The 71,779-nt window shown below is 49.5% G+C and overlaps 2 protein-coding genes across 3 annotated transcripts in view; one reads left to right on the forward strand and one right to left on the reverse strand.

The window, feature by feature from the left end:
* The first annotated feature begins 40,061 nt into the window (after positions 1–40,061).
* On the forward strand, positions 40,062–43,789 carry FEM1A (fem-1 homolog A). Its single transcript, XM_082836019.1, has one exon. It carries the CDS (start codon positions 40,166–40,168, stop codon positions 42,158–42,160), a length of 1,995 nt encoding a protein of 664 aa, XP_082692145.1. The 5' UTR covers positions 40,062–40,165; the 3' UTR covers positions 42,161–43,789.
* A 17,275-nt stretch (positions 43,790–61,064) lies between these two features.
* The window catches only part of TICAM1 (TIR domain containing adaptor molecule 1), an 18,451-nt gene continuing 7,736 nt past the window's right edge, over positions 61,065–71,779 (reverse strand). Inside the window, exons 2-3 of one of the 2 annotated variants that reach the window (XM_082834854.1) lie at positions 63,113–65,382; positions 61,065–61,137 (exon numbers count right to left, since the gene is read on the reverse strand). In XM_082834854.1, the coding sequence (XP_082690980.1) occupies positions 63,117–65,240 (2,124 nt within the window). In that variant the 5' untranslated portion in view covers positions 65,241–65,382 and the 3' untranslated portion in view covers positions 61,065–61,137; positions 63,113–63,116. Of the gene's footprint in view, positions 61,138–61,754; positions 65,383–71,779 lie in introns of those variants that run through there. The other variant, XM_082834853.1, reaches the window with a different exon arrangement.

Here is a 71,779-nt window from a genome sequence, read left to right on the forward strand (position 1 = left end):
CTCTGCCTGGCCTCTGTCTCTCTCCCTCTCTTCCTCATTCTCCCTTCACATCTCCATGTCTCTGCTTCCCTCCCTCCCCCCACACCCATTCAACCTGGGACCCTGGGGTCTCAGGAGGCACTCCACAGCAGCAGGTGGTCAGACAACCTGAAACCCAGGGATTAGTTGCTCTGCCCCTCCCTCCCCTGCCAACCCAAGAGATTTGATATCACTGACTTGTCCTCTCCACCTTGATTAAATTTCCTCCTCTTCACCTGTGAAGTCCCCTGCGTTAGCTGATGCGGCCGATCCTGCCCTTCACTCTGCAGGTTCCCAGTCCCCTCCCAGGTCCTCCCAGGTCACCAGACAGCCACATGCATACTAACACCAACTGCACCTGCCTGGGTCCAGCCTGAGCCTCCCCACCTCCCCCTCCCCAGCCCCCAGCACACATGCCTGGATCGTCATCTCCCACCCAGGAGACTTGGGGACATCGACCATGTTCTCAGATAAAAAGCTCACTTAAAAGAAATCATTGGTCGGCTGCTTAGATTGTCTTTCCATTTTTCTCTTCCTTGTTTTGAGGAGACACGAAAATGTATGATATTCGTGTTTCTCATCCTCAGATTTTTAAAAACTTTTTATTTTTTAAATAATTATAGGCTCTACAGGAAGTTGCAAAAATAGCACAGACGGTCTCTTGTACCCTCCTGCCAGCTTCCTCCCCAGTACTATCATCTTACATAACTCTAGTACATTCTCAAAATCAGGAAATTGACATCGGCACCAACTGCTAGGTAGACTGTGAGTCTTCATTTTTCCGATTTTCACTTTAAGCTCCCCTCGGGTGCACACAGCTAAGCGTGTGCAGACGCACTTCTAGAGTTGCACACACATGACATACACATGCACATGGAGACACACCTGCATCCATGGGCATGAGTCGCTCGCACAGCGTTGCATGCACACATATGTGCAAGCCAGTTCAGATGCCTTCACAGATGCACACATACACACAGCTGATCAATCACACAAGTGCTTGGAAGGGGACACTTGAACACACATGGGACTCTGCACACCTACGTAAAAGTGCACCTCACACAGTCACACCCATGTGCAACACATGCACAGCCACACATCTGCAAGTCACTCACACACACACATTCAGGCACCTATGCAAAAGTGCACACACACAGCCACACCCATGCATGCATACGCACACACACATACACACACACACGTATGCACACAGAGGCAAACACACTGCCTTGCCTACACAATAACCCATGCTGGAAAAATCCACACAGCAAATTATTATTAATATCCTCAGCAGCCCCCCCTCCTAAGTCATTCTAGTCACCATGGTTTCAGGAGGACATTGTCTGCATTCGCCAGTTTCCCTCCCTCTCTCTCTCTCTCTCTCTCTCTTCCTCCCCACCCCTATTTAAAGAAAACATTTGCTACCTCGGTATAAGTTTTACTGGCTTTGGATTTAACAGACATAGACATATATTCAAAGTTCTAGAAGGGGAGAAAGGAGGCTGTACCGAGACCTGCAATTTTAACCTTCACAGACCCCACCCCGTAATCTGTCCCCTACAGACCTGGTCCTCATCAAGACTCACCACCATCCACCCTGCCAGGGTCTTGGGAGTCCCCTCGACACTTCCTGTGCTCCCTACCCAATTCCCACCTCCCCACACCCAGCTTAGTCTCAGCCATATTCAAAAGCAGGACCCTTCCAGCGACATCCCGAACGAGGATCCCCCTCACTCACTCTGCTCCACACCGACCTGGTTGCAGTGCCTAGAACGGGTCATGTTCCCTCACACCTCAGGGCCTTTGCACATGCTGTGCTCACCTCCAGTAACATTCCTTCCTCTCCGGGTCTCTTAGTTGTGCCAATGCACCTTTCTGTCTCAGCCCACGCAACCCCTCCATCGAGAAGCCTGCCCTGGTCACCCCACACCCCTCTGTGCTTTTCTCCAATGCCCTGTGTTGGAATGCTTCCTCGTTTACCGTCTGTCTCCCTTTCTGGGTTATAAACTCTGTGAGGGCACGGATATCTGCCTGTCTTGTTCATTGCTCATCTAGAACAATGTCGGGCACATGGCGGATGCTCAATAAACACGTGGTGAATAAACAAATGAGTGAGGAAATTTCCAACCCCCGGGCCACACCACCTGAGAAAAATGAGAATCAGATGGGTCTATGTGATTTTGAACTGATTAGGACAGGAGAAGCCGGGGGGATGGAGATGGTCTGACTCATTTTAAAAGGAATTTTACATTTAGGAACAGAGCAGCTCGCATTTTGTAGAAGTGCAATTCATGAACATAGGTTTGTGTCCACATAGAAAAAGCTCTGGCAGGGTGTGCTCCAAACTGCCAAGAGAGATGGTACTGAGTGGTGGGGCTAACTGAGAAGTGTACTTTCCCTCTTCACATCCTTCTTCAACCTTTTTTACAGACTGCATTTTCAAATTGCACTGTAGTGAATAATGCAGTTATCAACTGCCTTGTAGTTGTAGGTAATAGATAAGTTGTCATTTAAAAAATACTTTAGGGCTTCCCTGGTGGCGCAGTGGTTGAGAGTCCGCCTGCGAATGCAGGGGACACGGGTTCGTGCCCCGGTCTGGGAGGATCCCACATGCCGCGGAGCGGCTGGGCCCGTGAGCCATGGCCGCTGAACCTGCGCGTCTGGAGCCTGTGCTCCGCAACGGGAGAGGCCACAACAGTGAGAGGCCCGCGTACCGCAAAAAAAAAAAAAAACTTTAAAATGAGCGTGTTTGCTAATATGGCAGTTCTGCTTCCAACCACTTATCTTGAGGAAATAAATGTGAACCTGCACAAAGAATGAGTCCCGAAGAGCTCTGTCACAAACATGCTTTGGCCCTAAACTGTGAGCAACCAGTAAGTATGTCCAATGATGAGGCTCTTACTTAAACGGTGGGGCAGCTGTATCAGAAAATATAACGGAGGAATTTCAAGATACAAAACGATTTTCCTATCTGTTATGTGAAATACTGTGCTGAGTTATTCCATTTTTGGAAATGTAGAAATGAGAACACAGATATATCAGGGGGGAGGATATTAAAAACTGCTAGCAGCAATTCCCTCTGCATGGGGTAGCCGTGGGTGACTTTTATTTGCTTTTTTGTTTTTCTCTAACCTTTATCGGCAGGTAATATGCACTCACATAGTAAGAAAAAGACAACAAGTAAGACAATTTCTGAAAAGATGAAATGAACCCCTTTCCATCGACACAGATCTGGGCTCCTCCCCCTCAGCACTAATGACATTTGAGGCCAGATCAGTCTTGCTTTCGGGGGTGGTCCTGCACATTGCAGGATGTTCGGCAGCATCCCTGGCCTCTACCCATTATATGCCAGCAGCACCTCCATCTAAAGATGTCTCCAGACATTGCCAAATGTCCCCTGGGGGAGCAAACGTCCCAACCCAGATGACTGCCACCGACTGACTGTATGCTCGCCCACCCACACACTCTCCCTGTTTCGTGGGCCCCTGAGCTGGCTCTCACAGGTGAGCTGGGACACTGCAAGGGACAAGAGTGACACAGGGATTATTGGGCTCCGTCCTCATCTGCGAGGCCTTGCTCCCAAGTCCCTCACCTGACCGGGGCCTCCCAGCAGCTGCCCTGAGCTGAAACCTGAGCCCCTCTTCTCACGGCTGAGGCTGGCGAGGCTGGCGACAGAGGCTGGGTAGGCAGGCACGCCCCGGACCCATGGAGACACAGCTGATGAGCCGGGGGTGGAGCTCCGGGGGCCCAGCGGGCTGAGCAGCAAGCAGTGTCTCACCACACCTCGGGAAACCTTACCCTTGTGAAACCAGAGACCCTTAGATTCTTAGGATGTGACTTTATATTCCTCGGCGTCGCTCAACCCTTGGCTGAGTAGATGTGGAGGGCTTGGTCGCTCAATCATGGATTGCTTCAATCATCATCATTCTTCAGAATCACTTATCACAGATCAGTGGTCCTCCCTCCAGAGGGGCAGCGGGGTCCTTCCTTCCCAGAGGACACTGGGCAATGTCTGGAGACATCTGTGGTTGTCATGACGGGAGGGGCTCCTGGCATCAAATGGGTGGGAGCCAGGGATGCTGCTCAGCACCCTACAGTGCACTGGATGGACCCACCACAGAGAATGATCCGGCCCCAAGTACGGAGGTTGGGAGACCCTGACCTAGATTCACACAGTAATGAAAATCACAAGTTAACTTTGTTTATCATGCATTCGGTATCTACCAGTCTCGCCATGGGAAGTCCCACTGAATTCTCCGAACCCCCATCAGTGGTAAAGACTAACATTGGCCACGTTTTCCACGTGAGGAAAGTGAAGCCCAGAGAGGGAAAGTGTCCAGTGCAAGGGCACACAGCGAGTGAACGGCAGAGCCGGATGTTTGGCCGGGAAGGGCTGGAAATCTCAAAGCAACGCTACAGCCCATCTACTTGATGGTTTCACTACACAACTAGGAAGTCCCACTTGCTGTATGATGCCAGCACCTGGCATGCAGTAGACACTCAATAAATGCTTGTTGGATGAATGAAATGAATTAGAGAGACCATCAGACAAATTCAAAGCAAAACCACCTACAGAACAACTTTTCTGCTCTCTTCAAATGTCATGGAAGGCAACGACAGCTTGTTGAGACAGGAACACCAAATGCAACGTGTGATTCTGACTACATCCCAGATCGGAAAAGAAAAGAGCTCTAATGAACACAATGCTGACTGTTGGAGAAATCTGAATGTGGATTACATATTGGATAATAACATTGACTCAATATTAAATTTCATGAATTCATTGTATGATTATGTAAGAGGACAGCCTTTTTCTTAGAGGTGCCAAACCCCTTAACGGGCTCGGTGACAATGACAGGATATATATATATTAAAACGTGAATAACAAAATGTGAAGTGAAGTGATGGGTACCCAAGAGGTCATGGTACTAGTCTTGTAAACTTTTTTTTTTTTGGCTGCGTTGGGTCTTCTCTGCTGTGCGGGGGCTTTTCTCTGGTTGCGTCAAGCAGGGGCTACTCTTCATTGCTGTGCATGGGCTTCTCATTGCAGTGGCTTCTCTTGTTGCGGAGCACGGGCTCTAGGCGTGCGGGCTTCAGTAGTTGTGGCTCACGGGCTCTAGAGCGCAGGCTCAGTAGTTGTGGCGCACGGGTTTAGTTGCTCCGCAGCATGTGGGATCTTCCCAGACCAGGGCTCGAACCGTGTCCCCTGCATTGGCAGGTGGATTCTTAACCACTGCGCCACCAGCGAAGTCCCTAGTCTTGTAAACTTTGATATTCATTTCAAAATAAAAAGTGAAAAACCAATATATGGAACTACTCAGCAGTTAAAAGAAACAAATTACTGATAACACCAACAACTTGAATGAATCTTCAGAGTATTATGTTGAATGAAAAAAAGCCATTCCCCAAAGCTTACATGTTGGATGCATCCCTTTCTGGACCTTCTTGACATGACAAAACTGGAGAAATGGAGGATGGACTAGTGGTTGCCCGGGGTTAACAGGGTGGAGTAGGAGGACAGCGGGTGTGGCTTTAAAAGGTGAACAGGAGGGACCCCCGCAGTGACAGAAATGTTCAGTGCCAATATTCCGGACGTGCATCAATAGTTTTGCAAGATGTCATCATTGGGTAGAGGATACACTGGATCCTCCCGTGTTCTTAGAAATGCATATGAATCTACAATTATCTCAAAACTTTCGTAAAAGATATATAATATTGTCTAAACTTTTCTGGGCACTTATCATGCCCCCAGCACTGGTTAAGCATGTGACATGTGGGTTTAAAGAAAGATACTCACCACAACCTGTCAGGGGGATCCTGTCACTGCCTCCATTTTACATAAGCAGAAACCATTTCTGAGGCATAATGAGAGTTTTTTGAGCAGAAGGAAAGCATATCAGAATCTCTGGGGGCATGCGAGGAGAGAGGCGAAGGCTTACAAAAGGTAATTATCATCATGGTCACTGTCATTTCTTGAGTGGTAACTATATGCCTGACACCGTTCACGTGCCCTCCCTGTTGTTAACTCTTTTATTCTCACTACATCCTAAGGGGGTTGATGCTATTAGCAGCTCTGTTTTGCAGATGAGCAAACTGAGGCATGGAATTTATCTTGAGGGAAATAGGGAGCCACGGAAGAGGTTAGAGCAGGGGAAGTACATGGTCAAACTTGCTGCCAGGCTGCATGCGTTGGGTGACTCTTACCACAGAGACTTTTCTCCTGCACCTGAGGGTCAGCTCATTCTTCTTTGTCCCAATGCCTGGGTTCCTGAGGCACTGTTTATAGTGAACTGGTGAGGTTTGAGGGTTGGTAGCACCCCGATTTACTGCCGGGGAACACCTCCTTCCCTAGGTCTTGGGTCTTGGATGGGCTGTCAATTCACACATCCCACTCAGTCAGGGGACAGTTTCATGACTTTGAGACAATTGGTGGAACTTTCTCAGAATGTTCCACCTGAGTGGGAGGAGGTCAAGATGAATAATGCCTTTGCTACAGGCTCAACCGTGGTAACTGAAGCTCCCTCAAGGGGATATCCACTGGGTCTTGCTCTCCAGATCCCCAGAACTGCCCCGGGTCCTATATTCAGCTAATCCTGTGAACAACCCAATTCTTCTGTAAGGCTCATTGGTATGGCTTCTGTTGCTGGCAACCAGAGTTCCTCCATTGAAACTCCAACTGGAGGAAAAAAACACTCCTGTGTTTCCTCTCTATGACTGCTCTTAATACTTCAATTCTGACACCAAAAGGTGTAGGCTATTCCCACACACAAAACAGTTCTCAGACACCAGCTGGGTACCCTGAATTCAACTCAATTCTGACACTACAAACCCTGAGATAGCATCAGATCCCACAGGTTAAGGACCCAGTCCCACAAGACTGCTCCCACTTCAGATGCCAATCACAAGCCCAGGCCATCACCTGTGCCTCTGACTGACCAGCTGTAAATGGGAGGCTCCCTTGATACCTTCCTCGGGTTGGAAAATTTGCTGGAATGGCTCACAGAACTCAAGAAAACCGTTTACTAGATTACACATTTATTATAGAAGAATACAACTCAGGTCTTCCCTGGTGGCGCAGTGGTTGAGAGTCCGCCTGCCGACGCAGGGGACGCGGGTTCGTGCCCCGGTCCGGGAAGATCCCACATGCCACGGAGCGGCTGGGCCCGTGAGCCATGGCCGCTGAGCCTGTGCGTCCGGAGCCTGTGCTCCGCAACGGGAGAGGCCACAACAGTGAGAGGCCCGCGTACAGCAAAAAAAAAAAAAAGGCAAGGTATGGGGAAAGGGACGGAGATTCTATGCCCCCTCTGAGTGCGCCACCCTGCCAGCACCTCCATGTGGTCATCAACCTGGAAGTTCTCCAAACCCATACTTTAAGGGATTTTTATGGAGGTTTCATTATGTAGGCAAAACTGATTAAATCATTGGCTATTGGATAACAAACAACACCCATTTCATCTTTATTGCTCTTATCACTTAGGAAATTCCAAGGGTTTTAGGAGCTCTGTGCCAGGAACAGAGAAAAAGTCCAAATATATCTATATCTGTATCTATATCTATCCTATTATAAATCACAATATCACACCACTCCAAGCTCTTCCAACCACTTTCCTCTCTGCTTTTCACTCCTATAATCCTCTTGCTATCCTGCCCCATGACCCCAAAGCTTTGGGGTAAGCCTGTAACTCTCATTTCATAACCAACACATTGATTGATTGAGTCCCTCAGTCCTTAATCGCTCTTTGTCCTTCAAGCCTCTCAAACTCACCTGGCAAGACCTTGTTACAAAATGCACCCAACTGTCACACCCTGTTAGAATTTAGAAAAAAGAAAATAGCAAGTGATGTTGAGGATGTGGAGAAGTTGGACCCCTTGCAAACTCTTGGTGGGAATATAAAATGGTACAGCCACTGTGGAAAACTGTATGAACAGTATGTAGGTTCTCCAGAAAGCTAAACATATAATTACCATATGATTCAGCCATCCTACTTCTGGGTCTTTATCCGAAAGAATTGCAAGCGGAGTCTCAAAGAGATATTATCACACCCATGTTCATAGCAGCATTATTCACAGTAGTCAAGAGGTGACAGCAACCCAAATGTTCATTGACAGATAAACGGATAAACAAAATGTGAGCCATCCATAAAATGGAATATTATTCAGCCTTTTAAAAGGAAGGAAATTCTGACACACACTACAACGTGGATGAACCTTGAAAATATTAGCCTAGAAAATAAACCAGACACAAAAGAATATTGTAAGATTCCACTTACCTGAGGTACCTATAATAGTCAAATTCATAGAGACAAAGTAGATTAGGGGTTACCAGGGACTGAGGGGAAGGGAGAATGGGGAGCTTTTGCTTTAATGGACATGGAGTTTCTGTCTGGGGTGATGAAAAAGTTTTGGAAATAGTGGTGATGGCTGCACAGCATTTTGAACGTACTCAATGCCACTGAAATGTACACTTAAAGGGGTTAAAATGGCAGATTTTGTGTTATACATATTTTGCCACAATAAGTAAGTGCACACACACTAAGTAATGGGATGTCATCTCCATGATTAGGTTATAAAAGACTGTGACCTCCGTCTTGCTAGGAGACTGTTGTCTCCTGGGCTAATATGCTTTATTTTAAAGTTATTTTTATTATTATTATTTTGGCCACACTGTGCAGCTTGCAGGATCTTAGTTCCCTGAGCAGGGATTGAACTTTCACCCTCGGCAGTGAAAGCGTGGAGTCCTAACCATTGGACCGCCAGGGAATTCCCACCATGGGCTAATATGCTTTAATGAAGCAATCCACAATGTTGGAGAGACCCGCAAGGCAAAGAACTGACAGCCACCTCCAGCAACAGCCCTGTAGGAACTGAGTCCTACCATGAACCACATGAGGTTGGAAGTGGATCCTTCCCCAGTCAGATCTCAGATGAGACCACAGCCCTGCCCAACACCTTGAATTCAGCCAGAAAGGCTCTAAGGCAGAGCACCCAGCTAAGTCACATCCAAACTTCTGACCCACAGACACTGTGAGATGATAAATATTGTTGTTCTCAGCCACTAAGTTTTGGGGTAATTTGTTACACAGCAATAGCTAACATACTATTATCATTATTATTACTATTATTACTGGCTTATGTTTTATAAAGTGAATTAAGTATGTGGGCTTTAATAGACACACCTTTGAAGGGTGGAGTACCTTCCTCCTGGCTAGCTAGATGTCTGCCCTATTCTGAGCCTCAGTTTCTTCATATGTAAAATGGGAATAACTTAGGAGTGTAATGAGGATGAAATGCAGGTACACTGCTTAGCTGAGGCCCTCTACGTGGGAGCTGTCAGGTGCAGGGGCTCCTGTGATGAGGATGATGATTGGGGGCACAGGGACTGTCTCATCTCCGCCTTGTCTAGTGTTGCCCCATCTGAACACAGGCTCTGAGGTTGGTGGGCTTTCAGCAACTGTTTGTCAATGCTAGATCTGTGCCCCTCTGCTCTGCCTGTATACCCTGTCTGCGCATGGGGGAGTTCCTGGCAAGGGACTCTTCTGCGTGTGCCCCCGGCTCCATCTGCGACCCTGAATCTGCTGTGTCCACCTTCACAGATGACACGTCCACGGGGGACCAAGGGCGATTGGGCTGCGGGCGATGGGCTTGGGGAGAGCTGGGGGAGGGAGGCAGCTCGCCTCGCTCACCGGATCCCCCCTCCTCGCCTCCTGCGAGTCTCGAGACCCTCAGCACAGCCACTTCTCCCCGGCACTTGGCAGAGAGGACACGCGGCAGGCGTTGCCCTGGCAACGCCGGGATGCCCAGCAACAAGTCCACGGCGCGTGTCACGTGGCCGGGGCAGACCAATCCGAGCGCCCGCCCGGAAGCGGGTCAGTCTGGGCCAAAGTCCGCCTCCCTCCCTCCTCCCTCCTTCCCCCGCCGCCAGCAGCTCGGAGCTAATTACCGTAATTGCTGTGGGAGAGTTCCCGGATGCGAGGGGGCTGGGGCTGGGGGCTGGGCAGACCCCGAGGGGTTGAGCAGGGAGGGCACGGAAGCAGGACCCTCTTACTCCAGCAGCCTCGCCTTTGCTCCATAACCGCCATCAAAGCGCTCATTAAGCGCCTACTGTGTACACCTACTGTAGGGGAGGAGAGTCGGCGCGCTTGCGGCAGGGTTGGAGATACTCGTGCTTGGGTATTTCTGGGTTTGGGGGCGCGAATCAGATCAATGGGTTTGATTCCTAAGATTCGTGGTCTCAGAGGAACTGTTCAATCGCTGTTGGCTTTATTGACTCACACACACACACACCTCCCCACAACCAGCCCTCCCAGTCCGCTGAGTCTCGATTTCCGCCGGTACGAAAAATACGGAAAATACGCTCTTGAAGGGAGTGTATAAAGGCTTAGCTCTGGATACAGGGGTTCGAATCCCATTTCGGCCTTTTACCGTAGCGTGACTCTGAGTCCCTTAACTTCTCTGAGCCTCTGATTCCTCATTAGTTAAAAAACAACTCGGGAGATCCCAATATCTATTCGTGGGAGTTGTATTTATTGAGGCACATAGTAGGCGTTCAGTAAACAGAAGCTAATCATCGTCATTGTCCCAGCTCTCAGTTATGGGCTGTGAGACCTCCCAAGTGTCATTTAATGGCTCCGAACTCAGTTTCTTCCATAGATAAAATGAAGGGATTAGATAAGGGGCCTCGTGCCAAGTTGGCTGTCACTGGCGTTTGTTTCCTTGAATATTTTTTTTTTTAAAGAGCCTAAATCAGGGGCTTTCACGTGAAACTCTCCTGTGGGCATTTGAGTTTTCCATCCTTCGACTGGCTGATCTCTTAAATTCCTTCCAGTTCTTTGCTTTGTTCATACTTTCATCAACAAACATTAATTGAGCACCTACTGTGTAGTGAGCCACGCTGTGGGTCTGAATGCTCAGCCTCATAACAGAGAACATAGGCTCCAAGGACTATTATATATCATTGACCACAGGATGTGGCCCAGGATCTGAGTGGACAGGAGGGCATATCTGGCCTGCTTTCAATTTCTCCAGGGCTGGTTCCCACCTCCAGCCTCATACTTGCTGTTCCCTCTGCCTGGACAGCTCTTTCCGCTGATTGACTCTCACCTATCCTGTCCCGGTACAAACAGCCCAGCCTCAAAGAGGCCTCCCTGATACACGCACAACTTTTCTCCGCCTCAGCTACGGATGTGCTGCCCTCCACCACTGTGACTGTCAGGAATACTGTTCCTGTCCCCTCCTCTGAATTCTGTTCCTGTCCCCTTCTCTGCCACTAGGATAAGCAGTCAGAGGAAGGACAGTTGCAGGGGAGGGTTGTACCGGAAATTTTATCAATACTGTTTCTGAAGCATGTCTGAAAGCTTAGAAGGGAGAACACGGCGTTCATTCAGGGTCCTTCCAGGACTCAGGGCTGGAGAGGAAACCAGGTCTATACAGACTGGCAGCTTGGCAGCTCAAGAATCACCCTTCACAGACCGGGGGCTGGTCCCACTCAGGACACAGACACCAACCACGGAATGTGGCTACACATGGGGACTCTGGTTTCAAATGGCAGCCCTCTCCTCTTCCCTGCTCTGGTGTGATTGGGCAAGTGTCTCAACCTCTCTGTGCCTGCTTCTGTCTCTGGGAAAGGGTGCTAATAGCAGGGAGCTAGGGATGTTAATGTGAGGATATGATGAGGTAGAGAGATCCCACACCTAGTGGGTGCTCAATAAATAGAAAATTGGTTTTGAAAACAGGTAGATACTGAGAGAGGAGGCATTCAAGGGAGCGTCAGGATGGCATGGGAGGAGACATCCAGCCCCAGCCAACCACCCTCTCTGGCATAACATTAAGCTAGCAATCTGGCCTCTCTGTGCTTCCCTTTCCCCTCATCTTTCAAACAGGAACAAAACTCCAAGTTCTGCCCTTCTGGAGGGCAAGGGTGTAAGATCAGAGCAGATAACAACCTCAGAAGGGTTCTGGAAGGTTCTGGAACGCCCCAACCTGGTACCCACAGCATCACTCACAAATATCTATTGGGGCCCAACGTGTTCCAGACATTGCGTTTGGTGCTAGGACTGAAAGGAACTATGGTAGAGCCAAGGAAAAGAGCATCCAAGAGAGGGGTGGGAAAGTGGATTCTAATCTTGGCTGGGTCCCTGACATGCTGTGTGAGCTTGAGAAAGTTGCTTTCGCTCTCTGGGCCTCATCAAAAGGAGGGGGGGCAGTCTTTGTAATAGGAAGACCTCCTTTCAGACCCCTCCTCTGCTCCCTACTTGCTGCGTGTCCTTGGGGGAATCTCTCCACTTCTCTGGGCCTCAGTTTCCACATCTGAAAAATGGGATTCAGTTATTCTGCAGTGGCTGTGAGGAGTAAATGAGATCATTCATTCACTCAATGGCTATCAATTCCGAGCACTGGGAAATACAGTGGGGATTAAAATGGGCAAGATCCTTGTCATTATAGTTAATGACAGATAATTAAGCATTAGTATCATCATAATTATATTATACATAAAGTTCTCCAGTATGTACTTATTACATATAAAGTGGCAGTGTTTGGCACAAAATAGATGTTCAGGAAACACTAGGTCATATTACTGCAATAGTTCCAGGACACACACTGCAAGATGCTCCCCTCTGTCACAGGGTCTGAAGTGTTAAATTGCCTGACCTTTGGGGTGATTCTCCCTCAGGACTGAGACCTTCATTAGGGATTCCCTGGCGGCCTCAGGTGGGGAGGGCAACCTGTGTGTGGTCCTGTTTGTGCGCTCTGCCCCTTCTGGGTAAACGCCTCCATTAATCTCCCCCTGCCTGGGCTTGAGGGTCAGGTTTCAGGGCTCCAGGCAGATGTTGTCCAGAGTAGCCCTGTTTCCTTAATCCTTGGGGCTCCAGGAACTGTCCTTAAAAGAGAGAACAACAGGCCTGCTGAGGCCACCATCTGTGCATTCTCGATTTGTAAATGCTCATGAGGGTGGCAGGAAGGAGGTCTCTATAGTAACGGCTGAGGAAGGGGCTGCGTGTGTGTGCCTCTGAGTGTGTGTGTGTGTGTGTGTGTGTGTGTGTGTGTGTGTAAGGCAGGGGACAGGGAGGAAGAATCATCCCAGACCCTTAACTCTCACTCCTAAACCTTTATTTCTGCCGTGATGAGCTATTAATTAATACTCACTGCTGGCTTATTATCCCCAGAGATAATTAGCTACTATTCCTAAATGGAGTCTCCTGGGGAACATTTTCTAAAGAGATTCATTCATTTCTGCCCACCTGCACCTGCCTGAGATACAGGCAAATGTTGCAGATCCTGGGGATCCAGGGAGAGAAAAATGAACAAAGGGGACTCTCCGTGAAGCTGAGATTCCCAGCGAGATGACAAGGGCAGAGCTCGAATTAGCAAGGGCACAGTAAGTGATTTTTAAATGCCAGCTATGATGATTCTATTCTGGAAGGTGGAATGGAGCCTCCTAAGGTGCCACTGTTTGCAAGAGAAAGTCACCCCATCTGATTAAATGGACCAGTCAGACCCAAAGGCAGGCAAAAGGAGGAAAGATTCTGCAACCAGTGGTCCTGACTCCAAATGTGCCAAGTCCAGATTCTTTCCCGACCTTTGCACGTGCTGTTCCTGCTGTCAAGAACACACTTGCTGCAACTTCACCCAGCTCACTCCTCCTCAGCCTAAGGTCTCAGTTTAGACAGTGCTGCATCCTCCAGGAAGCCCTCCTTGATTTACCCCTCCTTCCTCGACCTGGATGGGGGCAGGTGACTCCCTTGGGTTCCCACAGTGCCCCAAATCTCCTCCATCACAGCTTTGTTCACTGGGAACTGTAATAGCCTGGGACTGTCTGTCTCTCTTACTATACATTTTGTCAAAGACTATGTCTTGTTCCTGGGCTTCACTGGTGGCTCAGTGGTTAAGAATCTGCCTGCCAATGCAGGAGACACAGGTTCGAGCCCTGGTCTGGGAATATCCCACATGCTGCGGAGCAACTAAGCCCGTGCGGCACAACTACTGAGCCTGTACTCTAGAGCCCACAAACCACAACTACTGAGCCTGCGTGCCACAACTACTGAGCCCACGCGCCACAACTACTGAAGCCCGTGCACCTAGAGCCCATACTCCCGCAACAAGAAGCCCCCACAATGAGAAGCCCTCGCACAGCAACGAAGAGTAGCTCCCGCTCGCCGCAACTAGCAAAAGCCCGCGTGCAGCAACGAAGACCCAACGCAGCCAAAAATAAATATATATATATATTTTTAAAGACCCAATGCAGCCCAAAATAATTAATTTTAAAAAAGACTATGTCTTGTTCTTCTACACATACTATTAAGTGAAAAAGAGCATTTTGCAAGGTATGAGTAGAATGCTTCGTTATGTATTAAAAGAAAGGAAGAGAAGACAATGCATACTTATTAGGTGGCTGAAAAAGAAACTGACAATACCAAGTGCTGACGAAGATGTGAAGCAATTGGAACTTCCATCCACTGCTCACAGAAAGGCCAAACAGTGTGGCCACTTTGGAAAAATGAATTGGCAATTTCTCTTTTTTTAAAATATTTATTTATGTGGTTGCATCGGGTCTTAGTTGTGGCATGCAGGATCTAGTTCCCTGACCAGGGATCGAACCTGGGCTCCCTGCATTGGGAGCACAGAGTCTTAGCCACTGGACCACCAGGGAAGTCCCTTGGCAATTTCTTATAAAGTCAAACTTACCAGGTCACCCAGCCATCCCACTCCTAGGTATTTACCCTACAGAAATGAAAACATACCGTCCACACAAACACCTGTACGTGAATGTTTAGAGCAGCTTTATTCATTATCTCCAAAACCTAGAGATGTCCCTGAACCCATCGCCCCTGCACTGGTGAATGGTTAAGGAAACTGTACTCCATCCACATAGTGGAATGCTAGTCAGTAATAAAAAAGGAGCTGATTCCCAACGTACACAACAACATGGATGAATCTCCGACGTATTATGCTGGTGAAAGAAACCAGTCACAGAAAGTTGCACACCATGTTATTCCTTTTTTTTTTTTTTTTTTGCAGCATCCCCCCATCCCCCTTATGTGATTCCATTTAAATGACGTTCTGGAAAAGGCAAAATTGTGGTGATGGATGTCAGTTACCAGGAATTATGGGTGGGGGAGGGGATAGACTACACACCCCCACCCCTAATTAGGGGGCAGTGGGAACTTTGGGGGATGATGGAACTGTTCTGTATCTTGATTATGGTGTTGGGTACATGACTATGTATTTGTCAAGATTTATAGAACTGGGGACTTCCCTGGTGGTCCAGTGGTTAAGACTCTGCACTCCCAATGGAGGGGGCCCGGGTTACATCCCTGCTCAGGGAACTAGATCCCACATGCCGCAACTAAGAGCCCACATGCCACAACTAAAGATCTTGCATGCTGCAACTTAAAAGATCCTGCATGTCTCAATGAAGATCTTATACGGGGCAACGAAGATCCTGTGTGCTGCAACTAAGACCCGGTACAGCCAAAAAAAAAAAAAAAAAGAAAGAAAGAAAGAAAAAGATTTATAGAACTGTACACCTAAAATTTATAGAACCATATACCTAAAAATGTGAATGTTACTGTATATAAATTATACCTTAATATGTCTGCTTTATGAATTCTTTAAAAGGTTAAAAACATAAAATATGTGTGTGTAGGATGATGTATAAATTCGAATATGCATACAGGACCTCTGGAAGGGAACAGGGAACAGAATGGACATTGACAAGAACTTAGACCTTAGAGTCAGCAGACCGGGGTCCCCATCCCAGCTCCAGCCCCCGCTCACTGCAGTCTGTGGAGAAGGGGTTTGCCTCTGCCACATCTGTAAAATGGGGCATTTCGTATCTGCTCTGCAGCTTGGAAGAATTGGCAGGAGAATCTCAAAATTCTAGGTGTGAAGACGTTCTCTGCTCTCCTGGAGGTATGAGGGGGAGCCCCAAAAGAAGGCATGTTGGGGGAAGTGGTGAGGACCGTGAACTTTGGAACCAAGAGTCAGAGCTGTGTTCAAATCCCAGCTTTGTTGCTTCTCACTTGCTTTCCGGGTGGCCTTGGGTTAGTTTCTTAGCCTCTCTGGGCCTCAGTTTCCTCATCTGTAAGTTGGGGACAACATTGGTATAGGTATCTTACGGGGCCGCCTTAGGAATACTTGGCACGTAGAGTGTTGGGCACAGAGCCCCGCACAGAGTAAAAGCTTGAGCAGGGAGAGAAAGAAAGGGGGAAAGGTTTTTCTGTGTTTGTGATCTGCTCCTGTCCTGAGTGACCAGACCCCTGGCCATCTCTCTCTGACTAAATCTATTACCACCCTTGACCATCCTCCAACACATCCATCAGGGCCGGTACCCCTGCCCCCAGGGCTTTTACACCAACTGTCCCTTCAGCCCCATATTTGTCCTTTAAATTTTCCCACAGTCATCGCCTCCCCACCTTTCAGGTCTCAGCTCAGATGGCCCCACCCCAGAGAGATCTTCCCCAACCTCCAGCCTAAAGCAATGTCCCTCTCACCAGCCAATCCCATTCTACCACAGGGGCCAGCAAACTGTGGGCCTTGGGTCAAATGAGCTGCAACTGTTTTTACAAATAAAGTTTTATTGGCACACAGTCACATTCATCCATTTATATATTCTCCAAGGTTGATTTGGAGCTACAACAGCAGAGGGGAGTAGCCACGAGAGAGACCGGCTGGCCTGCGAAGCTGAAAATATTTACTTTCTGGCCCTTCACAGAAAGTTTGCTGACTCCAGCACTATCACAATCCCCCAGTCTGTTTTTTTCATAGCCGTCATCTCTGTGTGAGGTTATCTTGTTCCTTTGTTTACTTGTTTATTATCTTCTACACTAAATGGAGGCCAAAAATCACATCAGCTTGGTTCCCTGTTGTATTTCCCAGTGCCTGGCACATAGCAGACATTCAAAAAAATTTTTTTTGTGTGGAGTAAACGAATGCATAAAGTAGGCTTGGGCGGGGGGAACAGATCTGGTCAAATCTTTCCAGAATGTTGGAGGAGGAGGGGGCTTAAGAAATCCTGTAAACAAACTCTTGTTGTAAATAAGGGGGGGTCAGACCCTGTGTACACTGCACAGCCTTGTAGAAGACAGTGACGGAGCCAGATCTCAGGGTTGAAAGGAAGAGCCTGGGGTCTGAGTCTTCTTGTTACTACAAAGCCCACCCCTCTGCAAAAGAGATGGAAAACGGGACAATGAAATGCAATGCATAATTTTGAATTGGATCCTGGCTTGGGAAGAAATACCATAAAGGACAGGACTGGGATGACTGGTGAAACTGAAATATGGACTCTGGATTAGACAGTGGTGTTGTAACAACTTTAACTTTTTGGTTGAGATCGTTGCATTAAGTTACATAGCAGACTTGATCTTGGGGAATGCGTGCTGAAGTATTTAGGATGAAGGGGCAGTTGTGTTTGCAATTTACATGATTAGAACAGAGGCAAAGATCTCTATAGAGAAAAAGACAAAGAGAAAGCAAATGTGGCCAAATGTTAACGATGGGTGGGTGAATCTAGGTAAAGATGATATGAGAGTTTATTGCCTTGTTCTTGAAACTTTCCTGTGGGTGTGAATTTCTTTTTAAAAAAATAGAAATTTTTTTTTTTTTTTAAAGAGGGAAACAAATAAATGAGGCAGCCACCCCCAGGCTGCATTCCTGTTTCTTCCTCTTCCTTTTGTAGCAGGCTCCCTGCTCCTCCTTTGGAGGTGGGAAGCCAGAACTGGCCTCCGCATGGGAGGCAGGATGGAAGAATTAAGCCAGAGTGTTTCAGACGAACTCCCACAAGTCACATAGCTGACAGTGAATTTGTTGAGTACCTACTATGTGTTAGGATTCCCTACAGCTTCTGCACGCATCATTATGGGTTTGATTGAACTTTCCCCCAGTGTGTGTGGATGGGGCTAATCTTTGGTTTGGCACTTTGCTGACAAACGCTAGGTATCTTATCTGATGCTCCTGAATCCATGGGTGATCTACAGGCAGCTCACTTGTGAGGTCAAATTCCACAAAATGAGCAGCTCCTTCATAGGACGTTCATACTAGGGACAGCACAAGCTATGACACAAATCCCTCTATTGTCACACATACTACATTTGAGCATAGTTATAACTTCATGTCTTCACCCCCCCTAAAGGCAAGATGGGTTGCTGAATTCATGTATATGTCCCTGGTGCCTAATACAATAAAAGTCTGTTGAGTAAATAAATGAGTGGAATGTCTCAGAAAATAATAAATAGCTACATTATTGGGAAACTTATCATGTTCAGATTATTTCTAGTGCCATGCCATGCTGCACTGGAGCCTGAGGCAAAAGGAAAGATTAGTAATGTCGATCCTGTCTTTACTGATAAAGTTTGGTATTTTGTTCATTGTGGATTTTTTGCAGTAATTCTGATTTCTTAAAACATTGCATTGAAATATTATTTATCTTGATTACTGAGGGGTTTTTTTGTAGCCCCTTAAATTTTGCACCTGAGGCCAGTGCCTCCCTCACCCTAGCCCCAGTCCTGATTATTTATTTCAACATGCAATCCACACCATATCATTAATTCCTCATCTCAATGCTCTGAGAAGTTACTACCATCATTGCCATTTCACAACTGAGGAAACTGAAGCACAAAGATGTTTGATTATACCCAAATACCCACAGCAAGGAGGAGAAAAATCTGAGTTTGAACCCAAGTTCGTGTGTTTTTTGGCTCAGACCCTGCTCCATAAAGCAAAACAATACACTAAGTTATGAGTTGGGTTCTGAATCAAGGAATCGAAAGATCTAGGCTAGAGTCTCACCTCGGCCCCAGCCTCCTCTAAGCCCTCCAGTCCCACAGACCTCAGTTTCCCTATCTGGAACTGGACTTAAATATTCTGCACTGTGCCGTTTTTACCCCAACACAGTTTACTAGCTTTCTCTCTCCTGATCCAGCAATTGCACAAGCTGGGGATGGGGAGAAGCAGGTACTGGCCAGCGTCCCTGAGCCAACACGGAGTTCAGAGACCTAGGAGGGGGTTGGACCCTGTGGGAAGACCCTGAGGAACACAATGAGCATTCCCTCCCCCTCCAGAAAACCCCTAACCCAGGTTTTGGGCAGATGCCAGACTTTTATTCTGAAGCTGAGGCCACAACCTATGAGGTAATCTTTGGAATTGCATTCGAGGCGGAGTTCCATTGGAAGGCTGGCGAAGCCCCTCCCTGGGTTCCCGGCGCCCCGCCTCCCCTGAAGCCCATAAAAGCGCAAGTCCCCGCCTAGGCAGCCAGTGGACACCTGCATCTGCCTGCAAGACGGGAAGCAGGTGAGGCACACAGGGGAAGGGCCGAAGCCGCGTGGGGGGAGGGGTGGTCTGAGGGATCCGGGCCCCTGTGAATGGGGCTGGTTTGCAGGTCAGCGCATGGACAGTTTCCCAGAAAGCGACAAAGACTGTGAAGTTTGACGGTCTGGAAAACGGAGACCAACCGCGCTGACTACCTGGGAGGTAAGTTCTGGAAACATGCCACTAGGTGAGGAGCAGGTACGAGTCCTAGTTATTGACCTCTCCGTCTCTCCCCCGCCTTGTGCCGGGAGGCGCACCTGGAAGAGGATCGGAGGGGAAAGAATTGTAGTGGAGGGGAGGTCCCAAGAGGGAGAAGAACAGAGGGGACTAGGGTGAGCTGGGGAAGAAAGGGAAGCAAATCAAGTTTTCTTCAGCACCGAGGTTGAGGACAGCTCTCCGACCAACAAGGAAGGAAACTGCTATTTATTTCAGCACCGAGACTCAGGACAGCGCCGCTCGGGGTCCAGGAAGGGAGCCACAATCTGCTTCAGCACCAGGGCTCCGGACAGCTCCTAGGGGGTTCCCGGAGCCGACTTCATTTCAGAACCAGGACACTGGACAGCTTCCCTGGTACCGGGAAGCCCTGTCCCCTGACGGGGGAACAGAGGGTGGTCTGAAGTGTCTGACGTTTCCGGAGACTTGACCCTCATTTAATGGATCTTTCAACGAATTGTTTTCCAGATAAGCAGGTGAGATGAAACCGCACACAGAAAAAAATCTGTAATTCCCAACAGGTGAGAAATGGCCAATCCGTAGGACAGAGTGAGGACAGGCGCCTGCCAAGATGGCATTACTGTGCTCTTTCCAGACTTCTGTGAGAAGCATTGTGCCAAGCATGTTACATACATTATATCATGCCATCTTCAGCCCCAGGACATGGGTGTTATTACACTCAGGTGACAGGTGAGGAAACTGAGACCCAGAGAGGGGCAGGGACGTAAGAAGCCCAAGGGCTCTCAGCCCAAGGGTGAAGCTGCAAGTCAACCCCACATCTGTCCAACTCCAAAATCCATGTTTCTGATATGGCTGGGTGGGAGTTGGGCCCTTGGAGATCAGACCCTGCCTCTCTCCAGGAGGACCAGCAACGGGAAACAGGGGGCAGTGGAGAACAGGTGTTATGGCTTAGCTCAGGTGAGGGGAAAGAGCTGGGTGGGGATCTCAGACGTAGGGCAGACGGTGGCGAAGACGACTGGAACGGTTGTGGTCTAGTGCTGTGTGGAAGACTAGTGATTTTGTTGTTCTGATGTACTATGACAACAAGTCACAGCTTCCTCATAGCGTGGACTCCCGTCGACCTCCGCCCAAGACGAATAAGCAAGTGTGAGGGCTGGGGGCTCAGGGAGGAATCACTTCCACCCAGGGGTTGGGCTGACTAATTCCACAGAATAAAGGCAGGGGAGGGAACAGAATAGGGGCATGCACCCCATGAATACACAGCAGTGTGTGGTGTTGGCCATGTCACTCCTATGCCCCCACGGGCCTGGAACTACAAAATATCTGACTCTGAACCCAGGACTCTTAACCATCTCACTACACTTTCCTGGAGGATCAATGAGGGCAACCTTTGAAGGCCTCCCTAGATCAGGATTCTGGGGAGACTTTTCAATAAAAGTTCTGGGGAATGATTTTTTTTCTCCCCCCACCCTACCATCAGTTCCATGGACCAATTACAGAACACGTGTAATCTTGCGTCTAGTAGGTGGGCTGTGGCATCATCGAGGCTCACCCCCAATTCTCTGTGACACCCTAATCAAGTCACAGACACGACATTCGGCTCAGCCCAGCCTACGAACAGCCTTTGCCTTTGTTGTTCCCTCAGCTTGGAATGGATGCCGCCACCCCGAGTGCCCCATGGCACATTCTGCCTCCTCATCCAAGTCTCATTTCATCAAGGGAAACTTTCTTTGTTGCCTCACCTTTCCCCACGTCAAGTCTACATTATACATTCTCATAGACCCGGGATATCTTCCACCTGGCACTTAGTCTAATTATTTTTGTGTTACTATTTACAGAACTGTCTCCCCCATGATACTGTGAGCTCCATGAGGGCAGAGACTGTGTTTGTATTTTCACTGCTGAGTCCCCGGCACCCAATCCAGGGCCTGGTACACAGCAGATGCTCAATAAATATTTGTTGACTCAATAAAGGCATAAGGGAATAAACCAATACATCAATCAATAAATGAATTGATGGTTTCGGTGCACGAAGATCCTACTTCTCCTCGGTCTCCCCCACAGAGATACCACAGGGTGATGGTTGACGCAGGTGTTTATTGGGAAGTATAATTAAATTTGTGGACACTCAAGGGCCGGCCAACCAACTAATGCCCCAGGAGACAGCCAGACTCGTTTAATTAGCAATTATGAGGCATTGATTCCTCATTAGCTCTGGCAACCCCTGTCTCCCTCCTCAGCCCCAGACAAACGAAATCTTTCTCTCTCCCGGGAGTACTGCCTCAGTGGGTCCATTAACAAGCAGAGAAGATATGATTACAAGACACCAGAGGCTCTTCATGAATGAGGAGCGGAGAGAGAGTTCAACATCTGGGTTAAGGCTAACTGTGAGAGACTTTCTGGTATATTTAGAATTGTTCTCTGGGAATGGGAGCGCTTTCAGATACGAAAAGGCACCCAGATACTGCCCTTTAGGGACACCAATGAAAGAGGAGGTTCTGCCCTGGTATTTTTTTTTTAAAATCTTATTTATTTATTTATTTTATTTTTGGCTGTGTTGGGTCTTCTTTTCTGTGCGAGGGCTTTCTCTAGTTGCGGCGAGCGGGGGCTACTCTTCATCGCGGTGCGCGGGCCTCTCACTGTCGCGGCCTCTCGTTGCGGAGCACAGGCTCCAGACGCGCAGGCTCAGTAGTTGTGGCTCACGGGCCTAGTTGCTCCGCGGCATGTGGGACCTCCCCAGACCAGGGATCGAACCCATGTCCCCTGCATTGGCAGGCACACTCTCAACCACTGCGCCACCAGGGAAGCCCCCTGGTATTGCTATGAATATCTTTCCCTAGGTGTCTCACCATCACTCCAAATTAATAATGTCAAGGTGAATGCCCAATCCACCCAACCCCCAACTTGCCCCTGCCCTCCATGCCCCCATCATGCGGCAGGCTCTCCACATTCCAGAGACACTCCCCTCCCCCTCCCCCTCCCATATTCCCCAAGGCAAGTCATTCTCATCAAATCTGTCCTCTTCTCCAGCCCCCTACCTCCATCACTGCCTGGTCGTCTCATAGTCTCTTCCCTCCTCCCCCAAAACACACACACACAGCCAATTCATTCGCCACATACAGTGAGGGGTCTTTCTAGAACACAAATCTGATCAAGTCCCACCTTTGCCTTCAACACTTCCAAGACTCCCACTGCCTGCAAGATAAAATTCAAATATCCTCACACAACTTGCATGATCTGGCCCTTCCGTGCTGAGTGTAATTGCCTATCATTTCCCCCACCAGTGACACTCAATAACTAGCTCACTCACGACCATCTCTTGCTTGAATTCTCCAATATTTAAAAAAACTTTTTGGCCACGTCACACGGCATGTGGGATCTTAGCTCCCTGACCAGGGACCGAACCCACAACCCCTGCATTGGAAGCACAGAGTCGTAACCACTGGACTGCCAGGGAAGTCCCTGAATTTTCCAATTTTATTTATTTATTTATTTAAAATTTTATTTGTTATTTTTGGTTGTGTTGGGTCTTCATTGCTGCGCGCAGTCTTTCTCTAGCTGCGGCGAGCGGGGGCTACTCTTCTACTATTCACTGCGGTGGCCAGGCTTCTCTTGTTGCAGAGCACAGGCTCTAGAGCGCGTGGGCTTCAGTAGATGCGGCGCGTGGGCTCAGTAGTTGTGGCTCGCGGGCTCTAGAGCGCAGGCTCAGTAGTTGTGGTGCACGGGCTCAGTTGCTCCGCAGCATGTGGGATCTTCCCGGACCAGGGCTTGAACCCGTGTCCCCTGCATTGGCAGGCGGATTCCTAACCACTGTGCCACCAGGAAAGCCCTCTCCAATTTTATTATGAGGATGATTCCCCTAGGAAAATCATAGAGAATGCACATTCCAGGGCCCTCTCAGTTTCAATAATCCAGAGGTGAGGCAGGCCAAGGAATCAGCATTTTGACCAGCTTCCCCACTGATTGTCATTTAGGGGAATCCTTCGTTTAAAAAAAAAAAAAACCTCCGATCTTTTATTCTCCCATAGACCACTGGGGGGCCGGGAACCTCAGTTAATCTCAGCAGTTTGATCTCTGTACCCACCCCCATGCCCAGCTCAGTGCAAGTACCTAATAAGTATTCAGCTGAGATGTAAATGCTGATGCCTGAACCCCTTCATCAGACACAGGAGCATGGAGGCCACAGGCACCTGTAAGGAAGAGCCATCACCCTCAGAGGTGCTGTGGACAACTGAACTGAAGGTACAACCCATGGAGCTATCTTATTATCTGGTCAGTGTCCAATTATCTTAACTTGGGAAATCCATGAAAGTAGAGTCTGAGACAAGTCTGGTTTATTTGGAAGGTGGTCCCAAGAAAGCAGAAGTGAAGAAACCAGAGAGTGAGGCAAAGAAGGAGGGAACATCAATATATAGGGAGATAGTGGGGTTACTCTAACAAAGTGGAAGTTTATTTTCTTCCCTTTTTTTTTTTAAGGCCAGGTAACTTTCTTTTAATTTAATTAATTAATTTATTTATTTATTAATTTATTGCGGTACGCGGGCCGCTCACTGTTGTGGCCTCTCCCGCTGCGGAGCACAGGCTCCGGACGCACAGGCTCAGCGGCCATGGCTCACCGGCCCAGCCACTCCACGGCATGTGGGATCTTCCCGGACCGGGGCACGAACCCGTGTCCCCTGCATTGGCAGGCAGACTCTCAACCACTGCGCCACCAGGGAAGCCCTTCTTTTAATTTTAAATAAATTTGGCTGCACTGGGTCTTCGTTGTTGGGTCTTCACTGCTGCACGCGGGCTTTCTCTAGTTGCAAAGAGAGGGGGCTACTCTTCGTTGCGGTGCGCGGGCTTCTCACTGCGGTGGCTTCTCTTGTTGCGGAGCAGGGGCTCTAGGTGCGCAGGCTTCAGTAGTTATGGTGCACAGGCTCAGCAGTGGTGGCTCACAGGCTCTAAAGTGCAGGCTCAGCAGCTGTGGCACATGGGCTTAGCTGCTCCGTGGCATGTGGGATCTTCCCGGACCAGGTCTCGAACCCATGTCCCCTGCACTGGCAGGTGTATTCTTAACCACTGTGCCACCAGGGAAGTCCCTATTTTCTTCCCTTTGACTCAGCAGTTCTATGCCTGGATCTACACAGAAGGGAAAAGAATATCTATTTCCACAGAGCAAATTTTACAAAAACAGTCACAACAGCTTTGTTGGGAATAGCCAAAAACTAACTGGCAAATGGATAAACAAACTGGTATATCCACACTATGGGCAAGAAAAAAAAAGAAGGGAACAAACTGATGAGACAAGCGGCAGCCTAGATGACTGAAAGTCATGCTGAACAAAAGAAGTTGGACACGAAAGGATACATACTGCATGATTCCATTTATATGGCATTTAAGAACTGGCAGGGAATTCCCTGGCGGTCCTGTGGTTAGGACTCCGTACTTCCACTGCAGGGGGGCACGGGTTGGATCCCCGGCCAGGGAACTAAGATCCCGTAAGCCATGCGGTGTGGCAAACAAACAAACAAACAAAAACTGGCAAAACTAATCTATGTTGATAGAAATCAGAATTGCCCCTGGGGGAGGGTAGGAATCAACTGGAAAGGGGTCCGTGGGAACTGTTGAGGGTTCTGAAAACATTATCCACCTTGATTAGGGTAGTGACTATATGGGTGTCTACAATTGTCAAAAATCATTGATCTGTACACTTAAGGTCTATGCATTTTACTATATGAAACATCCAACTCCTCTGTTTTTATTTTTTGATTGTGCCAGTTGTGGCTCCCAGGCTCCTTAGTTATGGCAGTTGGGCTCCTTAGTTGTGGCTTGCGGGCTGCTTAGTTGTGGCATGTGAACTCTTAGTTGCAGCATGCATGTGGGATCTAGTTCCCTAACCAGGAAACAAACCCGGGCCCCCTGCATTGGGAGTGCAGAGTCTTAACCACTGCACCACCAGGGAAGTCCCCCCAGCTCAACTTCTTTAAGTAAAAAAAAATGTAATACATTTATTTTATGTCACAAAACTGAGTGTACGCAGTTCAGGGCTGGTATGGAGCTCCATGATGGCAGGACCTGGACTCCTTCTATACTGTTGCTCTGCTATCCTTAGTGTGTCACATTCATCCCCATGGTGTGCTGCGCCATTTGTTAAAATACTGTCTATCTTTTACACCGCCAGATATGCTCAGATAAAATTTGGGGGTTCTAGTGCTGTGAGAAAGAAGGGAAGAACAGTTTTTGAGGACAGCTGGCAATCTCTGCCACAGATATCTCAAACAGTTGTAAATCCACCCAATGTTGCTCACGTTTTCCAAGCCAGTTTCCACCTGAGACCTCCTATAAGCCTGTATATCCAGGCTCATATTTCAAAATAGAGTTGTAAGCTCTTGAAGAGGGAAGGCGTACGAATGGGTAACATGGCAGAGCTAGTGGGTAGAGTTACCTAAAACACACCCATGTCCTGGCGGCTGCTTCAAGACCCTGGAGAGACAGACAAGGACAGAACAAATAAAACAGACAATCCAGCCCACAGTGGCAGCAACACAGTTCCAAAAGGTAAAAGCACTTGTGAGAAGACAGGGGATTTGAAATATGGAGTTATCCATTACAGGAATGAAATGCCTCAGAGGATCATGGGGGGCATATGAGATTGTGCCTTTGCGGCACTATCTGGGTTGAAAGTTAAAATTAGTAAACTTTGGGCTTCCCTGGTGGCGCAGTGATTAAAAATCCGCCTGCCAATGCAGGGGACGGGTTCGATCCTGGTCCGGGAAGACCCCACGTGCCGCGGAGCAACTAAGCTCGTGCGCCACAACTACTGAGCCTGCGCTCTAGAGCCCGTGAGCCACAACTACTGAGCCCACGCGCCATAACTACTAAAGCCTGCGTGCTCTAGAGCCTGCATGCCGCAACTACTGAGCCTGAGTGCTGCAACTACTGAAGCCTGTGCACCTAGAACCTGTGCTCCACAAGAGAAGCCACCGCATTGAGAAGCCCGCACGACACAACGAGGAGTAGCCCCTGCTCTTTGTAACCAGAGAGAGCCCACACGCAGCAATGAAGACCCAATGTAGCCAAAAAATAAATTAAAAATAATAATAATTAGCCAACCTTGGTGCCTGTTTCTTGGCATCATAATAAGTCTTTGTAGGATGGTGAGGGTTAGAGACCCACATGCAATGTTTTGGGCACCAGGAAGGTGGGTGCTAAAATAATTTCTATTCTGTGATGGGCAGTGGGGCAGGGAGGTGAAGGATGCTGAGCAGGGACATTGGTCAAGTGCTTCTCCTCTCTCAGCCTCAGTTTCCCTGTCTGTAAAGTGGGGTGATTATGGCCTCTCTCTTCAGGCTGTTGTAAAGATCAAGGAGATGGTGTATGTATGTGCATGGCACCACAGACAGTAAGTGCTCAGGAAATGATGATGACAAAAGTATAAAGGTGGATAAATAATGGATTGATAGATAAATGAGAAGGGAGGAAGGAAGAAAGGAAGAGAGGGAGGAAGGGAGGGAGGAAAGATGGAAGGAAAGAAGGAAGGGAGGGAGGGACCCATTTCTGAGGCCCTGGACAGAGGCTGATCAGTTCCTCTTGAGAAACTGCCTAAGTCCACACCTGGACCACTTCCCTTATCAGCTCTCATACTTAAGGGCCACCACACACCTGCTTTGATTGCCCCAGGGCCAGGAACCAGGCAACTAGGGACAGCCCCATGGTCTTGGAACCCAAGAAATTATTCAAATTAGCCAATCCCAGGAAGCCCGGGAAACCTAGCTAACCGCACTACAGTTCCAGCTTGCTGTTACCCTGTCCAGTGCAAGCCCTGTATCCTCTAGTTTGGAGCGCCAAGTAACATAAAGAGTTTTGTCTTTCTTCAATCTGAGTGTCACTGTGTGTATCACACCATCAAAAAAATCTTGAAATTTTATAAAGCAAATACGCATAACATAAAATTTGTATTTCAACCATTTTAAAGGGACAATTCAGTGGCACTTAGTACATTCACAAAGGTCCAGAAGCATCGCCACTACCTACTTCCAGAACATTCCATCACCCCAAAAGGAACCCCATTCCCATTAAGCAGTCACTCCCCATTTCCCTCTTCCCACAGCCCCCAGCAACCATCAGTCTGTTTTCTGTTTCTCTGGATTTGTCTATTCTGGAATTTTCATATAAATGGCATCGCATACCACGCATCCCATTGTGTGTGGTTTCTTTCACTGAACATAATGCTTTCAAGGTTCCTCCATGTTGTAGCCTGTCAGTGCTTTGTTCCTTTTTCATGGCTGAATAATATTCCATTGCACGAATATCCTACATTTTCTTTATCCAGACACTGTTTGGATAGCTTTAGCTACATTACCTCCTATAAGGTAGGTACCATCGTTATACCTCATTTTATAGGAGAGAAAACTGGGGTCCAGAGAGGTCAAGCAAGTTGTTCAAGGTTGCACAGCTAGTGGGTGGCAGAGTCAGGAGCTGAATTTGGGCACTCTGTGGCCAGGATGTGCATGTTGAACCGCTACCTTACACCCCTATCATAGTTTGGTACGCAGAGACAACATGGCAGTTGTGACGTGTCCCTCTGTCACTTCCACAGGGGAGGATGCTAAAGTGCTGACAGGAGCAGAGACTTATGGTCACACAGTGCATTGTCTCCAGCCAGTGCTGGAAACAGGTGGCGAGGGCAGAACTCAGATGCTTCATCATCCAGGAGCTGCTGTTCAAATGGTGGTCGCCTCCCACCAGGGAGCGTGGGGGTCTGCCAGAGACACCGTTGATTATATCCTGCACCTTAATGGGTCCTTCAAAAGAGAATGGCTTGGGTTTCCATGACAACAGGCAGGCAGCATCACAAGGAGATGGCTGAGTTTCCTCCCCCAACCCACATCTGGCTCTGGAATCTGTCCCCTTCCATCTCTGCCTTCTGGATCCCGGGAACCCAGCCGGTGCCCAGGCCCAGACCCAAGCAGACAGCCGTGTGGGTGGTCAGTGTTCACACCCCTGGGTACGCTCAGAGCTCCCTCTCTTCGGCCCAGCCCCAGCCCAGTGAGGGAGGGAGGGACAGACGGAAACAGCACACACCAGGCACACGTGCAAAGCAAAGTAGAAGGGACAGGGCACGGTGAAGAGGTGGTCCCAGGGGCCTCCACGTCACCCCAGGTTTCCCAGACATGTATCTAGCCAACCAAGGGGATGGAGAAAGCTCTGAGGTGGAAATGGTTAACAGGGCTCGAAAAGGTGAGACTTATTAACTAACAGTGACCCGACAGGTTACACAGAATATGCTCTTCAGGGCAGAGAAGGGATATTTGACAGACGTCAGAGTAAAGCTTGCCAAGACTCCAACTTATTTCTTCAAATTGTCCGGGAAACATTATATGTACATTGTATATATATATTTTTTACTTTATATGTTATATGAAGATATAATATATTTATACATTATATATTATTTTATATATTATTATGTATAATATGTATACATAACATGTAACATAGTATTTATAATACATTATTATATTTTGTCAAGTTATGTTATAAAATATTATGTATTATATAATATGAATATTATGGATATTATATTTATACACTTACAATATGTTACATGCAAAAATATATACTGTATAGACAACAGTCTATATAATTAGACTATAGAACACAATAGTGTTTATATAGGGAGAGAGAAAGAGAGAGCATGATAAAGCAAATGTGATGAAATGCAAACAGTTGAGGAATCTGAGTAAAGAATATGCAAAAATACTTCACCTCTTCTTGCAGCTTTTCTATATGTTTGAAATTATACCAAAATAAAAAGTTACAAACAAGGCGAGGTTGGCTTAACATTTGAAAAACCAATCAAAGTAGGGACTTCCCTGGGTCCAGTGGTAAAGAATCCGCCTTGCAATGCAGGGGACGCAGGTTCGAATCCCGGTCAGTGAACTATGATCCCACACGCTGCGGGGCAACTAGGCCCGCGTGCCACAACTACTGAGCTCGCGAGCCTCAACTAGAGAGCCTGCAAGCTGCAAGCTACAGAGGCCATGCGCCCTGGAGCCTGTGCGCCACAACTAGAGAAGAGCCCGCGTGCCAGAACAAAAGATCCCACATGCCTCAATGAAGATCCCACATGCCGCAACTAAGACCCGATGCAGCCATAAAGATAAATAAATAATAAATAAATCTTTTTTTCTAAAAAAGAAAACGAATCAAAGTAATTCATTATATGAACAATTAAGTGAAAAACTACATGATCATCTCAATAAGTGAAGAAAAAGCACTTGACAAAATCCAACATCTATTCTTGATTTTTTTTAAGTCTCAGGAAACTAGTAATAGAGGGGAATTTTCTCAACCTAATAAAGGATACCTATGAAAACCTAGGGTGAACACTGTTTTCTTTGGAAGGAAGAAGCAAAACTGCCTTTATTTGTGGATGACAGGATTGTGTGCTTTAAATATGTCTAGTTTCCTTTTTTTTTTTTTTTTTTTTCCGGATGCACAGGCTCAGTGGCCATGGCTCACGGGCCCAGCCGCTCCGCGGCATGTGGGATCTTCCCAGACCGGGGCACGAACCCGTGTCCCCTGCATCGGCAGGCAGACTCTCAACCACTGCGCCACCAGGGAAGCCCTATGTCTAGTTTCTTGTAAGTGAATTTTACCTTAGTAAAGCTGTTTTTAAAAAAAAAAATCACAGACACAGGAAAACAGTATGGTGATGTTTCCAAAAGTTAAACATAGAATTACTATATGAGCCCACAATTTCACTCCTACCTCTATACCCAAAGAACTGAAACCAGGGACTCAAATTCTTATACACGAATATTTATTGCAGCACTAGTCACAACAGACAAAAGGTGGAAACGACCCAAGTGTCCATCAATGGATGATTGGATAAACACAATGCGGTCCATCTATATGGCAGAACATTACTCAGCCATGAAAAGGAGAGAAGCCCTGACACTCACTACAATGTGGATGAACTTTGAAAACATGATGCTCAGTGAGAGAAGCCAGACACAGAAGGCCACATAGTGTGTGATTCCATTTACATGAAATGTCCAAAACAGGCAACTCCACAGGGACAGAGAGTGCATTCGTGGTTGTCAGGGGTTGGGGAAGGAGGGCGCGGAGTGACTGCTAATGGGGATGGGGCTGTCTTCGAGGCTGATGAAAATATTTTGAAACTAGATAAAGATGACAGCTGCAGAATATTGTGAATATACTAAATGTACGTAATACAGTTTAATATGTCAGGGGGTGGTCTTTACAGTTAAGACTTGCACAATTAAAAAAAAAAGACACTTCACCATAGACAGCTAGGAAAGTAGTGCGGATGACATCTGTTTATTACTCAGCAATGTCTTGTCTTGAGGGAAAAATTAAGAGGACTTTGTTGAAATGTCCTTTGGACAGATGTGTTTACCTCTGAATCTCTCATTCATTGTGTTAAAAAAGAACCAATTGTGTGATTAATTTGAGGGCTTTTAAGGAGAAGGGAGTGTTCCCTCATCTTTGGTGGAGAAAGTACCTGAATTGCTGTCTTGTGGATGTGGGGTGATTCAATGAGGCACTGAATGCACAGCACCTACCCTGTGGTCTTATCTTTGCTACCGTGTGTGTGTGTGTATGTGTGTGTGTGTGTGTGTGTGTGTGCGTGTGTGTGTGTGTGTGACTTTAAAACATATCAACAGGGACTTCCTTGGTGGCGCAGTTGTTAAGACTCCCCTATGCAGGGGGCCCGGGTTCAATCTCTGGTCAGGGAACTAGATCCCACATGCATGCCACAACTAAAGAGCCAGCGAGCTGCAACTAAGGAGCCCATCTGCCACAACTAAGACCCAGCACAACCAAAAAACAAAAACAAACCCACAACACATACCTACAAATTTATTGACATCCCTCCCACAACTAATTCCCTTCCGTTGAGAGGGTGGTGTCTGCTTCTCTCCCCTTAGAGTGGGCAAGACTTAGTGACTTCCGTCGAGCAAAGAGAATGGGGAGGAAGTGACACTGTGTGACTTCCAAGGCTGTATCTGCAAATATGGTCACATTGCGGGGTTAGGGCTTCAACGTAAGAATTTGGGGAGGACCCAATTCCGTCCCAGCAGTCACTAAGCTTGGGGTAGTATGTTAAGCCAAAATGGACAACTAGAGTGATCTGGAACACTGCTCCATTCAAACACTCTACCTGAAAAATTCCTGTCCATGAATGAAGCCACTCTCAACTTCCTCCTTCCCTCCCCAGCCAGGCACAATTTATGGGTCCCCTGGGCTCCCGCATCCCTGACTACACACCCTGACTTAAGTTCTCTCCCTCCACCAGATTCCTGGCTCCTGAGAACGCTGTGTTTCTTGCTCACTGCTGCATCCCAGCTGCCAGCACATGGCGCAGCATGTAGTAAGTGCTTAGAATATAAATCAGCATGGCTGAATGAATGAAATGAAGACATATACCAATACCTCAGGCTGTGCTAAACAAAATCAATCTATCTGTCCCTTCAGGGAGGGGAGACATATCCAGGCTATTTCTTAGAAACTCAACTATGGCATATTCCCCGATGAACAGGCAGTGCCCCAGAGAGGGAGCAGACAGTAAACAAACTCTCAGGGGAACTGTGTGATTTGCTCAGTAATTATACACACGCAAATTAAAGCCACAAGCTACATTTAACGCTGTTCTAGTTACTGCTGCTGCATCAATCTATTCCAAAACGTACAGGCTTAGAACAATCATTTTTGTATATCTCACGGATTTTTGTACGTCTCTGGTCAGGACTCTGGGCAGACTCAGCTTCTGTGGCCTGTGGGTAGGGTCAGGTGGATGGCTGGTCTGGAAGGTCTTAGATGGCCTCAGTCACCTAGGGGACACCGTGGAGGGGAGGGCCGGAAGGTGGAGCTCAGCTGGGACAGTGGATCAGAGGGTCTACACGTGCCTACAGCATGATGGTCTTTGGGTAGTTGACTTCTTTCATGGTGGCTGACTTCCCAGATGGGGCACCTCAAGAGAACCAGGGGGAACTGGTGACCTTTTCTGTCCTAGCCTCAGAAATCCCAGCGTCACTTCTGCCTCACCATAGAGATCGAAGCAGGCACGCACTCACCTACATTCAGGTGTAGCAGACACAGACCATGGCTCTCGATGAGAGAAGGGTCAGTGAACGTGGGGGCCATGTTTCAAAAGTGCCACAAACACCTATTAAACTAGCAAGGAAGGAGGAGGAGGAGGAACAGGAAGGAGAGAGGCCTCAGGAGAAACCAACCCCCCAACACCTTGACCTTGGACTTCCAGCCTCCGTAATGTGATACAATAAATACCTGCAGCTTAAACCACCCAGTAAGTCTTAGTCAGTTTGGGCTGCTATAACAAAATACCAGAGACCCAAGGGCTTACAAACAACAGAAATCTATTTTTCACAGTCCTGGATGCTGCAAAGTCCAAAATCAGGGTGCCGGCATGGTCCAGTGAGGGCTCCCTTCCTGGTTCATAGGCAGCCATCTTCTTGCTGTGTCCTCATTGGGCAAAGGGGCAACGGAGCTCTCTGGAGTCCCTTTATAAGAGCACTAATCCCATCAGGAAGGGCTCCACCCTCATGAACTCACCACCTCCCAGAGACCCCACCTCCTGATATCATCACCTTTGGGGGCTAGGATTTCACAAATAAATTGGGGGGGGCACAAAAATTCAGCCTGTAACACAGGCCTAGCAAATGAATACACTGATTTAATTTCTTACCAGCCTTCCCCTCCACCCCACCTTGAACCAGATTCCAGAGTTAAGGGGGTTTGCTCTATTTTTCTCCCAGTTCTACCCCAGCTCCTAAAACAGTGCCAGACACACTGGTAACCTCATGAAATATTTATGGGATGAATGAGGATGCCTACTCTTTGGCATTGCTATCTTGGGGGTCTGTCATATTATTTTCCCTATTTTCCTGAATGTTTAAAATATTTTCTCATTAAAAAGATTTTAAAGCGCCCTACGATGAAAAGCCCCCCAGCTGGGGTTGGGCACGGCCCTAGAGGTCCCCGTGGCCTCCTTGGTTCTTGGTGCGCCCGTAGCGCGCAGGTGGCTGCGCCGTGGCCCTGCATCGGCTGCCGCGTTTAGGCTGCTGCGCGGGAGGGGAAACACCGCAGCTGCTGGCGCCCCGCGATGCGCACCTGGCGGGCGGCCCGGAGATGTGCCGGCGCATGGGGGCCGGACGTTTGCAGCCTCCCGGGCCTGGCAAGGGGACAGGCATTGGGAGAACAGGCTCCCCAGATGCAGAAGGTCTGGGGAGGGGGCCGCCGCCTGGGTGGACCGCAGTCACGGCCCAAGTAGCGGCCCCCACCGTGTCTCCTCGTGGCTGCCTCCCTAGAAGCCTGCGGGGCGTCAGAAATAAAACAGAATGAAGGAGGAGAAGGTGGATGGTGCCCAGGCCACGGAACATTAGGCGAGGTGGAACTGTGGTTAAAATGCGCTTCCTGGAGTGACCCCTTTATTCACATCCCCCATATTTACTGAGAGCCTACTGTGTGCCGGGCACTGCTAGAAACTGGGACACATGACAGACCAAAATCCCTGCCTTGTCCGAGCTGACATGGTAAGCAAGCACACTGAGAATAAAGGTCGTAAACACGTCAGTGATATAGGAAGTCAGGTTGCAAACTGATACGTGCTGTGGGAAGAAAATAGAGCAAGGTCGGGGGGCCTTGGTGGGGAGGGTTGCTGAGGATGCAGATACCCCATCAAGGATGGTTTCAAGCTACCTGATGGCGTCACAGAGTGGTAAACTGGGAGGAGATGGGCAGGTCCACACCATCATATGGTATTTCCGCCATGTACCTTCATAGGCATGTTACCGCGAAAGCATAGATAACAGTAATGCTTAGTGAATAATTAGGACGTGATGAGTATTTGCGTGAATAATTGGGACGTGATGAGTATTTGCGTATCACCTTTGTTTTTTTATGATCTGTTAAGTGTTAAATCTGTATAATTTAGTGTTCAGTACTGGCTGGGCTTAATCTCTGGTTGTCAAAAATCTAGAAAATTTGGCCGTTGTAAGCCAGGGCATGCCGGCTTCAGCACAGCCTGGAGGGGAGAATTCTGAACAGGACTGAGGTAGTAAGTGCTTAGAATATAAATCAGCATGGCTGATTTTTGCCCCTGAAAGAGCTGTTATTAATCGAAGTTGGGAGCCTGGGCGAGTGAAGTTAGAACTTGCTGTGAGTGTGTGTCTTTACTCTGCTTGCAGCGGAGCACAGCTGGGGACACTCCATGACGTGGGGGTCCCCAAATCTCCCCATTTCCATCCCCACATCCTGTTCTCAGTCTTTTCTCTGGAAGGTAGATGAGTGCAAGGGGAGCTCCTCCCACTTTCTGGATGCCCCTCCCAAATTCCTCTGCTATCTTGCCCTATCAATTATCCCCAACCTCATTCCAATTCCGGCCTTCTTCTCCCCAGCTCTCCCTCCTAAGATTGGGCCGGTTAGGACACATTCCCATCGTGTGTCAGAAAATCCACAACTATAGTGGCTTAAAGAGGAAAGAAACTACAGTATGGATGAACCTTGAGGACATGATGCTCAGTGAAAGAAGCCAGACACAGAAGGTCATATACAGTCTGATCCTACTCACAGGAGGTCCCTAGAGGAGTCACATCCATAGACACAGGAAGTAGATGGTGGGGACAGGGGCTGGGGGAGGGGGAGGGGGAGTCAGTGTTTCATGGGGACAGAGTTTCAGTCTGGGAAGATGAGAAAGTTCTGGAGATGATGGTGGGGATGGTTGCCCAACAATGTGAATGTACTTAACGCCATGGAACCGTACACTTAATTTTATGTTATGTATCTTTTACCCCAATCTAGAAAAATAAAGAAAACACAAAAATTTTGCTACCAGCATGTGCACTAGAGTGGAGGTTTTAATAGATGGGGTCTATCTACATAAATCATGGCACAAGTCCACACCATGGAATACTATACAGCCATGAAAAATACTATCAGGGAAAAAATGTGATTAGAATGTCAGCTCTGCCACGGTTGGGAATTTTGTCTTTCTTGTTCACGATCGTAGCTTTAGTATCCAGAGCAGTACCTGGCACCTAGTGGGCACGCAATAAATGTCTACTAACAGGAGACTGTCTATCTAAAACATGGTACCTGTTGAGTACCATGGGAGTACCATGGGAAATATTCAAGCTATACTGTCAAAAGGCAGGTAGCATAATACCTGTATTTCCTTGATCCCCAAAATGATCACTTTTCCATGCTTTTGTGTTTCAGGAACCAAAAAAAAACCTGAACCATATTTAACTAAAAGCCATGCGTATGTTTAGCATGGTGTGGGTTTTTGTTTGTTCATTTGTTTTTTGTTTTTGCCCCTGAAAGAGCTGTTATTAATCGAAGGTGTTCTTTTCAACAGTTCGTGGCAGGTAAGAGTGGAAGAAATTCAGATTTGTGACCAGAAAGATGCAAAACGAAAGAAGTGCTTGTCGATCAGTGACGGTTTTGTCTCTGGCTGCAGGACGCTAGGAAGGGTTTTCACGATTTTCCTTTCTCCTTTGCTTGTCTGCATTTCTTGATGAGAGTACATAACATTTACGCAATCAGAAACAGTCAAAACTAAGTGCACTCAATGACGTAAAGGATATAAGTTCATCAGGACCCACAGTGCTGTGGCTATGGGCACAGACAGCCTGGGTTCAAATCCTCAAAGCACCACGTGTGAATCAAGGGGCATTCCCAGTTGCCTTTGCCTCTGGTCCCCACATTCAGGCATGCCCCCCTGCTTCCAAAAGAAACTTGCCCCACCAAGCCTGTGGGAGAGGGTCTGTCCTCCACCCCCCCCACCCCCCGCTCCTTGGAGCTCCCTCAATTCTCCCTCTTTTATGTTCAACAATTCAGGAATTCCATTAACAAGCCCTGAATCTCAGGAAGTCATTTTAAAGTATGTTATGGATGGAATGTTTCACCTCCCCACCAAAAAAACCCCGATATGTTGAAGCACTAAGCCTCAACGGGATGGTATTTGGAGTTGGGGCCTTGGGAGATGATCAGGTTTAGATGAGGTTGCAAGGGTGCTGCCCTCAGGATGCGATTGATGCCCTTATAAAGGGATGAAGGGAGCACAGCTCTCTCTCTCTCTCTTTCCTTCTCTCTCCTCCACGTCAGGACACAGTTGAGAAGACAGCTGTCTATAAACCAGGAAGGGAGTCCTCATCAGAACCTGATCATGCTGCCACCCTGATCCTGAACTTCCAGCCTCCAGAACTGTAAGAAATAAACGTTTGTTTGTTTAAGCCACTGTGATGGTTAATTTTATGTGTCAACTTGACTGGGCTAAGAGATGCCCAGGTAGCAGGTAAAACATTATTTCTGGGTGTGTCTGTGAGGGTGTTTCTGGAAGAGGTTAGCATGTGATTCAGTAGACTAAGAAAAAGAAGATCAGCCCCACCAATGTGGGTGTCATCCAATCCACTGAAGGCCTGAATAAAACAAGAAGGTGGAGGAAGGGTGAAATCTCTTTTTTCTTGAGCTGGGACATCCATATTTCCTGCCCTCAGACATCAGAGCCCCTGGTTCTCAGGCCTTCAGACTTGGACTGAATTACACCACCAGCTTTGCTTGTTCTCCAGATTACAGACGGCAGATCATAGAACTTCTCAGACGCCATAATCACATGAATTAATTCCTTATATATACATATATATATATATATATATATATATATACACACACACACATATAGATAGATAGATATGGAACTGAGCAGAACCCTGCAGGGCCCTCCCCAAATACAAAGGCCCCTTTATGTCCCCTGCCTCTTGTCTGCGGAAAAGCTCAAGTCTCCCAGGTCTCCCTGAGTCACAAAAGAGCGGGCTCAAGCGGTTAACGACTAGGACACTAGAGTCACAGACTCAATGTCCGATGAAAGAATGGGATTAACATTATTGCTCATAATAATCTATATCTGTGTGAGCATTAGAATAATTATAGCTTGCTCTGCCCCTATATGTAAGCAGGAGACTAAAATTGTCAGCAAAGAGATGCTGCAGACCCATGTCGACATCTTCCACTCTGAAAACACAGCGTCCTATGTCAGCATGAAGAAGTTACGGAACATGGACCTTTGCCCTTAATCCCACAGAAATGGAATGATGTCTGACAAGTGGGAATTTGTAAGCAGCTCTTTGGCCCCTTTCCTGTTTGTCTATTTCTGTTCCCCTTAAACCTTAATCATAAAAATGAGATCACTAGGTAACATTTACTCTAACTCCTGATTTTTGCTTTACTAAATGTACACAACGCCTTGCCTGACCTGTTGATTCCTTTCCTAGATTAGAAGGAGTAAGAATGAAGGATTAAAGAATGACTGACTAGGGCTTCCCTAGTGGCGCAGTGGTTAAGAATCCGCCTGCCAGTGCTGGGGACACGGGTTTCAGCCCTGGTCCGGGAAGATCCCACATGCCGCGGAGCAGCTAGGCCCGTGCACCACAACTACTGAGCCTGCGCTCTAGAGCCCACGAGCCACAACTACTGAGCCCACATGCCACAACTGCTGAAGCCCGCACGCCTAGAGCCCGTGATTCACAACAAGAGAAGCCACCGCAATGAGAAGCCCACGCACCGCAACGAAGAGTAGCCCCCCGCTCGTTGCAACTAGAGAACACCCATGTGCAGCAACAAAGACCCAACGCAGCCAAAAATAAACAAAATTTTAAAAATGAATAAAATCTATCTTAAAAAAACAACAAAAAAAGAATGACTGACTCTCTAACCTCAGCTGCCCATAGCAAATTGGCAGGTGGACCACGCGTGCAAGACACCATCCAAAATAAGATCAGGAGAAGTCAGCAGTCTGTACACAATGGAAAATGGACAAAGAAGCTGACCTCCTACCGTAATGATTAACTGAGATTTCCCCCTTTTTCCCTCTAAAAATTGTCATGGCTGAGCAGAATCTCTGGAGTTGGTCTCCAGACATGAGTCCACCTTCTCCCCAAATTGCTGGCTTTTCGGAATAAAGCATCTTTCCTTTCTACTGACATTTGCCACTAGAGTATTAGCTTTTGAACGGCGAGCAGCTGAACCTGAGTTCAGTAACATATCTATCTGTCTACCTATCTCCTACTGGGTTCTGTTTCTCCGGAGAATCCCGACTAATATAGCCACCCAGCCTGTGGTATTTGTTACAACACCCTGAACTGACTAGAACAGAGTATTTCTCTAAGATTCACGAAGCAGAACATCAGTGGTGCCAGGGAGGGCACCCAGTAAGCTCCAGGTCAAGGAATCATCCAAGAAGACCTGAAGTCTCAGCTGAGGCCTGAAGAAGGCCCGAGATGTAGCCAAGGGAAGAAGGTACGGAACAGCATTCCAAGCAGAGGGAACAGCACACACAAAAGTCGGGAGGTAGAGAACACCATGCATTTCTCGAACATTCCTGGACACAGCAACCTCCTTCATCTTTCCAATAATCCTCAATAACCCTGGAGCAGGCAGCAGCAAATTAGAGGCAAGACAGTGTTGGGGGTAAGGGTCTGACTTTGGAGGTGGGGTTCAGGCTTCACGGAGGTGTCGACATGTGCAGTCACCCAGGACCCCATGCTCAGAAGGGCCCCACGCTTGGTTTAATGCCCTGCTGTCCTTGTTGGGAAGTTCTTCATCACTTTTGGACAAGGAGCTCTACATTTTCCTATCGCACTGGGCCCTGCAAATTACGTAGCCACTTCTGCCTGGGTTCAAATCCCGACCAGGCCATTTACTTGCCCTGTGCCCTTGAGCAAGTAACTGAGATTCTCAAAGCCCCCAACCCCAGAGGTTTACTCACAATGCTATTGGAGAAGTTCCCCAGCCAAATGACCAAGGGCTGAGGCAAATTAATTTAGATTTTGTATTGAGGATGTTGAGGGTTGAAGGAAGGAAAACTAAATTTTTAATAGGGTATTAATGAGTGAGCAAATAAACATATGAGTGTGTGAATGAATGAACGAATGAATGAGAAGTGAACGAGCGCCGGACACTGAACCTTAGGGCCACCTGTACTCCCTGCTCTCCTAACGTCCCCACCCCGCCCCACTTTCCTGTCTCTCCCGAGCGCCCCCTGCCGGTGAGCGGCTCGGCCTCGCGAAACCCAAATCGGACCACTCGCCTGGCTTCGCCTTTGCTCTCGCTCCTGGTTGGCTCCGAGTCGCTCTCCCTGCCTTTTGCGGAACGTACTCCTTTGGCCTGCGTCTGCGTTTCCGTCGGTTCCGGTACAGTGACAGCCACAGGAAGTACGTAGCCAAACTTTCCCAGGTCCCACAAGCCATCGCGATAGCATTGCATGACGGGAGTGGTAGTCCTCGAGGGAGGAGTTTCCGCCACAATTGGCTGTGATTGGAACTGCCGTTCCCGCCATGCATCGTGATACCACTTCGCCGCCGCTGGCCCTCGGCCTTCGGGGAGTTGTAGTTTTAATACCTTACCGTTCCTTTTCTGTTTCATGGAGTGTGCCGGCTTAGAGAACTACATTTCCCTGCACCCTTCCAGCCTCCAATGGAACCAGGTCGCGGCAGCCATTTTGTCCCGCCCCAGAAGCCCCTAAGATGGCGGCGGGGGAGACGGTGAAGGTTGCCCCGTGTTCCTCCGGGCGCTAGTCCGCTGTCCCCCGCCCCGTCCCCCAGTACCCCGGCGGCTGGCCCATGGCCTGGCGGAGGCTCGGACCATGGACCTCCACACCGCCGTGTACAACGCCGCCCGCGACGGCAAGCTGCAGCTGCTTCAGAAGCTGCTCAGCGGCCGGAGCCGGGAGGAGCTGGAAGAGCTGACGGGCGAGGTGGCCAGCGGGGGGACGCCGCTGCTCATCGCCGCCCGTTACGGCCACTTGGACGTGGTCGAGTACCTGGTGGACCGGTGCGGCGCGAGCGTGGAGGCGGGCGGCTCGGTGCACTTCGATGGCGAGACCATCGAGGGTGCTCCGCCGCTGTGGGCCGCCTCGGCCGCCGGCCACCTGGACGTGGTGCGGAGCCTGCTGCGCCGTGGGGCCTCGGTGAACCGCACCACGCGCACCAACTCGACGCCCCTGCGCGCCGCCTGCTTCGACGGGCACCTGGAGGTGGTGCGCTACTTGGTGGGCGAGCACCAGGCCGACCTGGAGGTGGCCAACCGGCACGGTCACACGTGCCTCATGATCTCCTGCTACAAGGGTCACCGCGAGATCGCCCGCTACCTGCTAGAGCAGGGCGCCCAGGTGAACCGGCGCAGCGCCAAAGGCAACACGGCCCTGCACGACTGCGCCGAGTCCGGCAGCCTGGAGATCCTGCAGCTGCTGCTCGGGTGCAACGCCCGCATGGAACGGGACGGCTACGGCATGACCCCGCTGCTGGCGGCCAGCGTGACGGGCCATACCAACATCGTGGAGTACCTCATCCAGGAGCAGCCCGCTGGGGAGGAAGCGAGGCCAGGGCTGGCCCGAGAAGGCCCCTCCGCCGGCGTGGCGTGCGCGCAGCCCCAGGGCGCCCGCTGCGGCAGCTCCTCCCCAGAGGAATCCCTGAGTGAGGAATCGTTCGAGAGCTGCTGCCCCACCAGCCGGGAAGCCGCCGTGGAAGCCTTGGAGTTGCTGGGAGCCACCTACGTGGATAAGAAGCGAGATCTGCTCGGGGCCCTGAAACACTGGAGACGGGCCATGGAGCTTCGTCACCAGGGGGGCGCGTATCTGCCCAAACCCGAGCCCTCGCAGCTGGTCCTCGCCTATGACTATTCCAGGGAGGTGAATACCGCCGAGGAATTGGAGGCGCTTATCACCGACCCGGATGAGATGCGCATGCAGGCCTTGTTGATCCGAGAGCGCATCCTGGGTCCCTCCCACCCAGACACTTCCTACTATATTCGGTACCGGGGTGCGGTGTACGCCGACTCAGGCAACTTCGAGCGCTGCATCCGCTTGTGGAAGTATGCCCTAGACATGCAGCAGAATAACCTCGAGCCTCTGAGCCCCATGACCGCCAGCAGCTTCCTCTCCTTTGCCGAACTTTTCTCCTACGTGCTCCAGGACCGCTCGGCCAAGGGCAGCCTGGGGACGCCAGTCGGCTTTGCAGACCTCATGGGGGTGCTGTGCAAAGGAGTCCGGGAAGTGGAGCGGGCTCTGCAGCTGCCCAAGGAGCCCGGGGACTCGGCCCAGTTCACCAAGGCCCTGGCCATCATCCTCCACCTGCTCTACCTGCTGGAGAAAGTGGAGTGCACGCCTGACCAGGAGCACCTGAAGCACCAGAAGGTCTACCGGCTGCTCAAGTGCGCCCCCCGCGGCAAGAACGGCTTCACCCCTCTGCACATGGCCGTGGACGCGGAGACCACGAACGTGGGCCGCTACCCGGTGGGCAGGTTCCCCTCCCTCCAGGTGGTCAAGGTGCTGCTCGACTGCGGGGCCGACCCAGACAGCCGGGACTTTGACAACAACACCCCGCTGCACATCGCGGCGCAGAACAACTGCCCGGGGATCATGAACGCCCTGATCGAGGCAGGGGCCCACATGGACGCCACCAACGCCTTCAAGAAGACAGCCTACGAGCTGCTGGACGAGAAGCTGCTAGCCAAGAGCACCATTCAGCCTTTCAACTACGTGACCCTGCAGTGCCTTGCGGCCCGCGCCCTGGACAAGAACAAGATCCCCTACAAGGGCTTCATCCCCGAGGAGCTGGAGGCTTTCATCGAGCTGCACTAACAGGGCCCAGAGGAGAACCTGGGAGGGGCGGGACCTGCATCTGTCCCCGCCCCGCCGGGGAGCACTTCCTGTGGCTGGAATGGGGGAAGGGCTTTCCCGCCTCCACGGCCCCCTCCTCTCCGCAGGGAGAGGGGAAAGGAGTCAGCGAGCTGTCGGTGCTAGAAGCCTTCAGGATCACGCGCTAGGAGAAAGGACTTTCTCGAGGAGCCCGCGCGCGCGCCCATCCTCAACAGGGAGAAGACGCTCAACCTCCCGCACCTTAGTCCTGTCTGCCTGGGTTTCTGAGGGTCTGAGGGTCTCCTTCTGACCCGGAGGCAGAGGGATTGAAGCCATCGCCATCCTCCCTTGCTAGAAACGCAAGAAGAAACGGAGAGTCGGGTCAGGCCTCTGCCCCTTACGTGGCCGGATAGACCCAGCCGCCCAGTGCAGTGTTAGGACTGGGGGTCTCCGGGCGGAGGGGGAGTGGGAGACTCGCCCCCTACAGCACGTTTGCACCAGCTCCCTCCGCCCTGCTGTGGGCCGGGCTCTCTGCGGGGGGCGGCCTGCCCTTTGCGTAGCTTTTGTGGTTTGGTGTTCCGTTTATTTACTAAGCGGGCAGGTTACAGGTGTGGCTCAGGAGTCCTGAGGTTTTGCTGCCATATACTTTTTTTTTTTTTTTTTGTAAGATTTTGGTTTGTCGGGCTAAGTTCACTTGACGCAGCGAGAGTTTTGTCGTGCCCGAGATGGCCACGGCCGGCAGGAGTGAGCTTCGTTGTGTGAAGAGTTGACGGAGGGAGGGGCCATCCCGGCCTATCAGTCCCCAAAACGAGGGTGACGGTACCTTTCTGAACACTTCACTCGTTTGCCTTTTACTTGGGCCGCCCGACTTCCCGTTCACCCTAGAAGGAGAAGTAATTTTCCAAACGAGGAGCCGGCCAAACACTGAAGGAGCAGGGCTTGCCGGCCGCTTCCCACCCAGCAAGAGCTAGCGTGGTTGGTTTGGGCTTTGGTTTTCACAATTTCCAAGTTAAAACTGCAGGTCACTTCTGCCTCACAAATCACACTGGAGGGCACAGGTGTGTGGCGAGCAACCCAAGTGGCTGTAGCCATTTTTTAGCTGCTTGGGGAACTGGATCCAGGTGACCCTGAGACAATGCCAAGTACACCGTTAAGCCACTAAGTCAGCTAGATGAGACGCTGGATGCTGGGAGTGGGTTGCCAACTAAGGTGGTACAAAGTCGGTCTGCCATCCTTCGGGGCGTCCAGCGCCCCTGCCAGAGAACCCGCCCCAGCGAGATTCCCTCGGGGGCATCCTCCATCTGCCCCGGCTGCCAGCAGGAGAGTGATCTTGGCATGTTGGGAGAGCAGAAGAGGACGGGAGCAGCTGCCCGCCGACTCAGGAGAGAGGTCGTTCCCACCCCGCGCCTCTCCCGCAGCCTTGTCAAGGGGCAGCTACACGGAAGCCTCCAGAAGCCACACCGGGTCCCTGGATGTCCCGCCCCACCGAGGGACCTAGGTCTCGTTTGGATTTGCAGTGTTAGTTAGGACATTATTTCTTTACAAGGAAAGACCAGGTTTCGCCTTCCGTCAAGGTGGGAAATGCTGTCACTGTCCCTCCCAAAGGCCGGAATAAAGAAACGAGGCAGTGTCCATTGCGAGTCTCTTACTGATGTTAAAAGGATGACATGGGGAGAGGGCTGCCTGGCAGTCCCGCACGGGCTAGATGGGGGAGAAGGCAGGGAGAGGGTGCCACCAGGTGTAGAAGGTCCACGTAAAGGCTAATGGCTCCCACCCGAGTTTCGGTTTGTGTCCTGGGGCTTTGTGTCAGAGTGCATTAGGAAGATGTATTACTGCAGGGGAAAAAAAAAAACCCACTGACTTAGTCAAAAGCCCTGCTTTTCAGGAGGGTTGCCACAGAAAAGAGGGCTTGACCTTCAGGAAAGGCGAGGAAGGGCTCAGGAAACAGGAAGGCCCCTAGCTCAGCCCTGCTTCACAGAGACCCCCAATGGAGCCCATGGACCCTCTGGCCCAGGAGGTCTGTGCATGAAGTTGATGTGCCCCTACCCCTCCCTTTGTCCTGCCGTCTCGCTGGTTAAATTGTTTTTCTCCCACATTCACAGTGTCAACCCTCCCCAACAGCAGTGCCCTGGTGGTGGGTCATTGAGTGTTTCCTGAGGGCCCACTGTGTGCCAGGCAGGGTTCGAGCCCCCTTGGAGGCGGGGGGAGGATTGAGCCAGCTATACCTGAGGCCAGTCATCTCCCCTGCATCCTTAGCTCCTGGGACAGTGGGGAGACCACGCTGTGGTCTCTCCAACTCCTGGTTTCACTGGGCCCCAACCACACTTACCAGCTAACACCCACTCAGCTATGGTGTGAATATATGGTTGTTGCCCTGAAAGAGTGGATTTTGAGTCAGCAGATGCTCTCAGGAAACATGTAGACCAGCAGCATTTATTGAGCCCTGACTGGATGGCAGGCACCATTCTGTGTGCTTGGGTGGGCTGCCAACAGCAGCCCTGGGAAATAAGTACCATTATTCCTATCTTGCAAATGGGGGAAACTGAGGCTATTAAGAGCTTGTATTTGTCGGGAGTCGCCAAAGAGGGAAACCGATCTGGGCCAAGTGCTTTCTTTAAAGACTCACACCTGAGAATTGTGACTTTTGCCTGAGACTCTCCAGAGAAAGCCATCTTAAAGCTCAGGCAGGTTTCCAGTGAGGACTGATGCAGCAGCTCAGAGTTTAGGAATGATCTGCTTCCTCCTGGGTCCCGCCGTGGCAGCCGGCAGAATGGCATACGCCAGCCACAGTCCTGATGGTCACTGGAATTGGACCAATCGTAGTAGCCCAGGAATGGGTCGTGCTGGCTGACTCAGCCTGGGTCAGTGATTACCTGCACATTACCAGTGACAAGACAAGCTCAGAGAGGCCAGTTGCCTGCCCAAGGCCACACAGCCAGGATGGTGACCCACCTTGCTGATAGGTGAGCAGACCAGGGCTCAGAGGGAGTGGCGTTTGCCCGAGCTCACTGGGGTCAAGGCTGAGACCCAAGAGGGAGGGTGTCAAAGTGTGCAGCCCACCCCACAAGTGGGAGCCACTGCCCCTACTCACTGTCACTCCCTACCCCACTTCCTGCCTCTGCAGAACTGAAATCAGGGCCTGAAGTTCTTTCTACTCATTGGCTTGTCTACTTGGTTAATGCCTTTCTCAGACCTTCTGGAGCCCTGGGAGGGTCTGTGTTGGTCCCCACTGAGTGACCCATGTGGTGAGTGAATGAATGAATGCCTCTTGCCTCTGGGGCTTTCAGTCCCCCCCCAACCACTTGGGAGCAGCCCCGATGGCTTTGCCATACACGGAGCCTGTCGCCCCCGTGGGATTCCAGGACTGTTATCTGAGCAGTGTTTACAGTGAGCAGAGCGTCCCGGCCTGAGGTTAAAGATAGCACTGCTCAGGGGCTCACATCACAGGCCCAAAAGCTGAGATGACCAGCCCCTGGGAAGGTGGCACTTGGCTGGCACTGCAGAGCACTAACTCTGTGTCCCTGGAGAAAGGGTGAGGGTGTGGATTCCTTCAGGAAATTCAGTTAGGACTGGACAAAGGGTGATTCCACCCAGTGGTTGCCACAACATGTGTTAGGCAAGACCCAGACCAGACACAGGCAGCACCACCCCTCCTGCAAGGCGGGGGAGAAGTGCTCCCTCCCCTGACCCCAGCACCTGTGTTTCTAGTAGGTTGCAAAAGAGACAGTGACCCTCAACACCGGACGGGACATTTGAAATCCCCCAGTGCAACCCTCTCCCCCGACCTGAGTCCTGATGTCTTCTATTAAAAGCCCATCAAGGAAAGGTCTCCATCGGATGTCACCTCCTCTGTGAAGCCCTCCCAGATCATCATTAAAAACGCAGCCCCAGACAGCCTCCACCACATCCTCCTGGGTACTTCCTTCTTAATCCTTAAAATCTTAACACCTGTCATCATCTTCTTTTAAAAAAAAAAAAATTCTATTTTATTTTATTTATTTCTTGACCATGCCACGCAGCACGTGGGATCTTAGTTCCCCGACCAGGGATCGAACCTGCACGCCCTGTATTGGAAGCATGAAGTCTTAACCACTGGACTGCCGAGGAAGTCCTCATCATCTTTCTCTTTGTTTCCTTCCTGTTTTTTCATCATGTCCCTTCCTTAGAATGTCAACTACTCAAGCTCATTCCATACTGTGTCCCCAGCACCTAGAGGAGGGCCTGATTCACAGTAGTTCATTAAGCATTTGTTGAATGAATAAATGAACTCACGTGACTTGTTCCAAGAAGAGCAAGGAACCCTGTGTGGCTGGATCAGAGTGAGTGAGGGGAGTGCAGGAGGAGCTGGTGGACACAGGCAGATGGTGCAGGGCCTTTAGGCCCTAAAGAGCAATTTGGGTTTTACTCTCAGGGCTATGGGCAGCAATGGCAGAGTTTCACACCAAGGAGAGACAATGGCCTGATTTAAGCCTTGAGATCACTGGCTACAGCTGGAGGAACAGATTAGAGAGAGGTCGTGGGATGGACAGAAGTGAACAGATTTCAGATCCATTTTGGAGTAAGGCTGGCAAGACTTGATGAATTGGTTTGGGGAAGGAGAGAAGTCTAAGATGACTCCTAGGTTTTTTGGCCAGAGCCAGGAAGTAGATGGATGGTGGGGCTGTTTAACGGGCTGTGGAGAAATGGAGCAGAGTTCCTGACTCGGGGTGACTCTAGGGCCTAGTGGGAACCCTACTGTAGCTGCCTCATTCACCACTGTACAGCTGGTACTTAGGAAAATGCCTGGCACATAGTAGGAGCTCAATCAGTATGTGTTGACTAATAGAAGGCTTTCAGTCCCAGGGAAGGTAGGCCTTTGAGTTGCTGAAGTAGCTTAACATTGACTTCTAAAGAGCCTTAAACTCAGCCACCACTCAGGGCAGGCAGGTAACACAGGTGAGTGAGCTGGCAGGTAGGCAGCTCTGACCCAGCTTCAGTCGAAGAAGTCACAAACAAAACTAGAAAATACTTTGAATGGAGCATACAACACAACATATGAAAAAATGTGTGCAGTGCAGCTAAAGCAGTGCTTAGAGGACAATGTATAGCTTTAAATGCTTGCACTAGATGACAAGAAAAACGAAATCCGCAAACTATGGCCCATGGGCCAAGTCCAGCCACACTCCTGTGCTTACACCTTCCCTGTGGCTGCTTTCATGCTGCAATGGCAGAATTGCATTGCAACAGAGACCATCTGGCCCCCAAAGCCTAAAATATTTACTGTTTAGCCCTTTACAGCAAAAGCATGCCAATGCCTGATCTAAAGTTTCACCTTAGGAAGCTAGAAAAATCAGCACAAATTAAGCCCAAAGAATAAAGAGTGGAAATCAATAAAATAGAAATGGGCAAGCAATAGAGAAAAACCAATGAAACCAAAAGCTGGTTCTTTAAAAAGTTTAATAGAATTGAATGAAACACATGTGCTGGTGGAGATGAGGTGGGGCTCCAGATTCTGCCCCGGGGGCACCACCTTGCAATCAATCCTCTGATTTAGTCCAGTTTCCTCACTCAGAATGAACATGCTCATTGGACAGTGTGGCGTGGTGCTTTAGGACACAGGCCACATGACCTTGGGAATGTCACTTCCCCTCTCTGAGCCTCAGTTTCCTCTCTGTAAAATGGTGTTGATGGTAGCAGCTTCCTACCAGCACTGTATGAAGAATTAAACGAGTTTACCCCTGAAAACATCCTGGCACACAGTAAATGTTCAGTGTAGCTGTCATAGTTATAGGCACCTACTGCCTGCACACTCATTTATACATATGATACACAGATCAGCCTTTTAAAAAATATTTATTTATTTATTATTTATTTATTTTGGCTGTACTGGGTCTTAGTTGCGGCATGCAGGATCTAGTTCCCCAACCAGGGATTGAACCCTGGCCCCCTGCATTGGGAGTGCAGAGTCTTACCCACTGGACCACCAGGGAAGTCCCATACACAGATGAGCTTTAAAAAAATTTAAGTAGTTATGTATTTATTTGAATGTGTCTTGAGGAACAAAGCATCGCTAGGCCCCCTGCTCCCAACATGTGAGTTCACAGATGTTAATCCTGAAAATGACCCAAGTTTAAAAATAAAGACGAGTTCGTATTTTTTACAATCTTTTTCTGAGATAAAATTGATCATTTTAAAGCATACATAGTGGCTTTAGTATAATCTCAAGGTTTTGCAACCATCACCAGTATCTAATTCCAGGGCGGGGGGTGGGGAAGAGCTGTTTTTTAAACCTCTTTAAAGATAAATATTAAAGGACTCAAGGAGGGACTTCCCTGGTGGTCCAGTGGGTAAGACTCCGTGCTCCCAATGCAAGGGGCCCGGGTTTGATCCCTGGTCAGGGAACTAGATCCTGCATGCCGCAACTAAGAGCTAGTGCAGCCAAAGTAAATAAATACATACATAAATATTTTTAAAATAAAGGACTCAATGAATAGGAAAGAAATTAAGTAAACAAGAGGGCAGATGGCCAGCAAAGATGCTGAGGACAGTTAGACAGGTAAGCAAAGTTTGGGAATCCTCAGGAGGCTGCCAGAGAGCATGATGGCCCCAAATGACAGAAGGGGACTCTAAGACCCAGCAAGGGGTGGGAATGGGCATAGCACCTGGTGAGGGGTCTGAGGGACCCCGGGGAGCCTCAGGGAAAATAAGAGATTGGGCCAGGCCCCTCTGAGAGGTCAGGCAGTTCCTTTTCTTGGGAAGGGAACAATTTTTTTAAAAACTTCCTTTGGAAATTGGAAACCCTGGGCGCCTCCCAGGGCTATAAAAAGGCGGTGTCCACTGACCAGGTTAAAAATAAAGATCCCCACCCAGGGGCATTTGGGGTTGGGAGGAGACACTGTGTAGGCCAGGCAGGGGTAGGACTTGCTGTGTGACCTAAGGCAGTTGTCTGCCCTCTCTGGGCTCTGGTTCCCAACAGCATTCGACGGAAGGATTTCTAAACACCCAGTTAATGGTGTTTATATTTATACGGCTGCGGTTGTTGTTATTTACGGAGGTTGTAATCAGGGAGAGAGGCCTTTGGCATGGCCTGGAACTTGGCACTCTCTGGGGGTCCTGCCCCTCTGGGCTCTCTTAGGAGGAAGGCCGTCGCCAGCCCGGGGTGGGGGGTGGGTGGTGGTGGAGGAGGAGAGGCAGGAACTGTTGTCCGACGGCGCCCCCTGGTGGCAACAAATGCTCATCGCAGTATCTTCTGGGTCCCCACGAATAAAGGAAGCATCCTGTTCTGGGGGAGGTGGGGGGACAGGTCTTGCACGAGGGTGGGATCACACTGGCTCCTCCCACCCCTTGGGCTGTGTCTCCCCCCTCCCCACCTGGACTACCCTTTCTCCCTGGAGTGATGCCTTCCAGGAAGCCTCCCACAGCCGCTCTCCCCTCCCCCTACCATCCCCCATCACACCCCGGACCACCTCGGTTGTAACCGCCTAGTCTAATGTCTCCCCCACGGATCTGTGAGCCCCAAGAGGGTAGGAACAGGGTCTGCTTTAATCAACAGTATGTCCCCTGATTTGAAACCGTCCCTGGCATACAGTAGGTGTCAATACACACTGTTCAGTAAATGAATGAGTGGATGGCAGAATGAATGAATGGAACCATTCACCCACAGGCAAGAAGGGAACATGGAATCAAGAGGTTGTTTTGCACAGCAAAGGAAACCAAAACAAAACGAAAAGACGACCTACGTGGGGACTGCAAGAAAATATTTGCAAACCATGCGACTGACAAGGGCTTAATTTCCAAAATATACAAACAGCTCATACAACTCAATAACAAAAAAACAAAGAGCCCAAATGAAAAATGGGCAGAAGACCTAAATAAACATTTCTCCAAAGAACACATACAGATGGCCAATAGGCACATGAAAAGATGCTCAACGTCACTAATTATTAGAGAAATGCAAATCAAAGCTACGAGGTATCACCCCACACTGTTCAGAATGGCCATCATTAAAAAGTCTACAAATAACAAATGCTGGAGAGGGTGTGGAGAAAAGGGAACCCTCCTACACTGTTGGTGGGAGTATAAATTGGTGCAGCTACTGTAGACGAGTGTATGGAGGTTCCTTAAAAAAACTAAAAACAGGGCTTCCGTGGTGGTGCAGTGGTTAAGAATCCGCCTGCCAATTCAGGGCACACGGGTTCAAGCCCTGGTCCAGGAAGATCCCACATGCTGCGGAGCAACTAAGCCTGTGCACCACAACTACTGAGCCTGCGCTCTAGAGCCTGCGAGCCACAACTACTGAGCCCATGTGCCACAACTAAGGAAGCCTGCACACCTAGAGACCGTGCTGTGCAACAAGAGAAGCCAGCACAATGAGAAGCCCTTACACCGCAATGAAGAGTAGACCCTGCTCGCCGCAACTAGAGAAAACCCACACACAGCAATGAAGACCCAACGCACCCAAAAATAAATAAATAAATAAATTAATTAATTAAAAAAACTAAAAACAGAACTACCATATGATCCTGCAATCCCACTCCTCGGCATATGTATGGAGAAAACGCTAATTCAAAAAGATACATGCACCCCAATGTTTACAGCAGCACTATTTACAATTGTCAAGACATGGAAGCAACCTGAGTATCCATCGACAGATGAATGGATAAAGATGTCATATATAAATAAATAAATAATAATAAATATATATATGTATGCACACAATGGAATATTACTCAGCCATGAAAAAGAATGAAATAGTGCCATTTGCAGCAACATGGTTGGACCTAGAGATTGTCATACTGAGTGAAGTAAGTCAAACAGAGAAAGACAAATATCATATGATACCGCTTATATGTGGAATCTAAAAAAAATGATACAAATGAACTTATTTACAAAACAGAAACAGACTCACAGACATAGAAAACAAATTTATGATTACCAAAGGGGAAAGGGAGTGGGGGAGGGATAAATTAGGAGTTTGGGATTAGCAGATATAAAATAGATAACCAACAAGGACCTACTGTATAGCACAGGGAACTAGATTCAATATTCTGTAATAAACCATAATGGAAAAGAATGTGAAATATATATATATATACATACGTATACATAACTGAATCACTTTGCTGTACACCAGAAAATAACACACTGTAAAGCAACCATACTCCAATAAAAATAAATAAATAATTTAAAAAAGAGGTTGTTTTAAAGATAAAAACAGACTTATGCGATAATTCAGATTCAGGCAGACCTCAGAGATACACTGGGTTCAGGTCCAGTCCATGGCAATAAAGTGAATATCGGAATAAAGTGAGTGACATGAATTTTGGGGTTTCCCAGTGCATATAAATTATGTTTACGCTACACTGTAGTCTAAGTGTACCACAGCATTATGTCTTTTAAAAATGTACATACCTGGGCTTCCCTGGTGGCGCAGTGGTTGAGAGTCCGCTTGCCGAGGCAGGGGACACGGGTTCGTGCCCCGGTCCGGGAGGATCCCACATGCCGCGGAGCGGCTGGGCCCGGGAGCCATGGCCGCTGAGCCTGCGCGTCCGGAGCCTGTGCTCCGCCACGGGAGACGCCACAACAGTGAGAGGCCCGCGGACCGCAAAAAAAAGAAAAAAAAAGAAAAAACAAAGTACATTCTTGCTAAAAAATGCTAATCATTACGCCTTCAGCAAGTCGTAATCTTTTTGCTGGTGGAGGGTCTGGCCTCTATGGCTGCTGACTGATCAGGGTGATGGTTGCTGACGGCTGGGGTGGCTGCCGCGATTTCTTAAAATAAGACAACAGTGAACTTTGCTGCATCAATTGACTCTTCCTTTTTTTTTGCGGTACGCGGGCCTCTCACTGCCGTGGCCTCTCCCGCTGCGGAGCGCAGGCTCCGGACGCGCAGGCTCAGCGGCCATGGCTCACGGGCCCAGCCGCTCCGCGGCATGTGGGATCCTCCCGGACCGGGGCACGAACCCGCGTCCCCTGCATCGGCAGGCGGACTCCCAACCACTGTGCCACCAGGGAAGCCCCCGACCCTTCCTTTTATGAACCATTTCTCTGTAGCGTGCTGTGCTATTTGATAGCATTTTACCTGCAGCAGAACTTTCAAAACTGAAGTCAATCCCCTCAAACCCTGCCGCTGCTTTATCAACTAAGTTTCTGTCATATCCTAAATCCTTTGTTGTCATTGCAACAATCGTCACAGCGTCTTCACCAGGGGTAGCTTCCATCTCCGGAAACCACTCTCTTTGCTCATCCATAAGAAGCAACTCCTCACCTGTGAAAGTTTTATCCTGAGATTTCAGCAGTTGTCCCATCTTCAGACTCCACTTCTAATTCTAGTTCTCTTGCTGTTTCCACAGCATCTGCAGTGACTTCCTCCACTGAAGTTTTGAACCCCTCAAAGTCATCCATGAGGGTTGGCACCAACTTCTCCCAAATTCCTGTTGATGTTGATACTCTAACCTCTTCCCATGAATCACGAATGGTCTTCATGGCATCTAGAATGGTCAGTCCTTTCCAGAAGGTTTTCAGTTGATTTTGCCCAGATTCATCAGAGGAATCACCGTCCATGGCAGCTGTAGCCTTTCGAAATGTACTTCTTTTTTTTTTTTTTCCTTTTGTTTTGTCTGCACCGCCCGTCTTGTGGGATCTTAGTTTCCTGACCAGGGATCAAACCCGCGGGCAATGAAAGTGCGGAGTCCTAACCACTGGACTTCAGGGAATTCCCAAAAATGAATTTCTTAAAGAATAAGACATGAAAGTGTTAATGACCCCTTGCTCCATTGGCTGCAGCATGGGTGTTGTTTTGTTACCGAATCCAAGCTTGTGCTGCGTGCTGTACGACAGGCAAATAAATCAAGAGATGAGGTGCTGGGGAAGGGAATAGCCATCTTACTCGGAAAGCCAGCAGACGGAGAAGATGGTGGACTAGTGTCCCGAAGAACCACCTTCCCCGAGTTAGAATTCTGGGTGCTTTTATACTAGAAGGGGCGGGGGTAAAGTTCTGGTTCTGGGTTGTGTTAATTTCTTCCTGCCTGCAGCCACTCACAGGTGGACCTGGTCAGGAGGTTTCCTGCGATCTGAACTAAGGTGTTTTAAATGAATGCTCCTGGGAGACCGGCTTCCCAGAGATGGGCCATTATGTATCATTTAAGCTTACAGGCAACATCCCTTTAGTGATTAACTTGTAATAGAGTACAAAGTTTCTTCCCTATATTGAGTCAGCAAGCATGAAAACAACAAGAATCTCATTGTCCGTCACCGTCAGAGCTCTTGGGTGACCAGGTGCATTGTCGATGAGCAGTTATATTTTGAAACGAACCCTTTTCTCTGAGCTGTAGTGTAACCAAAAGTGGGGTCTGGCTGCTTGCAGCTCAAAAGCCAATAAAGAGGCATGTTTGGTGGAAAGGAAAGTTTGCTTTATTTCGGATACTGGCAACCACGGTGCGGGGGTGGGTGGGGGCAACTGTCCAAAGGCCAACTCGCCCCCCACTGACAATCAGTGGGCAAGAGCTTTTATAGATGGAAGGAGGGGGCTAGATGCAGAAACAGCACAGGCAGCTCTGACAGGCATCTTGAAACTGATCATGCGGTGGTCTGATCAGTATCATCTTGATTATTTTAAGTACAGTTAATCTTCAGTTCCAGGGTCGGTTTTTTCCCATTTCCTTGAGGCTAATTCTTGGAACTGTGGCAGCTTATGTCATGGCCACAGTCTGGTCATCATGTAGTTAACTTCTTCCACCTGGTGGGAGTTTCAGTCTCTACAAGACAGCTCACGGGATAGGGCTCAAAATATTATCTACAGCCCTTGAGAAGGAACTAAAAGTCCTTAACTATGCTTAATGACTATTATTAGTTAGTCTTGTTGGACTGTTTTCCTTTGTTTCTGCAACTTCTCACTTCTCTGAATAAGCTTATTCTTTGGCTAAAGTTTTTCCACAGACAAAGGCAGGCTGAGGACAGGGCGGGGAGTAGGGGTGGGGGGAGGGACCACAGGGTCCTGCTGCATTTCAGTAGGTCTCCACAGTGGGCTTAAAATACTTAGTAAACCACGCTGTCAACAGATATCCTGTCATCCAGGCTTTGTTGTTCTATTTACAGAGCACAGGTAGAGTAGATTGGGCATAATTCTGAAGGGCCCTAGGATGTGGGGAATGGTAAATGAGCATTGGCTTCAACTGAAAGTCACCAGCTGCATTAGCCCCTAACAAGAGAGCCAGCCTGACCTTTGAAGCTTGGAAGCCAGGCATTGACTTCTCCTGTCTAGCTATGAAAGTCCTAGATGACATCTTCTTCCAATAATAGAAGGCTGTTTTATCCACACTGAACATCTGCTTAGTGTAGCCACCTTCCTGAATGGTCTTAACTAGATCTCCTGGAGAACTTGCTGCAGCTTCTACACCAGCACTTGCTGCTTCCCCTTGCACTTTGATGTCATGGAAACGGCTTCTTTCCTTAAACCTCATGAACACAGCTCGGCTGGCCTCACACTTTTTTCTGCAGCTTCCTCACCTCTCTCAGCCTTCAAAGGACTGAAGAGAGTTAGGGCCTTGCGCTGGATGAGGCTTTGACTTAACGGAATGTTCTGGCTGGTTTGATCTTCTATCCAGACCACAAAAACTTCCACCCTATCAGCAGGGAGGCTCTTTCACTCTGTTATCGTTCACGTGTTCACTGGAGTAGCACTTTTAATTTCCTTCAGGAACATTTCCTTTACATTCACTGCTTGGCTAATTATTTGTAGCAAGAGGCCCAGCTGTTGGCCTGTCTCAGCTTTCGACATGCCTTCCTCACTAAGATTAATCATTTCTAGCTCTTTTAAAAAATTTATTTATTTATTTTGGGGCTTCACTGCTGCCCGCGGGCTTTCTCTAGCTGCGGCGAGCGGGGGCTACTCTTCACTGCGGTGCGCGGGCCCTAGGCACGCGGGCTTCAGTAGTTGTGGCTTGCGAGCTCAGTAGTTGTGGCGCATGGGCTTAGTTGCTCCGCGGCATGTGGGATCTTCCCGGACCAGGGATCGAACCCATGTCCCCTGCATTGGCAGGCAGATTCTTAACCACTGCGCTACCAGGGAAGTCCCTCATTTCTAGCTTTTGATTTAAAGAAACGTGCGATTCCTCCTTTCACTGGAATACCTAGAGGCCATTGTAGGGTTACTAACTGATCTAATTTCAGTATGGTTGTGTCTCAGGGGATAAGGAGGCCCAAGGAGATGGGGAGAGATGGGGGAACACCCAGTGGGTGGGGCGGTCAGAACACACCACATTTATCAATTAAGTTCACCATCTTACATGGTGCCCCAAAACAATTACAATAGTAATGTCAAAGAACACTGATCACAGATCATCGTAGCAAATATATTCACAATGACAATGTTTGAAATTTTGCAAGGATTACCAAAATGTGACACAGAGATACGAAGGCAGCAAATGCTGTTGGAAAAATGGCGCCGATAGACTTGCTGGACACAGAGTTGCCACAGACCTTCAATATGGAAAAAATGCAATATCTGCAGAGGGCAATAAAGTGACACACAATACAACAAGGTATGCCTGTTCATTTATTGAGCGCCTACTGTGTGCCAGTCCCAAGATCCAGCAGTGAAGTCAGACAAAATTCGTGTCCTCGCAAAGAAGGCCAATAACAAAGTGTGCAATGAATAAGTGACTTATATTTGTCCAAAAGTGCTAAGTGTTATGAAACAATAGAGCAGGACTTCCCTGGTGGCGCAGTGGATAAGACTCCGCGGTCCCAATGCAGGGGGCCTGGGTTCGATCCCTGGTCAAGGAACTAGATCCTACATGCATGCCACAACTAAGAGTTTGCATGCTGCAACTAAGGAGCCCACCTGCCACAACAAAGGAACCCACGTGCCCCAATTAAGACCCAGAACAACCAACCAATGAAACAAAGAAATAAATGAATCTTAAAAAAGATAAAAAAATAAAGCAGAGTCAGGGGGATTGCTGGGTGCTACTGTAAATGAATTTTAAATGGGGGCTCAAAGAAGCCTCCCTTGAGAGAACGACATTTGAGCAAAGATCTGGAGGAAGTGAGAGAGGGAGCTATGGAGGAATCTGGAGGAAAGACACCATGCAGCGGGCACAGCACGTGCAAAGGCCCTGAGGCAGAACCATGCCTGGAGTGTTGGAAGAACAGCGAGGAGGCCCATGTGTCTGGAGCAGAGTGAGCGAGGGGGAGAGAGGGAGGAGGTGAGGGCAGGGAGGGGACGGGGCAGGTCGTGCAGGGCCTTGTGGGCCACAGGGATGACTTGGACTTTTACCGCAAAAGAGGTGGAAGCGGGCTTCCCTGGTGGCGCAGTGGTTGAGAGTCCGCCTGCCGATGCAGGGGACACGGGTTCGTGCCCCGGTCCGGGAGGATCCCACATGCCACGAAGCGGCTGGGCCCGTGAGCCATGGCCGCTGAGCCTGTACCGCAAAAAAAAAAAAAGAGGTGGGAGCCCTGGAGAGCCTTGGGCAGAGGAGGGGGCGGGGCCTGACTCAGATGCTCACGGTCTCCCTCTGGTGGCTGCTTCAGGGAGGACAGGCTGTGGGGACGAGGATGGGAGCCCAGGGACCAGGGTGAAGGTGACAGCGCTGGTCCAGGTGGGGGCAGAGGAGGGGAGAGAAGTGGGTGGGTTCTGCACAGTTTTTTGAACGCAGAAGCAGGAGGACTGGCTGACAGGTCAGTCTAGGGTGACTCCCAGGTTCTCGCCGAGCAACTGCCAGTACGGAGCTTCTGTCAGCAAAGATGAGACGTGGGAGGAGCAGGTTAGCGAGGATGGTCAGACACCGCGTGGCGGTGTTGAGTGTGAGACCCCCGTGAACCCTCCAAGTGGAGACGTAGAGGGGCAGCTGCACCCTGAGTCTGGAGCTCAGAGGAGGTCCGAGCTGGAGACAGGGCTGAGGGCATAGACGAGGCCGCCAGGGAGGGGTGGGGTGGGGTAGGGGAGAAGCCCGACGGGGTCCGGGAGAGGTGGGGGATGGGTGGGTGGGTGGGTAAGTGGGTGGGAGGGAGAGCGAGGCGGGAGGGAGGAGGAGTATGGGGCCCGGGGACCATGTGACAATGCAGTTCTTAGAAGGAGGCCGACTGGCCCGGTCAGACGCCTCTGAGAGGGGGAAGAGGACAGAGAAGTGACCTCTGGACTTAACAACTCAAAGGTACCCATGACCTTGACCAGGGCAGTTTCTGCAGCCTTGGGAGGAAAGAGGGCTGATACTGGAACAAACACTGCAGGAAAAATCCCACACTGGCCCTTCTCAGGGCTGACCCTACCTTTCAGGAGGCCCTTTATTAGCATGGGCAGAGGAGTAGGGGGTGGAGGTGGGTGTCGGCTGCAGAGCCTGCAGAAACTTCCTCCTTCTGGCTCCACTGGACTTTCAGTTTCCCGAGGCCCTGCCTGGCCGGGGTCTGGGTCAGGGTAACCTTGAGCTCCAGTGTCACAACGACCCCTGGCAAAGGCCCAGCACAAGCGCCAGGCCCTGGTAGGAAGCAGATGCTTCTAGAAGAAAGAGAATAAACAGACGCTCACTGCCTCATCGCGGGCCATCTGCAAACCTCCACACCAGCACCCTGGCAAACAACTCTGCCCATGTGTTTGCAGATGTGTGTTTGTTGATTGATAATCTCACTGACCCGAGAGCCTGGGCACACCAGGTATATATGGTGCAACCAGAAAATAAAAATAAAAGTAGGATTCCTCATAGTTTTGTTCTGCTTTGCAGTGGATTGCCTAACTGACCCCTAGGCACCCCTCTGCTCTAGCAATGCAGGTTCCAAGGGTGTTTCTCATACTGGTTATGAAGGGGCTCTCTGGAGGTGGAATACTATGCAGCCATGAAAAAGAATGAGGACACACAGAGTGGTGACCAGTGCTCCCGATAATGGGAGTGGCCTAGGAATGCAAGTTTATGTTCTGCTGAATAAAAGAAGCCAGACGCCAAAGGCCACATAGTGTGTGATCCCATTTATATGAAACGTCCAGAATGGGCAAATCCACAGAGACAGAAAGCAGATTTGTGATTGCCAGGGGCTGAGGAGGGGAATGCCCAGTGACTGCTAATGGGGACTTGGCTTCTTTTTGGAGTGATGATAATGTTCTGGAATTACATAGTGGTGATGATTGCACAATATAGTGAAATATACTAAAAACCACTGAAGTGTACACTTAAAAAATAACATAATTCTCATAACAAAAAAAATTCATGTTATATTCTTCATTAGAATCTCTGTTCCTTATAGGCTGTGTGACCTTGGCCAGATTACTTAACCTCTCTGAGACTGTTTCCTCATATGTAAAATGGGAATAATGAAATCCACCTCTTAAGGGTATTGTAAGGATGTGGTAAGGATTGCACTAAAGCTCTTAGAGCAATCCTTGGCCCATAGTAAGTTTTATCGAAGTGTTTGTGCTTGTTATTATTATTATCTTATATAACGTAAGTCAGAGCAGAGGAGAGGATTGGAGAAGTGCAATTTAAAACAGATTTTAGGGCATTCCTTGGTGGTCTAGTGGTAGGAACTCTGTGCTCCCATTGCCAAGGGCCCGGGTTCCATCCCTGGTCAGGGAATTAAGATCCCAGGTGCCATGCCTCGTGGCCAAGAAAAAAAAGGTCACAATCTAAAATATATAAAGAAAAAAGGGGAAACTTTTCCAAAAATTTCCCCCTATTTTTCTTTAAGGCTGTTTGGCCAAGAGGGGGCATGGGACTTCTCCAGGAAATAACCCAGGCCCACGGGGCCATGTGGGGTAGGCTGGCCTCCGCGGTGGTGGCTGCCACCAGGGGGCGCTGGGGCAGCAGGAATTGTGGCCGTGTGTGAAGTTGCCCTTCCCTACGTGGTCTCCCCTCCAGGCCTTTGCCCATGCTGTGCCCATCCCCAGGGACACTTTTCCCCACCAATGGCTCATTCCGACTTAGGCCTCTGGTGTCAGCTTACTTCCTCCTTCCAGAAGATTCTCTTAATTCCCCCAAGGCTGGTCAAGGGTCCCCTTTGGGCCTCCACAGCCCCCTACACTTCATCACAGGCCTGATCTCCTCATAATTCTGTCTCTGGCACTGGACAGTGAGCCCTGAGAGGACAGAATGGGGGTGTCTCAGGTCACCTGAGAGGGTGACTACTCAGTCATCCCTGTGCCCAAGGGCCTGCACACAGTAGGAGCTCAATAAATGTTGGTTGGCTAAATGGATGGAGAAATCCATGTCCTCTCCACTCACTGCCCAGTGAGCTCCATGGGGGCAGGGACCAGCTCTGTGTCCAGGGCACCCAGCATGTTCTACACACAGTAGGTGCTCACTAATTGTTTGTCAGAAGGATTTACTTTACTGAACAGTTATTGTGTGCCACATCCTGTGCTGGGTTCTGAAAATACTGCAGTGACCAAGACACATGGGCCCCCAGCTCTCTCAGGGTAGGCAGGGTGTAGTGGAGAAGCCACAAATTAACAAGTAACAAAATGAACAGGAATATTTCAAAGAATTTTTAAAATCTAGGGACTTCCCTGGCAGTCCAGTGGTTAAGACTCTGCACTTCCAGTGCAGGGGGCACCGGTTTGATCCCTGGTTGGGGAACTAAGATCCCACATGCTGTGCAGCACAGCCAAAAAATAAAATAAAATAAAAATAAAAAACGGAGGTCATAAATTAACAGGCTGGAGAGTCTCCATATGGGCTAGAATCCAGTAGAGAGATGCCTGGCTCCTTCTCCTGCCCCAGAAGGCTACTTATAAGCTGTGTGACCTTGGATAAATGACGTCACCCCTCCTGGCCTCAGTTTCCTCATCTGTAAATTGGGAGCATTGTTTCTAGCTCCTGGGGCTGTTGAGAGGATTAAGTGTGTTCATCCAGCACGTAAAGACCTTAGCCCAGGGATTTCAAAATGATCATCCTTTAAATATACGGGGTTGGGGACTTCTCTGGTGGTACAGTGGTTAAGAAAGAATATGCCTGCCAATGCAGGGGACACGGGTTTGAACCCTGGTCCAGGAAGATCCCACATGCCACGGAGCAACTAAGCCCGTGCGCCACAATTACTGAGCCTGTGCTCTAGAGCTCACGAGCCACAACTACTGAACGCCTAGAGCCTATGCTCTGCAACAAGAGAAGCCACCGCAATGAGAAGCCTGTGCACTGCAATGAAGAGTAGCCCCCGCTCGCCGCAACTAGAGAAAGCCCATGTGCGGCAACGAAGACCCAATGCAGCCAAAAATTTAAAATAAATAAATAAATAAATTTATAAAAATAGATAAATACACTGGGTTGACACAGGGACATGTAGGTACTGGAGTTCCAGACTGGAGGTCACTATGTCCATGGTACAGGTGAGAAAGATGAGGCCCGGAAAAGGGCTGTGACTTGCGACTCACAACATCTCAGGGATGAAATAGGGGCTCACATTCTGAATGGGCCCACTTCTCCCTCCTCTGCCTCCACCCGGTCCAGCCCCCATCCTCACTGGCCTGGACCAGTCCCCTCTGGGCTCCCAGCTTCCACCCTTGCTCCCCAGTCTGCCCTCCCCGCCCCGGCCAGAGGTCGCCCATGAACACCTGAGTCAGGCCCCGCCCCTCCTCTGCCCACAGCCCTCCATGGTCCCACCTCCCTGGGGGTAAAAGCCCAAGTCCTCCCTGAGACCCACAAGGCCCTGCACGACCTGCCCCGTCCCCTCCCCCTCCCGGTCCTCACCACCCTCTCTCCTCCTCACTCACTCTGCCCATCTTTGCTGTTCATGCAACAACGCAGGCACGGTCCTGCCCCAGGGCCTTTGCACTGCCTGTTTCCTCTGCCCAGAAGATCTAACCCTTCCTTCCCAAGCTTTTCCTCCAGGTATCGGCTCTAATGCCACCTCCTCAGAGAGGCCTTCCTGGCCACCTGGGCCAAAGTTCTTCCTCCTGAGGCACCCCCATCACTGTGCATGCCCAGTTTATTTCTTCTGAAGTCTCCTCAGTTTCTGAAATTATCTTGCTTCCTCATTTGATGATTCATTCACCGCTCCCTTCCCTCCACCTCTACCTGCGATTGAAAAGAGAGCAGGGGATGGTTCACATCTGTCTTCGCGCCCACTGCACCCCAGTGTCTGGGACAATCCTGGCACACAGTAGGAGCTCAATAAATATTGGTCAACTGCAAAAATGGCCTGTTAACTGCAGCTGACTCTAGCCTTAGTGATCCGAAGCCGTCTGTTTGGGAATTCCCTGGTGGTCGAATGGTTGAGACTTGGCGTTTTCACTGCTGTGGCCCAGGTTCGTTCCCTGGTCGGGGAAATAAGATCCGCAAGCCACACCAGAGCGGCCAAAAAGAAAAGAAACTGTTTCCACAACCCCACCCGGAGAATCCAATCTCCCCAAGTTTCATGTCATGGCAGGGAAGCCGGAAGCAGACCTTCGACAAAATCTGAGTCAGCGACTAAAATAGTAAGTGCTGCGTGACAGTCTGGGTGACTCACACCAGGCCCGCCCTTTGGTGTGGCTGGTGGAGGAGGAAAGGGCATGCTAAGTCAGTGTTCAAATCACGCTGTTGGGCGAGAGGAGGCCTGCAGCTTCCCGGATCACCTGGCCCACATAGCCCTTCCTGGGCTGGCTTTCATTCCCTCCCTTGGAAATCCGACTACTTCATTGCAATCTCCCCACTTCCCATCTGTGTGACTTTGGGGACCAGAATTCACCTCTCTCTGCCTCAGTTTTCCCCATCTGTAAAATGGGGACCAGCAACAGAAGCTTCTACCGTTGGGGGGGGGTCATTTTTGAGGATTAAAATACGTTTAGATGGTCCAGTGGTTAAGACTGCGCTTCCACTGCAGGAGGCGCGGGCTCGATTCCCTGGTCGGGGAGATCCCTGGTCAGGGAGATTCCGCATACCGTGCAGTGAGTCCAAAAATTAAAAAAAAAAAAAAAAAAGGTTTAGATTTAAAGCCTCCAAGACGGATAAACGGTGAGTGCTCAACAAATATTAATTCTATTCTCATTCTCAAAAGGTCTGAGACCCTGAAAAAGATTAATCCCCTTCATACCGGGCACAAAGTTAATGAGCACTTACACTGTCCCTGGTATTTCACTGTTATCGCACACGATCTGCTGATGACCTTGGAACAATGGCCTCATAAACCCATTTCTCAGATAAGAAAGCAGAGGCTCGGAGAGGTGAAGGCACTTGCTGAAGATTACACAGTGTGATCAGAGCCCAGCCTTGGTGGGAGCATCAAAGCAGACCCCCGCTTCCCCCAAAAAGGGCTGCAACAGAAACAGCTAAATGTACTCACAATGTCTTTTCTCTCCACCTTCTCTGGCATTAGAACCAACACTTCTGGCAAAGCACGTGACCCATCAGAGGACTACATTTCCCAGCTTCCTTTGCAGCCGGAGATGGGCCATGTGACTACATCCTGACCAATGAAATGAAAGCAAACGTGCGCAACTGTTTGGCTCCTGTCCCTTTTATGGCAATAGCAGCTACGTTTTTATCCTGACAGATGGCCAGGCAGAGGTCTCCCAGAGGACAATGGCGCTGTCAAAGCATTCAATAAATATTTATTACAATTAAAACACCATACCCATGGGGCTTCCCTGGTGGTGCAGTGGTTGAGAGTCCGCCTGCCGATGCAGAGGACACGGGTTCGTGCCCCGGTCCGGGAAGATCCCACATGCCTTGGAGCGGTTAGGCCCGTGAGTCATGGCCGCTGAGCCTGCGCGTCACGAGCCTGCGCTCCGCAACGGGAGAGGCCACAACAGTGAGAGGCCCGCGTACCGCAAAAAAAAAAACCAAAAAACACCACCATACCCATACCCCCAACCCATTCCCCACCACCACGGTCCAGAGAGAGGGAGGGATTGACTGAGAATTTGTAAACAAATCCAATTCTGGCTACCTGGAGGGCCAGAAAGTCATGGGGTCAATTTTCTCGGCAGTGTCCTGAAAGTAGCAAATGACCCCATGTTCCACTGACCCCTGGAGATGGGGAATCAAGGCCGAGGTTATCAGGTCCACTCACTTGGTCATTCTGTTTCTGGCGTCTTGTCCTCGGGCGCCTGCGTCCCTCTCTGGTTCCACATATGGTTGTTGAGTCCCAGTTGTACCATGTGTGCATGATGTATGATGAGGGGCTGCAGCCCAGAGCTCTGAGGGTGCACAGGTGAAGTCTGTGGGAAGTCCGCAGGCTGCGGGAAGGCCTGGGGCTGCGGGAAAGCCATGGGGGGCTGCGGGAAAGCCGGTGGGGGCATGCCCGCCAGCCAAGGAGGCAGGGATGGCGGCTGATGGCCCGGCCGGGTGGGAAAGGCTGGTGGTGGGGCTCCGAGGGGCCCCGGTCCCCCAAAGGGCGCCTGAAGCACAGGAGGCTGCCGAGTCTCAAATGGCATGTAGCTCCCGAAAGCTACCTGGAGCTTCTCCATCTGCCTCTGGTAGGACAGGTAGTTATGGAAGTAAGCTGACTGTGCGGCACTCCACGCCGCTGCCTGCTGCCGCTCACCCTCCAGGTGTTGGCTGTGCTCCTGCAGGGCCCGGACATCCTGTTCCTTCCTCCACTTGGCCTTGCGGGCCCGCAGCTTCTGGGACTTGAAGGTGTTGGCCACCTTCTTGGCGAAGATAGGCGAGTGCTCGTCCAGCCACACCAGGGCGGTGAGCAGGCTGGACGTGCTGGGGCTGAGCTGGGTCAGGGAACTCTCCAAGGGCAGGAAGGGGATCACGCAATCCTGCCACCCGTGCCGCGTGAGGCTGCTCATCAGCGACTGGTTCGCCTGGTGCTGGCTCAGCCGGCAGTCGAAGTTGGAGGTGAGCAACAGGATGGTGAAGGCCGAGTGGTCTAAGGCGTCCTGCAGGCAGTGCAACTCGCCGCGCCCTGGCACCTGGAAATCTTCGCAGAAGGTGGCGCCGTCGCTCACGCCCAGGGCTTCCAGCCTCTCGCGCACGCGCAGCGCGATGTGCTCGTCAGCGCCAGCGTGCAGCACCACGAAGTTATAGAACTTCTGCTCCGGCGACTCCAGCTCAGGAGGAGGGGGCCTCGGCTTCGAGACGGTAGGGTGAGCCTTAGGAGGGGTCGATGGAGACGAAAAGGGAGGGGACGTTTTGGGGGCCGATGGAGTCGGTGGGCGTGGCTGAGCCGCCGGGTAAGTGGTGTCTTCCTCTGAAAGTTGGATTGGCGTCTGATCCGCGACAGGGCAGGCGTTTCTGGAAGGCGAGGGGAGAGATTTGGGAGCTGCTGGCACATCCGTGCACTCCACCGAGTAGTGACTGCTGGTTTTTGGAGCTTCCGGGGGGTCGTGCAGGCTGGCGGGGCATGCATCTGCGGCCACCTCGGGAAGCCTGGGGGCTGGGCTGTTTGGCCGCACCGGGGGCCCGGCAGCCTCCACTGATGGGGGCCAGCTCATCTCCTCGGGCTCCTGGCAGCCCATAGGGGCAGGCTCGGGCACCGGGCTGGCCCGGGGCTTGTCACACAGCTTGCTGGGCCCGTGGGGGCTGTGGTGAGTGCTGAGGAGGGCCATGGTGGGCGACTGGCTAATTTCCAAGTTGCTGGCCAGGGAGGCCGGGCTGCCGGTGGATCTCAGGGAATGCCCTCTGCTCCAGTCCGAAAGGTCCTCGATGGGCCGCGGATCGCTGCGGGTCCCGGAGGGTGATGCTGAGGACGGCAGGAGGCACCCCAGATCGGAGTGGAGAGTTTGGATGGCCTCCAGGTCCCTAAGGACGTCCCATCCGCACCGGTCTCGTGCCTCTTCCTGGAGCTCTCCCAGCTGTGGGTCGTCCCTGGACCTGAAAGCACGGACGGCTGCGCGGTAGGCCTCCTCCCGCATTGGCGCTGGACACAGCCTCTCCTCGGCAAGAAGGTGGTACATCCTGGCAACGGCCCGGGACATGTCTGGGGGCTCCTCTGGGGCCTCAGTGCTGTCCACACCAGCCCACTGGTGGGCCACCAGCTTCGCCACGGCGTCCTCCTTCAGCGCCTCCAGGGAGATCCTGGCCTCGGTCTCCTGGCCCAGCTTTAGGAGCACCAGGGCATGCAGGAGGTCCGCCCCCCGGCAGCCTGGCCGCAGGGTCTTCAGCTTGTGCTTAAGATACAAGAGCTTATCCTGGCCCACCGCGCCTAGAATGTCAAAGGCGCCAGAAAGCGACGGCCCTGTGCTGGCCATGGGCACAGGTTGGTGTGGCCTCCGGTGGCGGGAGAAGCACTGGGTGATGGAGTCATGTTCCACACGCCGCCCCCCTGCGCTGCAGGCCCGGTGTCCCTACCTGCTCACGGGTACTAGGTCCCCTGGGGGCTGCAGAGCAGACCTGTGAAGCAGAAAGACATGGTTATCACCAGAAAGGGGGCTCTGGGAGGCGGCCCAGACAACGCCCCCCCCATGCCTTCAAAACTCACCAGACCTATCACCAGACCTTGACCTTGGGCAAGACTTCTCACCTCCCCCACCTTCCCTCTCCTCCTCTGCAAGAGGACAGCAGAGGTACCTGCCTGGTGTCACCCAGCGGGTAGCTGCTACTATTTTCCCCATTCACAGAGGAAGAAGGTGAGCCAGAGAAGTGAAGTCATTTGCCCCAAGTCACACAGCCGGTGACAGATCTGGGATTTGTTTGTTTTGTCCAAAAGGCATGCGGGATCTTAGTTCCCCAACCAGGGATCAAACTTGCACCCCCTGCAGTGGAAGCATGGAGTCCTAACCACTGGACCACCAGGGAATTCCCAGAGCTGGGATTTGAGCCCAAGCTGTCTGGCTCTAGAGGCTGAGGCTATGTGCGTAACTACAAGACTATACTGCCTATTAGGATGATAATAAGCCCACTTATGGGATTGTTTCAGGGAGCTGAGTTGCGTTAACGTATGGAAAGCTCTGAGCCCAATGACTGGAAGTCACTCAGGAAGGGTCAGCCTCCTAGATGGCCCCCAGTGACGCCACATCCTGGTATTCAAGCCTTGGGTGGTCCTTCCAATGTTGTCCCAGAGTTCTGTGAGATTGATAGAATATGGCAGAAGTGATAGGCTGTCACCTGTGACATTAGGTTATAAAAGACACTGGCTTCCTTCTTAGTCACTCTCTCTGTCACTCTGTCGGGGGTAAACCATGATGTGAGTGGTCCTCTAGAAAGGCCCACCAGGGGAGAAACTGAGGCTCCCCACCTCCAGCCACATGGGGGCGCCAATCTCAGGCTCCAGCCCCAGTTAAACCTTCAGATGAGGCAGCCCCGGCAGACAGCCTAACTGCAGCCTCATCAGAGACCTAGAGCCAGAGCCATCCAGCTCATCTGCCACCAGATTCCTGATGTTCAGAAACTATATGAGATAATAAATGTTTGTTGTTTCGAAGCCACGAAGTTCTGGGGTAATTTGTTCCACAGCAATAGCTAACTGATACAGGTTGCATTATTACTATAATGAGTTAACCATGACCAAGGGCCAGATCTATGCCTAACACTGCTGCTAAGCCCTTTGGAGGCTCTTTCCTCTTCTCTCCATTTCTTGAAAAATGCCAAGCTGGTTCCCACGTCAGGATCTTTGCATGCACTGTTCCCTCTGCTTGGAGCACCTTACCCCAGATCTTTGCTTGGGTGACCTGAAGCTCATCCTTATCCCCCAGGTACAATGGTGCAACCTCAGGGAGCCCTCCATGACCACCCCGGTTCTCTATCCCAGTCTGTCTCTCCATGTCCCCCCACAACAGAATTGGCCACTGGGTGACCTTTTCCTGTGTGTTAAACCTTCCACATCTGTCTGCCTCCCAGTCACCTTGGGCATTAGAGGGTTTGTGGAACCACACAGCAGGTACCTAACAAATACTTGTTGAATGAATGAATCAATGTATGAATGGGGCCAGCAATATTTCCTTCCAATACTGTCGATAAGAAAACAGGCACAGGGCTTCTCTGGTAGCACAGTGTTAAGAATCCACCTGCCAATACAGGGGACACGGGTTTGAGCCCTGGTCTGAGAAGATCCCACATGCCACGGAGCAACTAAGCCCGTGCACCACAGCTACTGAGCCTGACCTCTAGAGCCCACGAGCCACAACTACTGAGCCGTGTGCCACAACTACTGAAGCCCGCGTGCCTAGAGCCCATGCTCCGCAACAAGAGAAGCCACCACAATGAGGAGCCTGCGCACCACAATGAAGAGTAGCCCCCGCTTGCCACAACTAGAGAAAGCCCGTGTGCAGGAACAAAGACCCAACACAGCCAAAAATAAATAAATTAAATAAATATATATATTTTAAAACGCTTAAAAAAAAAACAACAGGAACAAGGATGTCCACTCTCACCACTTTTATTCAACATAGTTTTGGAAGTCCTAGCCACAGCAATCAGAGAAGAAAAAGAAATAAAAGGAATCCAAATTGGAAAAGAAGAAGTCAAACTGTCACTGTTTGCAGCTGACATGATACTATACATAGAAAATCTTAAAGATGCTACCAGAAAACTACTAGAGCTCATCAATGAATTCAGTAAAGTTGCAGGATATGAAATTAATACACAGAAATGTTTCATTCCTATACACTAACAATGAAGTATCAGAAAGAGAAATTAAGGAAACAATCCCTTTTACAATCGCATCAAAAAAATAAAATACCTAGGAATAAATCTACCTAATGAGACAAAAGACCTGTACTCAGAAAACTATAAGATACTCATGAAAGAAATCAAGGATGACACAAACAGATGGACAGATATACACCATGTTCTTGGACTGGAAGAATCAATATTATCAAAATGACTATACTACTCAAAGCAATCTACAGATTCAATGCAATCTCTGTCAAATTACCAATGGCATTTTTCACAGAATTAGAACAAAAAATTTTACAATTTGTATAGAAACACAAGAGACCCCAAATAGCCAAAGCAATCTTGAGAAAGAAAAATGGAGCTGGAGGAATCAGGCTCGCTGACTTCAGACTATACTACAAAGCTACAATCATCAAAACAGTATGGTACTAGCACAAAAACTGAAATAGATATCAGTGGAACAGGATAGAAAGCCTAGAGATAAACCCACACGCCTATGGTCAACTAATCTATGACAAAGGAGGTAAGACTATACAATGGAGAAAAGACAGTCTCTTAATAAGTGGTGCTGGGAAAACTGGACAGCTACATGTAAAAGAATGAAATTAGGGACTTCCCTGGTGGCACAGTGGTTAAGGATCTGCCTGCCAATGCAGGGGACATGGGTTCGAGCCCTGGTCCGGGAATATCCCACATGCCGCGGAGCAGCTAAGCCTGTGTGCCAAAACTACGGAGCCTGAGCTCTAGAGAGCCCATGAGCCACAACTGCTGAGCCCACGTGCCACACTACTGAAGCCCACACGCCTGGAGCCCATGCTCCACAACAAGAGAAGCCACTGCAATGAGAAACCCGCCCACTGCAATGAAGAGTAGCCCCCACTCGCCACAACTAGAGAAAGCCCGTGCACAGCAACGAAGATTCAACCCAGCCAAAAATAACTAACTAAATTAAAACAAACAAACAAAAAAACCCAATCCCTTAAAAAAATAAAATAATATAAACTCAAAATGGATTAAAAACCTAAATGTAAGGCCGCACACTATAAAACTCTTAGAGGAAACCACAGGCAGAACACTCTTTGACATAAATCGCAGCAAGATATTTTTTGACCCACTTCTTAGAGTAATGAAAATAAAAACAAAAATAAACAAATGGGACCTAATGAAACTCAAAAGCTTTTGCACTGCAAAGGAAACCATAAACAAAATGAAAAGACAACCCACAGAATGGGAGAAAATATTTGCCAACGAAGCAACCCACAAGGGATTAATCTCCAAAATATACAAACAGTTCATGCAGCTCAATAACAAAAAAAAAACCAAACAATCCAATCAAAAAAATGGGCGGAAGATCTAAACAGACATTTCTCCAAAGAAAACATACAGATGGCCAAAAAGCACATGAAAAGATGCTCAACATCACTAATTACTAGAGAAATGCAAATCAAAACTACAATGAAGTATCACCTCACACCAGTCAGAATGGCCATCATCAAAAAATTTACAAACAATAAATGCTGGAGAAGGTGTGGAGAAGAAGGGAACCCTCCCACACTGTTGGTGGGAATGTAAATTGGTACAGCCACTATGGAGAACAGTATGGACGTTCCTTAAAAACTAAAAAGAGAGCTACCGTATGATCCAGCAATTCCACTCCTGAGCATATACCTGGAGAAAACCATAATTTGAAAAGACACATGCACCCCAATATTCATTGCAGCACTGCTTACAATAGCCAGCACATGGAAGCAACCTAAATGTCCATCAACAGAGGAATGGATAAAAATGTGGTACATATATATATATATATAATGGACTATTACTCAGCCATAAAAAAGAATGAAATAATGCCATCTGCAGCAACATGGATGGACCCAGAGATTGTCATACTGAGTGAAGTAAGTCAAACAGAGAAGGACAAATACCATATCATATCACTTATACATGGAATCTAAAAAAATGGTACAAATGAACTTATTTACAAAACAGAAATAGAGTCACAGATGTAGAAAACAATCTTATGGTTATCAGGGGGGAAAGGCGGGGAGGGATAAATTGGGATACTGGGATTGACATATACACACTACTATATATAAAATAGGTAACTAATCAGGACCTACTGTATAGCACAGGGAACTCTACTCAATACTTTGTAATGACCTATATGGGGAAAGAATCTTAAAGAGTGGATATATGTATGTGTATAACTGATTCACTTTGCTGTACAGCAGAAAGTAACACAATATTGTATATCAACTCCACTCCAATAAAAATTTAAAAGAAAGAAAGAAAACACACACAGAGAAAAGGTCTTTCCCAAGGACACAGAACAAAGACACCATGGAGAGTGTCCCAAACCCCCAAATTTAAATCCCCAGGCGCTCAATTTACATCACATTCAGACTTGGAAAAAGCATAGCCTCACGTCCAGTCCAGGGGGCCGCGAACACTTTCTCTGCCCCTCAGCTAGGCCTACTGCCTGTTCCCCACTGGTGTCCACGTTGGGACCCGCCCCACCCCCAAGCCAAGAACAGTGCATCTGCACCAGGGACAACTCTATCCCCCCAGAGGACACATGGCGACATCTGGGGACATTTCTGTTGTCACGACTGCGGGGAAAAGTGCTCCTGGCATTGAGTGGGTGGGGGCCAGGATGCAGCTCAACGTCCCACAGTGCCCAGGACAGCCCTTCAAGAGAATGTCCGAGCCCCAGACCTTGCTAAGCGCTGACGTTGAGGATGTCTGGTCTAGATGAAGAGCTGATTCATCCATCAACCCCCTTTGCTGATAAATCACAGACGGCACTGTATACATGACTCAGCTTTTTTTTTTTTTTTTTTTTAATTCATTCTGAGCGGATGTCAAATGGCCCAGGACCAAGGTCGATGGTTCCAGAGGTGTGACGGGGATGTGACCGAGCAGAGTGGGCAGAAGAGAAGTGGCCGAGAAGCATCAGAGAGAGAGGCGGTGCTGGGGAGGGGGGGAGGGGGGGCGGGGGGAGGAAGGACGCAAGGAGATGAGCGGCTGTCTGGCTGTTTCGAAATTGAAAGCGGCTTGACATATTGAAATGCTGATAGGCACCAGGAAATAGCAGAGACCCTAAAATGGAGCTGACTTCCTAGTATGCGGGGACAAATGATCTGCGGATACATGAGTGAAATTCATGATATATCACAGTATGAATGCCGCGGAGAAACAAGGAGGGAAGGAGAGTCATGAACTCCAAGAATGGGGGCGGAGGGGTGCAGTTTTGGGGTTTTTTGTTTTGTTTATTTGGTTGTGCCAGGTCTTAGTTACGGCACGTGGGCTCCTCAGTTGTGGCACACAAAGTTCCAGTTGTGGCATGCCTGTGGGATCTAGTTCCCTGACCAGGGACGGAACCCTGGGCCCCCTGCACTGGGAGTGTGTAGTCCCAGCCACTGTGCCACCAGGGAAGTCCCTGTGTGCAGTTTTAAACAACGTAGTTTAGGAATGTCTTGATGAGAAGAGAGATTTCGACAGGACATAAACATGGGGAGAGAGTGGGGACATCTGAAGGAAGAGCGATCCAGGCAGAGGAAACAGCCTGTGCAAAGGCCCTGGGGCAGGACCATGCCTGGTGTGTTGGAGGAACAGCGAGAAGGCCTGTATGTCTGGAGCAGAGTGAGCGAGGGGGAGAGAGGGAGGAGGGTAGGGCAGGGAGGGGACGGGGCAGGTCGTGCAGGAACTTGTGGGCCTGAGTAGGGGGAAAGGGGGGCACTTGGGCTTTTACCTGAAAACCTAGAACCACCTCGACCTGTCTAAATGCCGTGGTCTTGCCTCATGTGTGTTGCCGAGAAGGAAAATGGGCTCAGTGGGACCACATCTGCTAACTTTTCAAGAGAAGCCAGAAGCGCAGATTTTCAGGAATCTGCTCAGTTGTGTCGAGTTAGCAATCGATTCAAATATTTTAAAGAGACCTTATAAGCTTAAAAGAAAAAAAAAAAAAAAAAAAGCAAGCCAATGTGCCATCCGCAGAGTAAAAACTCTGAACATACTTGTTGCAAATAATAAATAAAGGAAGTGTGTGAAGAGGCGAAAGTTATACATACACAGCATTCGTTCATTCATTCAAGCAGTAATTTTCCAGCATCTGCCATGTATTGGACACTGAATGTATCAGGACAGAGAGAAGAATAAAACAGGAATACTCTGC

Source organism: Leucopleurus acutus (genome assembly GCF_964270905.1).
Source record: "Leucopleurus acutus genome assembly, chromosome: 3".
Taxonomy (NCBI): Eukaryota; Metazoa; Chordata; class Mammalia; order Artiodactyla; family Delphinidae; genus Leucopleurus; species Leucopleurus acutus.

Bases quoted from the DNA above. Each gene is read 5' to 3' on its own strand.
- FEM1A (XM_082836019.1), top strand. From the start codon at position 40,166: ATGGACCTCCACACCGCCGTGTACAACGCCGCCCGCGACGGCAAGCTG.